At 40.3% G+C, this 69370-nt stretch overlaps 6 protein-coding genes across 11 annotated transcripts; 4 read left to right on the top strand and 2 right to left on the bottom strand.

Annotated features, from left to right (window-relative positions):
- Positions 1–10659: 10659 nt before the first annotated feature.
- Positions 10660–14084, bottom strand: LOC113006817 (uncharacterized). Of its 2 annotated transcripts, none has more exons than XM_080289691.1 (6): positions 13895–14084; positions 12523–13174; positions 12351–12411; positions 12177–12257; positions 10867–12093; positions 10660–10764 (listed from the first exon to the last, which is right to left on the bottom strand). In XM_080289691.1, exons 1-2 carry the CDS (start codon positions 13968–13970, stop codon positions 12567–12569), a joined length of 684 nt encoding a protein of 227 aa, XP_080145817.1. In that variant the 5' UTR covers positions 13971–14084; the 3' UTR covers positions 10660–10764; positions 10867–12093; positions 12177–12257; positions 12351–12411; positions 12523–12566. The 2 variants fall into 2 exon arrangements, with proteins under 2 accessions (XP_080145817.1, XP_080145818.1); XM_080289692.1 differs by lacking the exon at positions 10660–10764 and having other exon boundaries at positions 11048–11075; positions 11188–12093.
- Positions 14085–29289: 15205 nt separating this feature from the next.
- On the bottom strand, positions 29290–32724 carry LOC113037331 (uncharacterized). 2 transcript variants are annotated; one of them, XM_026194301.2, is made up of 8 exons: positions 32523–32724; positions 31153–31804; positions 30981–31041; positions 30807–30887; positions 29818–30723; positions 29666–29705; positions 29497–29557; positions 29290–29394 (listed from the first exon to the last, which is right to left on the bottom strand). In XM_026194301.2, exons 1-2 carry the CDS (start codon positions 32596–32598, stop codon positions 31197–31199), a joined length of 684 nt encoding a protein of 227 aa, XP_026050086.2. In that variant the 5' UTR covers positions 32599–32724; the 3' UTR covers positions 29290–29394; positions 29497–29557; positions 29666–29705; positions 29818–30723; positions 30807–30887; positions 30981–31041; positions 31153–31196. The 2 variants fall into 2 exon arrangements, with proteins under 2 accessions (XP_026050086.2, XP_080145815.1); XM_080289689.1 differs by having other exon boundaries at positions 29497–29553.
- A 2604-nt stretch (positions 32725–35328) lies between these two features.
- Positions 35329–42393, top strand: lsg1 (large 60S subunit nuclear export GTPase 1). Of its 2 annotated transcripts, XM_080289458.1 has the most exons (15): positions 35329–35452; positions 35696–35814; positions 36325–36451; positions 36982–37102; positions 37199–37285; positions 37442–37528; positions 37633–37693; positions 37874–38050; positions 38223–38585; positions 38862–38963; positions 39201–39348; positions 39443–39562; positions 39840–39919; positions 40283–40456; positions 41803–42393. In XM_080289458.1, exons 2-15 carry the CDS (start codon positions 35716–35718, stop codon positions 41980–41982), a joined length of 1926 nt encoding a protein of 641 aa, XP_080145584.1. In that variant the 5' UTR covers positions 35329–35452; positions 35696–35715; the 3' UTR covers positions 41983–42393. The 2 variants fall into 2 exon arrangements, with proteins under 2 accessions (XP_080145584.1, XP_080145583.1); XM_080289457.1 differs by lacking the exon at positions 35329–35452 and having other exon boundaries at positions 35582–35814.
- A 1528-nt stretch (positions 42394–43921) lies between these two features.
- LOC145420310 (transmembrane protein 44-like) lies at positions 43922–45315 on the top strand. Its single transcript, XM_080289396.1, has 5 exons — positions 43922–44269; positions 44349–44475; positions 44562–44652; positions 44908–45089; positions 45217–45315. The coding sequence occupies exons 1-5, from the start codon at positions 44085–44087 to the stop codon at positions 45313–45315; spliced, it is 684 nt and encodes a 227-aa protein (XP_080145522.1). The 5' UTR covers positions 43922–44084.
- A 1930-nt stretch (positions 45316–47245) lies between these two features.
- On the top strand, positions 47246–54309 carry LOC113037329 (large subunit GTPase 1 homolog). Of its 2 annotated transcripts, XM_080289460.1 has the most exons (15): positions 47246–47369; positions 47613–47731; positions 48241–48367; positions 48898–49018; positions 49115–49201; positions 49358–49444; positions 49549–49609; positions 49790–49966; positions 50139–50501; positions 50778–50879; positions 51117–51264; positions 51359–51478; positions 51756–51835; positions 52199–52372; positions 53719–54309. In XM_080289460.1, exons 2-15 carry the CDS (start codon positions 47633–47635, stop codon positions 53896–53898), a joined length of 1926 nt encoding a protein of 641 aa, XP_080145586.1. In that variant the 5' UTR covers positions 47246–47369; positions 47613–47632; the 3' UTR covers positions 53899–54309. The 2 variants fall into 2 exon arrangements, with proteins under 2 accessions (XP_080145586.1, XP_080145585.1); XM_080289459.1 differs by lacking the exon at positions 47246–47369 and having other exon boundaries at positions 47499–47731.
- Positions 54310–55852: 1543 nt separating this feature from the next.
- Positions 55853–63019, top strand: LOC113006500 (transmembrane protein 44). 2 transcript variants are annotated; one of them, XM_026142509.2, is made up of 10 exons: positions 55853–56185; positions 56265–56391; positions 56478–56568; positions 56824–57005; positions 57133–57219; positions 57299–57469; positions 58177–58338; positions 58641–58709; positions 58839–58964; positions 62763–63019. In XM_026142509.2, exons 1-10 carry the CDS (start codon positions 56001–56003, stop codon positions 62955–62957), a joined length of 1395 nt encoding a protein of 464 aa, XP_025998294.1. In that variant the 5' UTR covers positions 55853–56000; the 3' UTR covers positions 62958–63019. The 2 variants fall into 2 exon arrangements, with proteins under 2 accessions (XP_025998294.1, XP_025998293.1); XM_026142508.2 differs by having other exon boundaries at positions 58836–58964.
- The last annotated feature ends 6351 nt before the right edge of the window (positions 63020–69370 follow it).

Genomic DNA, 69370 nt, shown 5'->3' with positions numbered 1-69370 from the left:
TAGGGAGAACAAAGTCAGTAATAAACTTGTGGAAATCCTTCCAGAATTTACACGTAAATTTACATGACCAAAACAGATGAGAAACTGTTTCAGGTTGCTCTTGACAGAAGGTACAATTTACATTTATTTCAGCCATAAATTTGGACAAATATTGTTTGGTAGGGTAAAACTTATGAATCGACTTAAAGGAAATCTCTTTAATTTTGTTTGTTAAGAAAAACCTTTGTGGTCAAGTCCAAACTTTTTTCCATTCAATATCTGTTACAAAATTGGCCCAATAAAATATGGCTGATGGAACAGAGACCATTGCATCCTGAAAGAGAGATCTTATTTTGGTATTTATAGACTTATGAGAGGAAAAGCAAACATTGCCAAGAGAAGAATGTAACACATCCGGGGGAGTGACCTGTAGTGGAGCACTGTGGGAGCATCTGTGTAACATGGACAGACCAGATGGGATGGCATCGAACACTATTGAGAATTCTTTAGGCGTTATCGGTACATCTCCTGAGGAACTCAGAGTAATTATATAAGAGTCCATCTTCTCTATATAACTGACTAACCAAGATTATTCCATTATTAAACCAGTTATTTAAAAAAAAAGAGTTTTATTTTTATAAATAATATTGCAGTTATTCCAAATAAAACAGTTTTGTGGAGAGAAATTGTGTTTGTAAATCAGCGCCCATGCCAAAAGAATTTGTTGATGAAAGTGAGAAAGTTTCAGTGGTATTTTTGGAATACTGTAATTGCAGAGCAGTAGGAAGTTAAGGCCGCCTAAATTAGAGAACACATGATGTGAGATAAAGTTCCAGATAGAAGTGGGATTTCTTAAATACTTTTTAATCCAGTTTATTTTAAAGGTGTTGTTAAGAGCACCGAAATCAATAAAATTTATACCTCCTTTATCATATGAATTTAAAGCTACTGATTTACGCAAGTAGTGAGTTTTATTTTTCCATAAAAAATTGTATAATAATTTGTTAATTGACTTACAGGTTGTATTATCAACATGTAGTGACTGGGCAGCATAGGTTAGACGGGAGATACCTTCAGCCTTCGATAGCAGAACTCTACCCTTCAATGACAGGTCTCGCTGTAGCCAATGATTAAAGATTTTTTGGGATTTATCTATAATAGGAATGAAGTTTGTGGAGCATCTGGATTGCTCATTTTTTATTATTTGAATTCCAAGGTATCTTACAGAGTTTCTTACAGGTATTCCATGAATTGAAGTTGCTAAACAACTTTTAACTGGTAAAAGTTCACATTTATGCAGGTTGAGTGAAAGTCCGGAGGCTTTAGAGAATGGCTGTATATTGTTAATGGCCACTGAAACTTGCGAGGCGTCTCTGAGGAAGAGAGCTGTATCGTCTGCCAGCTGACTTATGAGTATTTCTCTGTTAGCAATGACCAGGCCTTTTAAAGAACTGAGTTTAATGTGTGAATTGAGGAGTTGCACAGAAAGAAGGAATAAATATACGGATAGGGGGCAACCCTGCCTCACTCCACGCTTTAGAGAGAATCTTGGGGAAATACCAGTGGCAAGCTTTATGGAGCTGTTACTATTGGAATACAGTGTCCGAACGGCATTACAGAAGGACTGACCAAACCCAAATTTATTTAAAGCAGTAAAAATAAACTCATGCTCTAAGGAGTCGAACGCCTTGTAGAAATCTAAAAAAGGAATAAGACTATCATCCTGTACAAGTTCTGGGTAATCTATTATGTCTAAAATTAATCTTATGTTGTTTGAGATATGACGATTCTGCATGAAACCAGACTGACTCTCATCAATAACTTGATCTAATACAGGTTTCATTCTATTAGCCAGAATTTGTGCCAATATCTTATAATCATTATTCAGTAATGAGATTGGTCGCCAATTGTCTAAGAGCAAAGGATCCTTTCCTGGTTTTGGAATGAGGGTGATCAAACCTTGACCAACGATGACCAACAGCCTTCGGTGGAGGCACAGTCATCAGCCATGGTTGGAGATATTTCAATGGAGATGGAGCGACGTTCGCTTTGCTATGCCCGGAATCTTGACAGATACAAGGAACATGGCATGCCATGGTTGGTCGATGTACTGAAAAGGCTTCCAAAACAGATCGATCCTGAAACTCAGAAGAAAATTCTCGTTCTGGTGAGTTCAGTTGGCCTCCTGATGAACCGGGATTTCGTATCTTTTGAGAAAATCAAGGATCTGCTACTCGAGCTAAAGGTCAGTCAAGCGGACCTTCAGAAATGTAAGATTCTGTCTACATCTCCATGTCAGCGTACGTTTGGATTCACCCTGTACAAACTGTACTACGACATCCCATATCGTATGGTGATCCAGCCAGTGCATCCAAAGAAGAAGCCTCCAACACTGCAACTGGAGCTTGATCACGTGGAACTTCCCGTCCTGCTGGAGGATGAAGAGCCTCAGGTTGTGAGCACAAGCGCAGTGTTCATCCCTGCCAATGTCAGCAGGCGTTGGTCAGACATAGAGATAGGCTTTGTGAACACGGACCCTTCAGTCAGGGTAAAGAATGCATATGCACAGTATGTGCGGGATTGCAAGGCTGCAGGCTTGTCTGCCCGGTCTTACCAGGCATTTGTCAAGAAAAGACTGCACTCGGTGTCAAAGTTGGACAAATAAAGAATTGGTGTTACAGAATTCACCAATCCAGTGCTTTTTCAAGTTATGATGTGATGAAAAACTTATTGTCTTTTTTTTTTAACTAAGTTTTGATTTTTTTCCCATGTTACACAAGTGTGATGCCATGTTACGGTTGTAAACATGTTTCCAAAATTGTTAATTTTACCTTGTTTGCTTTGAAAACTTAATTCTTGTAATCAAACAATAAATGTTCGCTTTGTAAATATATCTGATAATTCTGTTTTTGACATCATGTTCTGTTAAAAAATCATTGTTGAGATGAAAATAATATATGTTATTTTTGTAAACATTTGTGAGAGAAAACGAAAAAAAAAAAAGTTACATTTTCCAAAATCCTACCCACCCCCCCAAAAAAGACAAACAAAAAAAAAAAAAACATACCCTCACATGGACTCTGCCTTGACGTGGCGTGAGGGCTTATGTGTCCCTGGGGAACACAACCAAAGAGTCCGGAAGGGCTAGGGAAAACAAGGGGTTAGGGTAAATCAAATTTGGGAGCACGGACCCCGAAGGTCAGGGTTAGGGGTTAGGTTAGGGTTATGGGGAAAAAGCCAGGAGAGGATGGGACAAAAGTGGAATAACTGAAAAAGTAAGAGGTGTAGAGGGACAGCAGAACCAGGCCTTTGGAGCACTGCATCATCTCCTGGTCCACACATGCCTTCAGGATGCACTGTACAAGGGGAGAGCAACGAGTCGTCTGTTGCCACAAACAGTCCAATCGCCTTCTGCGTCTGTCATTGTCTTTCGTTTGTTTTTTAAATACACAGCAAGTGTCTCTCTCTCTCTGTCTGTCACAAACACAGACACACACACAGACAGACAGACACTGTGAGGTCTGCAGTGCAAAATTTGAATTTTAGTGCTTGGTGATTTCTCTCTCTCTCTCTGTCTGTCTCTCTGTCACACACACACACACACACACACACACACACACACACACACACACACACACACACACACACACACACACACTTAACTTATTTCTGCACAAACTCGCCTCACCTGGGAGACATGAAAAATATTATCCATCTTCACCTTAATAGGCAGAACCAGCTGAATGGTAACAGGATTTAACTTTGCTTCCGCTGGGAAAGGACCAATAAATCGAGAATATAAACCCTTCATGCTCCTTTCAAGCTCCCCTACCCTGATACTATGTACATTTAAGATAAAGCTTTTTTTGTTTTCAGTATATGTAAAAGTATGGCTTTGTTATTCTATGTAATAATTTCTGAAAAACCTTTAGGTATTTATTTTATAAAGTCCATTTTTTATAATTTCAAGTAACATACTAACAGCTTCACTGTTCACCTTTCGCTCTTATAATCTAGCCAACCTTTATGTACTTGAGTAAGAAAACGGTATCTCACTGTACGGTAACTGATCAGCCAGTATGGTTTTAGGAAATTTTGAATTAGGCAGAATGACATTTTCATTATTGTTTTTATTTTTTATTTATTTATTTATGTATTCATCTTTGCTTTACCACCCTTCTGAAATCTCAGCTGAAAACCATATTCTCCATGGTAATCTGTTGTTACTGGGACAGTGGAGGCTTGGGATGTAATGCCATCTTTGTACAAACTGTCATTTGGTATCTCTCCCTTAATTGCTGGTCATTGATGAGCAACACATCGATGCAGCTATCTGTCCTCCATATGTACAATTATAGAAACATACAGACACACAGACACCTTTTAAGCCCTTGTCCTCTGATCAGGTGTCCATGTAGCATTTACCTGGACCACTGTCACCAAACCATCTGTTTCATAATACATATAATGTTTAATCTGCACTGGTCACTCCACGTTATTGTCATTGATATTTATATTTAAAAGTGCAATACTGTAATTTTCTGCTGCTCATTCCTGTGCAATATCCCATCTGCCCTCCCGTCATATTTCTTTTCAAGATTTTCTTATTTAATCACTAGTGTACATATATTTATATTTATAGATAAATATATATTTAGTCATCTTTTCTCTTTTACCATGTCTCTCTAATATTTTGCTCCTTACTATTTTTATTTTTTCTTATTATTTTATTTTCTTATATTTTCTCCTACTGTATCATGCTGCTGAGTGACTGCTGCTCGTCAAACACATTTCATTGCAATGTTGACCCTGTGCTAACTTGCATATGACAAATAAAACTGAAAACTGAAAACATGTAAGCTAATGGTCCCAACGTGCTTAAAATACATTTTTTAATTATCTGTGTAATTTCTGTTCATATTTAAATTAAGAGGGGGTGGCAGTAAAAACTCTGTAACAGAAATGTCATCAAGTACACTTTCAAACGATTGCGCTGTACGGACTCGCGTACTTGACTACTGAGAAATGACTTTCACGTCAGACTTAGCGGCTCTTATTTATCCAAAGTGCGACACCTGAGCGCAGACCCGGGCTGTTAAACAAATATGAGCAAATGCAGATGTCAGACAGACTGTCTAAAGAATTTTAAAAAGTCAGACAACCTTCAGGGCAATAACTAGAAGAATAAAGTTTGCAATAAAAGTTTGAACAATATTTTGCTATGTGCTATTTGCTATGCTCATCTAACCTGTGCTGCAGGTCAACCAGTTCTATCTTATCAGATTCACTGAGGGTGTCTATTGGTTTGGAAGTAAGGCATATGATCTTTTGTATCACTTGCGTCTCATCAGATCTTCTTTTTTTTGCTAAATCACTGCTATATTTTCTAAAGAATTTTCCAATTTCATATTTCAAAAGTTCCCAGTTACTACAAAATGTATTATTTGTGAGAGCTTTACTCCAATAAAGTTTAATGAATCTCTGAACTTCACAAATCACTTCTTTATGCTCAAGAATGGTACTATTTAACTTCCAGTAAGAGGTTTTAGTGATTAGGGAGGATGACAACGGGATCGATAAGCTAACCATTTTGTGGTCTGAGAGTGGTGTAGGATAAATATCCGTTTTAACTTTTTCTAAATCTTTTGAGATAAGCCAAAAATCGATACGTGAGTGTCTGGTTTGAGTCTTATTACACCATGTATAAGCTATCTGAGACGAATGAGAATCCCTCCAAGAATCGACTAAGTTGAATCTTTGTGCAAACAGTCTTATGAATGAGTTAGAGTCTAAACTTCTAGAAGGCCATCTGTCCAAATAGCTGTTAAACACTGTATTAAAGTCTCCACCAAAAATAATAAAAGAATTGGGATATTTCGATAACCAGCGCAGTAGGCGCTCCTCCAACCTATCAAAATATAGTTTATTCTCCCTCTGACAGTTAAAACCATACACATTGACTAAAATATAGATAGAGTGTGCAGCCTCAACTATTAGAAAAATGTAATGACCATCTTTATCTATGTCAGAATTCAAGATTTTACCATTAAATCTTCCTTTAAGTATGCAGACACCAGCAGCATGCTCTGTACCATGGGACATCCACAGATCATCTCCCCATTGCGATCTCCAAAATGTTTTTTCTTGTTCTGTTGAGTGAGACTCTTGTATAAAACAGAAATCTGAATTGAACTGCTTGCAAAACAAAAAAATAGCCTTACGTTTAACATTGTTTCTTAAACCTCTTGCATTTAAAGAAATAACAGACAGAGACATAATGATAGTAACAAAAATTAAAAGTGACAAATAAGAAAAAGCTTAAACCAAGTAAATGAAGAACAGTTGAACCTGGTCACTTAAGAGAGTCCTATATAAGATGAGAACTGCAACCCCTGAGTAAGGAAATTGTGAACTTGAATAATAATAGGAATACAATAGCCTAAAACAATAAAACCAATGTGGTAAAAATAAATAAATAAATAAATAAAATAAATAAACGCTTCACATATGAGCATTGAAAGGGAGCTTAATAGAAATTTTCTTGCTCCATTTAAATAACTAATTATTCAAAAAAAGAATAAAAATAAAAAAAAAATAAAAAGAAGCTTATCCAGCTTGCTCATAACATTTTCAGTAAAAAATATTGCAGCCAAACTGAAGACCAATAAACTTATAACAAATAAACTGCATCAGTTTAACTCTGATCGTTTTATGAGTCCAACAACAAAAACAAACAAACAAAAAAAGAACGGCAGTGAAACCAAGTTAATCTTAAGATACTTCAGTTTTCACCTCAAAATACCTTGGATCAAATTATAGGGCTGGAAAAATCTCTTTTCCCTCCACGAACGCACGACCTCCTACGAAGAACGCCAGCTTGTTTTCTTTGCGCGCAGCTTCCACAGACGGCCAGAGTCTGTTTCTTCGGGCGCGGTCGTTAGGGGACAGATCCTCAGCCAGCTTTAGGTTGTTACCTTTCAGGTAGGTGGACTTCTTAGCAGCGCGCCAGACAGCATCGCGGTAGATCCTGGATGTAAACTGAATGATGATTCCCCTGGGTTGGTTGTTGTTGGACCTCTTGGGACCGATGCGGTGGACGGTGTCAACGACGTCGGGGAATTTATCTTGCATCTCCGGTATGACTGATCTACAGACTTTGATTACCTCCTGCCGCACGTCCTGCTTGTCCCTCTCGGTCAGACCGTAGAGCTTCAGATTCCAACGCCGTGAATAGCTCTCCAGGTGAGAGATGCGCTTTTCCTGTGCTTCAGCGATTGCTTTATATTTTTCGAGCTGTGCCTCAACACTGACAACTCTGCTCTTCATATCATTTAACTCAGCACAGACAGCATCAAATGACTCCTTAACAGCTGTGATATGTTCAGTGTTCTCTTGGACAGCTTTTTCATCTCGGAGATGGCTATGGAGTTGTCACTCACCATTTTTTCAAGTGTCTGAACTCGAGTTAATCAACATGGTAAGTGATGAGAGCTGGGAGAGAACCGTAGATGTCTCCGTATCCGCAACAAAGAGGGGGAAACTCTTCTTCCATCCGTGAATACTGAAGCGGTTCGGAAACTGCCTCCAAATAGTCGTGCATGGAGTCGATGAGAGTATTTTTAGTGTCGGCGGGCATCTCAGTAGCGAGAGAAGACTGAGCAGCTTGGCTAACATTAGCAAGCTTGCTAACGGAGCCACTGTTAGCATGCAACTTCTTAGATTCGGTCTTTCTCTTCTCGGGTTTGCTCATTTTGGTTCACAAATAGATACCAAAATGAGACGTAAAAGATGACTATTGCGTAGGCGTAAATAAAGTCTCTGTTCACTGTGTGTAATATATATTTTAAAAAAGGCCAGGTTCGCAGAGCTCAGCGATACGTGACTGCTCAGAGCGCCATCTTGGGCTCCCCCCCCCCCTCGAAGAGTCACGATTGCGTTGACTATCAAAAGTCGACGCGTTGTTTGAAGCTTTGTAAGATCCCAAAAGACGCAGGAATAAGTAGTAGGATTTAAGAGTGTAATAACGGACTGAAACAGAAGATGGCAGCACTGCATGTACAAGGATGCCAGCTGCCGTTAAACCCCGAAGAAGAAGAAGTAGCTGTGTCCCAGAATTCATAGCGCAGCCCAGCTCAGTTTCCAACAATGGCGGCAGCTAGTTAGTTTTAATATTACTCTTATTATTCTTTATAGGTCACAAAATAAACGTTTCACATATTTTCAGGCGAGACTGTAACTGTGTAAACCTCAAATATCTGCTCAGTTTATCAAGACACCACATATTTTCAAAAGCGCTCCGACGTTTTCGGAGACGTCTGTTACCCACTAGCTCGATAGCGAGCCGGGGGCTAGGCTCACTAGAGCTGTGAGAACACCGGACTCCTGGCAAATCGTTTTCAAACCCACCGCAGTCTTTCGCTACTCAGGTTAAACATATATAGGTCACTTAGATAACTTAAAAATGTTATCGTTTGGCTTTTTTTTAGTATTTTATTTGTTCCTGAGTAAATCGGTTTGGCTGAGATTAAAGTTATAGTTTCTGTAAGCAAAGCAAAACTGTTTATGTGAAAAACTGTAAAATATAATTTCCGTGTTCTGTAAAATATAATTTCAGTGTTCTTTTTACATTTCATAAGAGTAAAATCCTTGTAGGAGTAAATGTATCCAAGCTTCTGACAGATGTCACAGATGTTTAACTTATTGTTGTTTACTTGTAGTGTACAATAAATAATCAAAAACACAGGATTATTCTGCAATGCTTCATTACTCATTAATCTTACAAATGTTGAAAGGTAAAAGTGTTCAATAAAATCCTAAATATTGCAAAATGCTGTAAGAACTCTTCTTTCGCTGCTTTAGGTCACATCCCATTATATTGACTACTGTACACACACTACTTAATATTTAAGATACAAAAAATACTGGTTTCTGTGCATGCATCTGCAGTGAAGGTGTGTGTTGTTTTGCCATGCAGCTTTTACTTGCTTAGGCGCAGTCAAGCACTCTTCTTCATTTTGCCTACCATGAAGTCAAGCCAAAAAAACAAGAAAAGAAAAACGATTTTTCTGGTATCTGAAGTATAACAGTTCCCTGAACTACCTCTGATAGTGTCCTCATCATCATAACATTCCCTTTATTTATGATTAGTTATCTTCATCTTCAGAGGTGTGGGTGACAGTTTTAGTGTTTGCTTTAAATAACAAAAAACAACAAAAACTCAAAACAAAAACTTGAAATATATATATATTCTATATACATATATAGAGATGCTCACTCCTGATTGGACACTGAGCTGCACCACCTTCTCCTTCACTCCTCCACCTTGCTGTCCTCTGTGTTCTCTCTCCTCCATCTCCAGGGAACAAATCAGAGTCTGAGCACCAAACCTGTGGACTGTTAATCTGCAGATAAGAAGGAAAACACACAGAATTCTCATGTTTGCCATTTTTCATACCGTATTACTATAGTATATTAGTTTACCAGTCCAACAGATTTATTTTCCCAAATGGATCATTACAGCTTTTGCCACACTGGTCCACTTGATTGTCAAAGTGTATTAGCTCTTTATTATTTCTTTCTTTTCTTTACCTTGAAATTATTACAATCAGAACGGACAGGACTGGGGATGGGAAAGAGAAAGATGAAGAAAAGAGAAGTTGGGAAGATGCTCAACAGAAGGAGATGGAAAGCAAAAAGATAGGAGAAGAGAGACACAGAGAGAGAAGACACTAAAAATCTGTTTGATCACCTGCTGGAAAAATAAAAACAAGCAAAAAGAGAAAAACACAGTAGCGAAACCACAGCAAAAACCAACATAAGCACAAGTTATAGTAAATAATAAATATCTCCACATCCCGGAAGGGCCTGATCGAGCCACAGGGGCCATAAACTGACAGTTTATTTATAACTAGAAATAATAAAGCAGTTGACGTGTTTCAGGCTGTGACTTTTAGTATCTGTTGGTACTTCATCACTTTGAATAAGTGTAAGTCAACACCAGGCCGCACTTTCAGTCTTTCCATTAAACAAATGACCAACAATCCATTGTTTTCACCATTAAACAATAAAATATGCTTCTTGACTCCTTGATGCAGGTGCCCACCTACGACCTGGTTTATTAATACTAAGCTAAAGAGGAAAGCAACTCACTGTAGTTCTCACAGCTCAGGACAAGCAGACACCTGATGTTGAGTGACTGAATGGAACTAAAACAAGAATTCATAATTATGTTTGTCTGCCATGAACACGTGATGATAAAACTCTGCATATGCAGTCAGGAGACTGATGACCTGTGAAATGAGCTGTTAGAAATGTGCAGATATGTGTAAACATTGATCAGCATTTAACATCCAGGATGGAGCAAAACTTCTGACCTGCATGTATGAGAACCTTTAATCACATCATCTTTGTAGTGAAATAGCTGATGACTCATTAAACGTTTCCATGTAATTTATCCACAGTGAAAAATATTCACTTTGCTGGATCTGAAAATCACGTGTTCATTTCATTAGACACTAGCAATACCATTAAACTGGACCTTATCATTATCATATAGCACTAAATGTGAGACTGTGTCATATAACAATCTATATATGTAATATGTGTTTGCCTGAATCTTCCAGCACAAACAGAAAGACGAGCTGTTGTCTGAGTATCAACGCAAGTACACACCAGAAATCGTTCAGTAAAGACAAATTTAATAAATGAAAGCTGGTGAGAGGGCCTTTGATGTTTCTCTTTGGATCATCCTGTTGTTTGTCTCCCAGTGTCGTTACTGCTCCTCTCCTTTCAAAGACAAACACCAAATAACACCAAATGAGAGTGAATCACTTCAGAAACACTCCTGGTTATTGTGAGCAAACGTCATAACATGATGAATGTATTTACCATTTTACTGAGGGAAAATCTTCTGTGTGGAGTTTCTTCTCATCTTGGCTCTTTTTCCTGACATTTAGAAACAAGAGGCAGAAAAGAAAGAATAAAAGTTAAAACCTCAACAAGTTTTTTAATGTTTGGGATGTTTTAGAAACAACCTTAAACACTATTTACTACTTACCACTTTGTTCAATCTTGCTGACGTTCACTCTCCTCATCTTCTCTCTAAAGGACAAATGACAGAAAAGAGGGAATCATTTTAGTAACTTTATCAACCAGGTGAGCAGAATTTTAGATATTTATCAATATTCTGATTAAAAGCAGAGTGAATACTTATCTTTTTACGAGAAAGGGTTCAATCCGTCCTGTCTTAGGTCTTAATGTCACCTTGGCTCCTCTGTTTTCTCTGAAAAACAAAAGACAAATGGGAAGAAAAAAATTAGTAAATGATTTCAGCAACTAGAGGAAGTGTTCACTGAGGAGGAGCTGTCATAATAATATAAAATCAATATATACTTATCTTTTTTTTAATGACAGTTTACAGAGCACGCTGGGTTCGCTCCTCCCTCCGCTCCTCTCTGAAAGTTAACTGGATAAAGGATAATAACAATTAATAACATCATCAAAACAGACAAACCTGAAAGAATTGCTGATCAGAGCTGTGACAGAGTCACAGATTAGTTGGATGTATACTTATCTTTCACAATGAGAGCGTTTGCATAGACGTCTCTTCAGGTCTTTTTATTGTTTTCTTTCTGGAGAGGAAAGTGATGAGACTGATGAGGAAATACCAAATACAAAGACTGACAAAGGGAACTGAAAAAGTCTAACCAAAACCTATACTGGGGGAAAACTGTAGGAAACAGAACTACTGAGGCAAGGAAACACGAGGGGACGGAGACTAACACTCTGACAAGGGACAAAGGGAGACTGACACTATATTTACACACAGGAGGCTGATTATGGGAACTAAGGACACATAGAAACACAGCTGAACCGAATAAGAAATGAACAACAAGTCGAAACAAACTCTAATGACAGTTCAACCAGTTTCTAAACACAACAAATAACTTTCAGGATGTTTCAACAATGTGTAAAATGAGTTCTTATCTTTTTTTGTGAGAGGGCCTTCAATGTTTCTCTTTGGATCATCCTTCCATCCATTTCTTCTGCTTAACCATTGGAGCCATCCCAGCTGTTATGGGGCCAGAGGCGGGGGTATAACCTGGACAGGTCAGTCTAACACAGAGAAACAGACAACCATTCACACTCACATTCAACCTAACTGCATCTCTCTGGACTGTGGGATGAAGCTGGAGTACCTGGAGGGAACCACAAAGGCGCCAGGACTGTCTTGCTCTCAGATGACGCCCGTTCACGCTGCTCTGAAGACCCTCAGTTGTCTTTGGATCAAATAACACCAAATGAGAGTGAATCACTTCAGAAACACTCCTGGTTATTGTGAGCAAACGTCATAACAAGATGAAAATATTCACCATTTTACTGAGGGAAAATCTTCTGTGTGGTGTTTCTTCGCAGCGTGACTCTTTTGCCTGACTTTTAGAAACAAGAGGCAGAAAAGAAAGAATAAAAGTTAAAACCTCGACGATTTTCAAATATTTTAGGACATTCTTTTAGAAACAACCTTAAGCACTATTTACTACTTACCACTTTGTTCAGGCTTGCTGACGTTCGACATGCTTCACTGTATATTATAATCTCAAGCGCTTCCTTGCTTGAGTCGGGCTCCGGATGCTGCTCTCTTCCTCCGCCTTCCTCTTAGCACGCTTTGCCGACATATTTAGAAAACGGCAGAGCACCGAAGTGAGAACTCTGCCGTCCGCGCTGTAGTCTGTTACTCTCCAGCGGTTCTTCATCTCAGTGTCCTCTGTTTGGTAAACAGTGGAGATGACTCTGGTGACGGGGAGGCCGTCGACAGTCAGGGTGCGGACACAGTTCCTCCGATCTGCCTTCAGCACAGCAAGATCTGCTTTCTCTGGAAGAACTGGAGTCAGGAAGCGTGGATGAGAGCTGGAGCCCGCAGGCGGCAGCATCATGCCAGCTGGTGAGTCCGTAGGAGGAGAAGGAGTGGTGTTCTCTCTCTGGCTCTGCCTCACATTGACAAATGGTGTCGTCACCAGGTCCCGGTGGAACCATCCTTTAAAAGGTATGCGAGGAAAGTCCTTGGACCCAGTCACCAGGTTATGGTAAAGAGTGAGGACCAGGTGAGTCATGGAGTTCAGATGGCTCCTGCTCAGTTCACGGTTCCTCAAGTTAGTGACGACCATCTGAGGTGCAGTGACTGGACTCACCAGATCAGCTACGAGAAAGCAAAGCGTGCGTCTACGTTAATCATGTGATCACACAAATTAAAGCCTGAATTTAAATTGTCCAGACATGGCTTTACATCATCATAAGCTCTTCCACACACAAACAGTAAGAAGCTCCCAGCAGAACTCATTGTTTATGAAAGCCTTCACATTTTTCACCTGGTAAAAGTTTCCATGTGTGTAAGGCTGCGTGGATTTTCACTGAGGTTTTAATACGCATTCACATTAAGGAGTAATATCTTCATATTAGTTGAGCATCGATATTTTGAGGATAAAGCAGCTACATTTAGGTGAGCAACCTCCCACCTCCTTATTGCAGGCACACACTGTTTCAATCTCAAACTCATCCTGCGACTCTGTGAACTTTTAAAACTCCAGCTTCTCCAGCTTTACACATTCACAATCTATGAAACGTTCACGTATAACTCAGCGCCAGCAGCCCAAACATGTCAACTCAAACCCTCTACATGCAAAAACGGCCGCGCGCTGACGTCAGCGTCCTCCAACGCCTTAAGTCGTTAGCAATTAAAAAAAAACATGGCGCCATCTTTATAGCGTACTGGCACATGTTAAAATTGATGTTACTCAAGTATGAAACATCTCATCCTAAATGTTAACACTCATGAAGTCCTACTTCCAAACAATAAAAGACAAAAATCTAAGTTGTATTTGTTTGCTAGCACTCTGACATATTAGCCTGCTGTACTCACCATAGCGTTGATCTAACACCTCCTCAATGAAAAGGGAGAGCAGGTGCATCTCGCGACTCAAGTCTGAAGAAGTCATTTTGCAAATCCTTCTTGAAGATTTTCAAACGTTAGCTGTAGTTTGAAAAATCCGAGTTTTCACAGCACTAGTGGGAAAAAGCTCCTGTTTGCGCTCAAACGTGAAACCCGAATTCCACTTTTGCCTCCTGCTTTTATACCTGCACTCAAACACGTCATCATCACCATGACACCCAGGGTCACCGAAAATCAATTTTATTTATTTAAAATAAAGTTCGTCTAATTATCATAGATTTTAAAAAATATATATATTTCTCATTTTATTTTACTGCTTTATTCATCCTTTTTAAAAAATATATTGCCAAACTTTGTCGTTTTAATTCTTTAAAAAATCATTAATTCACCAGTTTACAAAAATGAAGATCGATATCTGAAATTTAAATTAATAAATAAATAATTACAATTGATAATGGGTTTTTAGCATTAAAGAATGGTTTTTCAGTGCGCTTTAAATGTTATCAGAGCCGATGTTGTGCCAAAAAGTGATCGCAGTCCAAAAAGTGATTTACGGTATTGAAACGTTTGTTTGTGTCATGACATTTGTAAACAGTTGATGTTTAAGGTGCAGTTCATGTGGAAGCCAGAGGAGGGTGGTGTTGTGCGCATAATACAAAGTGATGGCGAAACCTAAAAGACGGTGTCATGTCTGCTCCCTGAAGCAATCTCATAACAGTTTCAATCTATTTCAAGCCAGTTAGCACATTTCTGTTATGAAGTGCAATCATTTTTTGGCAGTAAACTTAAATCCTTTTATTATGAATATCACATTCTCAGATTTTCAAGAGAGACCAGACCAATAGGACAGCAGAAATCACAAAAATAAATAAATAAATAACAGTTTTATAAAGATTAAAACAGTTAAAAAATGACTGGAATGATTATGATGTATAACACAGAATATGTACAATAACAGAGTTATAAACACACCTAGAACACACGTGATACTTTTATTTCATCTATAACCTCTGTGCAAATTTTGTTGACTGCAAAGTGTTTATGAATATGTTTTTAAAAGCTGGTTATCTGACTGTCAGTTAATAGCAATTAAAAAGAAAGCTGATTTTTATTTAAAAAACCCTGAAAACATCACACCTCTGAAGTAACACATTGTGATTCATGTACAAACAACACACAATTATTGTAGATTCTTCAAAGCCTCCTTATATTCAACACTTGGGTAGGTGGTGTTATACATGCCCTCACAGCACATCAGTCCTCCTGTTTTCACCTTGTCACCTTCATTAAGCTGCTCTCTTTCTACAGAAGGCCCACCGCATGCATGGGGGGGAGGGGGGGGGGGGGATACCGTGGGCCAGGGCTGTGGCATCTAATGTCTGGTTGTCAGTGTCCTTTGGAAAAGCAAGTGATTGTCCTCAAATCAGATGTCCCAGCAGATTGATCTAGTTTGCCATGCCGGCAAAAGACCAATACACCAAGACAAACAGCCATTTATGCTTTTTACACAGACAGCCCATTTAACCAGGGAACTTGACACAATGTATTTTTTTTTCTATTTAACTAGAAGAATTGTTGTACCACACATTAAAGTTTCAAATCAGTGAAAAAGCAATCGTGCCAAAGAAATGTCATGTGTTTGTTTAAGATGACTGCAATTATGGTATTAACAGAAAACACACATCTCTGTCTCTTTTCTTTTCTGTTTAGTGTTTCACTTACCTTCTAAACTCAACAAGTACTTGCACAATCCTGAGGTTTTTAGAAAAGAACATCTCAGATTAAATAAGGAGGGGATACAGACGTTAAAACTAACCTTTATTACTATGATACAAAACAATATTAATGAAGTTGTTAAAAGTGGTACTTCTTACACACACACACACACACACACACACACACACACACACACACACACACACACACACACACTCGGCTCATTACAAGTGTTTAAAAGTTTGAGTTGTCTGAAAAACTAAAGAAAGAAAAAGACAAAAATGTTACAATACAAAAGTTGGAACTTTATTAACACACAGAAATACAAACTGATGGGTTGATAAATATCAAGAAGACAGTGCATTTCACATAAAGACTGTGCATCATTTTAAGATGAAAAAATGCAATATGGGGTCAGCCAGAGGATTAATAATCAAAACTAAGGGATTCTGATATTAATACTGCACCGCCTCCAATCTCACTATAAGTTACATCTGTTGAACTGACTTCTTGCTAGCATTTCCAAGGAAGTCAAGATGAAAAAAATAAAACCTAAAAACAGAGGGTCCAATACATTTAACAGGAATTTGTCAAAAAGAACAACAAAAGTACTGACTGTTAATTTTTTATTTTTGACCCTGTAACTCAGTTATTAGTTTGAAAATAAACGTTTGTATGTCTTCAAAAAATACTGTAAAGCTGTTGACTCTTAGGGAGTCAGGAGCTACATGACAGATGTTATTTTGAATGACTTGGATATTTGCTGTTTACCAACCGTAAGTCTGCACAACAGAAATATTGTTCTGAAACACATTAAAATACACAAGTGAAAGATGATATCTGTAATTAGAGCTGCCACGATTAGTCGAAGACTCACGATTTTTTTTTAAACTTTATTTATCACATTTTAAACATACAGTCAAGTAAAACAGGGATCACATAAAAGATGACATTGTGGTAGTACAATGAGGAACAGAAAGAGTGACAAGGACAGTGAGACAAAAGTGAGTACAAAAAATAAAATAAATTAAGGGGAACATAAATAAACAAAAGTTTGCAAGAGCCAAAATCAAGTTAGCAGTTTCAATCGGATATAGATGTTAACAGTCTTGAGAGCCTTAGTGTTTTTTGATGAGGAGATTGTCCTTATATATTGTGCAAGTTCCATTTTTAATCCAAGAAGTTCAGGCTTTCTGCCGAGGACTTTGCTTTTGTGTATATGAAATTTTGCCAAAAATAAAACCAAATTTATAAAGAAGAAAGCATCATTGTCCTTGTCTTTAAAATTATAATAGCCAAAGATAACATCCTTATAGTATAGTTGAAGATTAGGGAGAACAGAGTCAGTAATAAACTTGTGGAAATCCTTCCAGAATTTACACGTAAATTTACATGACCAAAACAGATGAGAAACTGTTTCAGGTTGCTCTTGACAGAAGGTACAATTTACATTTATTTCAGCCATAAATTTGGACAAATATTGTTTGGTAGGGTAAAACTTATGAATCGACTTAAAGGAAATCTCTTTAATTTTGTTTGTTAAGAAAAACCTTTGTGGTCAAGTCCAAACTTTTTTCCATTCAATATCTGTTACAAAATTGGCCCAATAAAATATGGCTGATGGAACAGAGACCATTGCATCCTGAAAGAGAGATCTTATTTTGGTATTTATAGACTTATGAGAGGAAGAGCAAACATTGCCAAGAGAAGAATGTAACACATCCGGGGGAGTGACCTGTAGTGGAGCACTGTGGGAGCATCTGTGTAACATGGACAGACCAGATGGGATGGCATCGAACACTATTGAGAATTCTTTAGGCGTTATCGGTACATCTCCTGAGGAACTCAGAGTAATTATATAAGAGTCCATCTTCTCTATATAACTGACTAACCAAGATTATTCCATTATTAAACCAGTTATTTAAAAAAAAGAGTTTTATTTTTATAAATAATATTGCAGTTATTCCAAATAAAACAGTTTTGTGGAGAGAAATTGTGTTTGTAAATCAGCGCCCATGCCAAAAGAATTTGTTGATGAAAGTGAGAAAGTTTCAGTGGTATTTTTGGAATACTGTAATTGCAGAGCAGTAGGAAGTTAAGGCCGCCTAAATGAGAGAACACATGATGTGAGATAAAGTTCCAGATAGAAGTGGGATTTCTTAAATACTTTTTAATCCAGTTTATTTTAAAGGTGTTGTTAAGAGCACCGAAATCAATAAAATTTATACCTCCTTTATCATATGAATTTAAAGCTACTGATTTACGCAAGTAGTGAGTTTTATTTTTCCATAAAAAATTGTATAATAATTTGTTAATTGACTTACAGGTTGTATTATCAACATGTAGTGACTGGGCAGCATAGGTTAGACGGGAGATACCTTCAGCCTTCAATAGCAGAACTCTACCCTTCAATGACAGGTCTCGCTGTAGCCAATGATTAAAGATTTTTTGGGATTTATCTATAATAGGAATGAAGTTTGTGGAGCATCTGGATTGCTCATTTTTTATTATTTGAATTCCAAGGTATCTTACAGAGTTTCTTACAGGTATTCCATGAATTGAAGTTGCTAAACAACTTTTAACTGGTAAAAGTTCACATTTATGCAGGTTGAGTTAAAGTCCGGAGGCTTTAGAGAATGGCTGTATATTGTTAATGGCCACTGAAACTTGCGAGGCGTCTCTGAGGAAGAGAGCTGTATCGTCTGCCAGCTGACTTATGAGTATTTCTCTGTTAGCAATGACCAGGCCTTTTAAAGAACTGAGTTTAATGTGTGAATTAAGGAGTTGCACAGAAAGAAGGAATAAATATACGGATAGGGGGCAACCCTGCCTCACTCCACGCTTTAGAGAGAATCTTGGGGAAATACCAGTGGCAAGCTTTATGGAGCTGTTACTATTGGAATACAGTGTCCGAACGGCATTACAGAAGGACTGACCAAACCCAAATTTATTTAAAGCAGTAAAAATAAACTCATGCTCTAAGGAGTCGAACGCCTTGTAGAAATCTAAAAAAAGAATAAGACTATCATCCTGTACAAGTTCTGGGTAATCTATTATGTCTAAAATTAATCTTATGTTGTTTGAGATATGACGATTCTGCATGAAACCAGACGGACTCTCATCAATAACTTTATCTAATACAGGTTTCATTCTATTAGCCAGAATTTGTGCCAATATCTTATAATCATTATTCAGTAAAGAGATTGGTCGCCAATTGTCTAAGAGCAAAGGATCCTTTCCTGGTTTTGGAATGAGGGTGATCAAACCTTGACATAAAGTGGGAGGGAGTGCACCTCTATCCATACTTTCCTTAAAAACTTCTAAAAGAAACGGGGCTAAACTGTCAGCGAACTGTCAGTTCCAGGTGATTTGTTAATCTTTAGATGTTTTATAGCATCTGCAACCTCAAAGAAATTGATCTGTCGCAAAGCTGACTATCCTCCTCATTCAGCTGAGTCATTTTGTCTAAAGAATTTTTAAAAAGTCAGACAAGCTTCAGGGCAATAACTAGAAGAATAAAGTTTGCAATAAAAGTTTGAACAATATTTTGCTATGTGCTATTTGCTATGCTCATCTAACCTGTGCTGCAGGTCAACCAGTTCTATCTTATCAGATTCACTGAGGGTGTCTATTGGTTTGGAAGTAAGGCATGTGATCTTTTGTATCACTTGCGTCTCATCAGATCTTCTTTTTTTTGCTAAATCACTGCTATATTTTCTAAAGAATTTTCCAATTTCATATTTCAAAAGTTCCCAGTTACTACAAAATGTATTATTTGTGAGAGCTTTACTCCAATAAAGTTTAATGAATCTCTGAACTTCACAAATCACTTCTTTATGCTCAAGAATTGTCACGGCTGCCGGCGTGAGCCGTGTGGTGTAGGAGGAAAAGGACCCAAAATGCAGGCAGTTGACTGGTGATGAGAATGAAGTTTTATTTACAGAAGTGGAGCGACTGAACAGGTAGTGAGACAAGACGAATGACTGAAAAAACCTAGACTGGGAAAACTAAATAACAAACCTAAGCATGAAACGGGGAGCGGAGAATGCAGAGAGACGTAGTTACACCGAGAAACACAGACGATCCGACGATGAACAGAAGCCAACACACACTATAAATACACACTAGGTAATGAGGAGATGACATGCAGGGGTGGACACAGCTGACACTAATGGACATGATGAGAGGCAGACCTACAAAGTAAAACCGGAAACACCCAGACTGTTTTGCAACAAAAACACAGGGACCTGAACGGAGCACAGAGGGGAGACACAGGTAGGGATAATAAACACGACAACCAACCCAAAGAATTAATACAGAATCAGAATAAACACCAAACACAAGATGAACCCAAAAAGAAACACAAAACGCTGGGTCAACGACCCAGGATCATGACAGTACCCCCCCCCCCTCAAGGGCGGGCCCCAGACCGCCCAACAGAAGCACAAAAAGCGGCCAAAAACAGAAAACAACCCAACCAGGGCGGGCGGCGGGGGACCAGGAAGGAGGGACAGAGCCCAGAAAGACCCAGGAGGTCAAGTTCAGGGGGCCGACCCGGAGGCCGACAGCGCAGGAGGCCAAAACAGTTCGGTTCTGGGGGCCGACCGTGTGGACGGCAACTGCGGCGACGGGCAAACAGTTCCGGGGGCCGGCCACGCGGAAGGCAGTGGCGGCGACAGAGCAGATCCGGGGGCCGGCCACGCGGAAGGCAGTGGCGGCGTTCAGGAGGGTGCTCAGGTCCACGGTGGCGGACATGCCCAACAAGCGGCCTGACAGATGACCGCCGATGTGGAGGCGGTAGTAGGGGACCTGAAGGCTGCGTGGCCCCTGCAGCCCCAGGCGAAGCGGAGGCTGGACCAGACGAGGCGGAAGCGGAGGCTGGACCAGACGAAGCTGATGAGGATGACGAGGACGCTGAGGCTGGACCAGACGAAGCTGATGAGGATGACGAGGACGCTGAGGCTGGACTAGGCGAGGCTGATGAGGATGAGGAGGCTGGACCAGGCGAGGCTGATGAGGATGAGGAGGCTGGACCAGGCGAGGCTGATGAGGGTGCTGGAGCCGGACCAGGCGAGGATGAAGACACGGAGGCTGGAGCCGGACCAGGCGAGGATGAAGACACGGAGGCTGGAGCCGGACCAGGCGAGGATGAAGACACGGAGGCTGGAGCCGGACCAGACGAGGATGAAGCAGTGGCTGGACCAGACGAGGACGAAGCAGTGGCTGGACCAGACGAGGACGAAGCAGTGGCTGGACCAGACGAGGACGAAGCAGTGGCTGGACCAGACGAGGATGAAGCAGTGGCTGGACCAGGCGAAGCGGATGAAGCCAAAGCAGACGCTGGACCAGGCGAGGAGGATGAAGCCAAAGCAGATGCTGGACCAGGCGGAGCTGATGACACTGATGAGGAGGCCGGACCAGGCGGAGCTGATGAAGCTGAAGCTGGACCAGGCGACGGCGAAGCTGATGAAGCTGAAGCTGGACCAGGCGACGGTGTGGGTGAAGACAGGGAGGCTGCAGCTGGCGAGGATGATGAGGCTGCAGCAGGCGACGGCGTGGAAGAAGCTGCTGCTGCCCGCGGCGTGGATGAAGCTGCAGCTGGCGAGGATGATGAGGCTGCAGCTGGCGGCTGGACGGGCTCCTCGGGCCCTCCAGCTGACGAGGCAGGACGCTGGACGGGCCCCTCGGGCCCCCCAGCTGACGAGTCTTGGGGCTGGACGGGCTCCTCGGGCCCCCCAGCTGACGAGGCAGGACGCTGGACGGGCTCCTCCGGCCCCCCAGAAAAAACAGTCTCAGAACCAGTGGACACTGGAGCCCCTGGCACACACAGAACAGAACCAGCAGGTGCGGAGACCTCTAGCAGAGATTGAACAGAACCAGCAGGCACACGGGCCTCTGGCAGGGACGCAACAGAACCAGCAGGCACACGGGCCTCTGGCAGGGACGCAACAGAACCAGTAGGCACACGGGCCTCTGGCAAACATAAAGCAGACTGCAGCTGCACTGAGCAGTGACTCAGCTCAGGCAGCGACAGTCCAGTGCAGTCCTCAGCTGGCTTCTTAACCTCCAGGGGTCCAGAGTCAGCTGGGGGCCGAAACCCAGCCTCTGGGGAGGCCCTGGAGTGTGTCTCAGTCTCAGAACTGGCCAGCTCTTGAGGAATGTTTCCATTGTTATTGGGTTTGTCTCTCTGCTTAGAGTAAGAAGTTGTTGAACTGTCCGTTATGGGTTGGCTTGCATGTACAGGAGGAGTAGGTGAAGGTGATGGCTGAACAGGTGGTGGAGCTAATAGCTGACCTGCAACCTGAGCTGGTAACTGAGCTAAGGGCAAGTGAGCAGCTGATGCTGGAGACTGAGCTAACGGCTGTGCTAACAGCTAGAAAGGCGACTGCTCCTGAACGACCTGCCCTGGCTCCTTAACCTCCAGGGGTCCAGAATCAGCTGAGGAAGGTGGCTCAGCTTCTGGGGAGGCCCCGGAGGGGGTCGCAGTCCCTTGAAAAACAGGGCTAGCTTCTCCAATCCTGGAGTCAGTATTAACCGTACCCTTTAAAGCATCCTTGGATTCAGAGGGTGCATGAAGAGAGCCCCTTAAATCCCTGGGACTGGAAAAAATGGTCTCCGAAACCACAGTCTTTAATTTTGCCGCTTCAGCATTAACTGAGACAGTGATATCTGATCCTGAGCCCATAGAAACTTTGGATTCAGTCTCTGGGGTAACACTTTGCAGTTCGGAGAAAGCAGAAAGACAGTCTTTACCACTCACCACAGCTGGCTGTGTCATAATCTCAGAGTCCAGCTGAGGAGAGGAGCGCTGGCGGCGCATACGCCGTTTCTTGCGGGAGGAGGCGGCGGAGAAGACGACAGAGGAGGCTAGTGGTGATGGGGAAAAGGAAGCTGGCTCCTCATCGTCTGACCACATAGCCGCGAGGAAAGAGGCAGGTGTGTAGTGATCAGAGCGGGACGCGGAGGCTGAAGAATTCCTTGGCACCGGCACGGAAACAGCTCTCCGCGGTAAAGTCTGCTGCTGCGTTGCAGAGATCTCCATCGGCTGCGACTGCAGCGAGGCCTTCCGGGAATCGACGCGCTCTGACCGCTCCCGAGCCCGCCACGCCTCCTGGCCTCGGCTTAATTCTCCCATGAAATCTCCATAGCAGGAAAGCTCACGAAGGAAAGGATTTCCTTCGACGATCGCCTTAATAGCGTTTAGTCCAACAGAAATTGTCCGTGGGTCTGTGGCGCGGGTTATTCGGCTCATCAGACACTGTACGCGGAGAATATCTTCCTCACGGGCGGAGCCTGCGGGGTCCATAGTATGGTCGGATCGTGCTGTCACGGCTGCCGGCGTGAGCCGTGTGGTGTAGGAGGAAAAGGACCCAAAATGCAGGCAGTTGACTGGTGATGAGAATGACGTTTTATTTACAGAAGTGAGAACAGGTAGTGAGACAAGACGAATGACTGAAAAAACCTAGACTGGGAAAACTAAATAACAAACCTAAGCATGAAACGGGGAGCGGAGAATGCAGAGAGACGTAGTTACACCGAGAAACACAGACAATCCGACGATGAACAGAAGCCAACACACACTATAAATACACACTAGGTAATGAGGAGATGACATGCAGGGGTGGACACAGCTGACACTAATGGACATGATGAGAGGCAGACCTACAAAGTAAAACCGGAAACACCCAGACTGTTTTGCAACAAAAACACAGGGACCTGAACGGAGCACAGAGGGGAGACACAGGTAGGGATAATAAACACGACAACCAACCCAAAGAATTAATACAGAATCAGAATAAACACCAAACACAAGATGAACCCAAAAAGAAACACAAAACGCTGGGTCAACGACCCAGGATCATGACAAGAATGGTACTATTTAACTTCCAGTAAGAGGTTTTAGTGATTAGGGAGGATGACAACGGGATCGATAAGCTAACCATTTTGTGGTCTGAGAGTGGTGCAGGATAAATATCCGTTTTAACTTTTTCTAAATCTTTTGAGATAAGCCAAAAATCGATACGTGAGTGTCTGGTTTGAGTCTTATTACACCATGTATAAGCTATCTGAGACGAATGAGAATCCCTCCAAGAATCGACTAAGTTGAATCTTTGTGCAAACAGTCTTATGAATGAGTTAGTCTGAACTTCTAGAAGGCCATCTGTCCAAATAGCTGTTAAACACTGTATTAAAGTCTCCACCAAAAATAATAAAAGAATTGGGATATTTAGATAACCAGCGCAGTAGGCGCTCCTCCAACCTATCAAAATATAGTTTATTCTCCCTCTGACAGTTAAAACCATACACACTGACTAAAATATAGATAGAGTGTGCAGCCTCAACTATTAGAAAAATGTAATGACCATCTTTATCTATGTCAGAATTCAAGATTTGACCATTAAATCTTCCTTTAAGTATGCAGACACCAGCAGCATGCTCTGTACCATGGGACATCCACAGATCATCTCCCCATTGCGATCTCCAAAATGTTTTTTCTTGTTCTGTTGAGTGAGACTCTTGTATAAAACAGAAATCTGAATTGAACTGCTTGCAAAACAAAAAAATAGCCTTACGTTTAACATTGTTTCTTAAACCTCTTGCATTTAAAGAAATAACAGACAGAGAAATAATGATAGTAACAAAAATTAAAAGTGACAAATAAGAAAAAGCTTAAACCAAGTAAATGAAGAACAGTTGAACCTGGTCACTTAAGAGAGTCCTATATAAGATGAGAACTGCAACCCCTGAGTTATGGAACGCCAGGACTGCCATAATGAATTAATTAAATACACCATTAAATAATTAATTAAATGTGGCAATAATTAATTAAAATTGGAATTAATTAATTAAATAAATAGTTATGACACATGTAATTAATTAATTATTGACACATTTAATTAATTATTTATGTATTTCACATTTTAATTAATTATTGACACATTTAATTAATTATTGACACATTTAATTAATTATTTATGTATTTCACATTTTAATTAATTATTGCCACATTTAATTAATTAATTATTGCCACATTTAATAAATTATTTAATGGTGTATTTAATTAATTCATTATGGCAGTCCTGGCGTTCCATACTGAGTAAGGAAATTGTGAACTTGAATAATAATAGGAATACAATAGCCTAAAACAATAAAACCAATGTGGTAAAAATAAATAAATAAAATAAATAAACGCTTCACATATGAGCATTGAAAGGGAGCTTAATAGAAATTTTCTTGCTCCATTTAAATAACTAATTATTCAAAAAAGAATAAAAGTAAAAAATAAAAAGAAGCTTATCCAGCTTGCTCATAACATTTTCAGTAAAAAATATTGCAGCCAAACTGAAGACCAATAAACTTATAACAAATAAACTGCATCAGTTTAACTCTGATCGTTTTATGAGTCCAACAACAAAAACAAACAAACAAAAAAAGAACGGCAGTGAAACCAAGTTAATCTTAAGATACTTCAGTTTTCACCTCAAAATGCCTTGGATCAAATTATAGGGCTGGAAAAATCTCTTTTCCCTCCACGAACGCACGACCTCCTACGAAGAACGCCAGCTTGTTTTCGTTGCGCGCAGCTTCCACAGACGGCCAGAGTCTGTTTCTTCGGGCGCGGTCGTTAGGGGACAGATCCTCAGCCAGCTTTAGGTTGTTACCTTTCAGGTAGGTGGACTTCTTAGCAGCGCGCCAGACAGCATCGCGGTAGATCCTGGATGTAAACTGAATGATGATTCCCCTGGGTTGGTTGTTGTTGGACCTCTTGGGACCGATGCGGTGGACGGTGTCAACGACGTCGGGGAATTTATCTTGCATCTCCGGTATGACTGATCTACAGACTTTGATTACCTCCTGCCGCACGTCCTGCTTGTCCCTCTCGGTCAGACCGTAGAGCTTCAGATTCCAACGCCGTGAATAGCTCTCCAGGTGAGAGATGCGCTTTTCCTGTGCTTCAGCGATTGCTTTATATTTTTCGAGCTGTGCCTCAACACTGACAACTCTGCTCTTCATATCATTTAACTCAGCACAGACAGCATCAAATGACTCCTTAACAGCTGTGATATGTTCAGTGTTCTCTTGGACAGCTTTTTTCATCTCGGAGATGGCTATGGAGTTGTCACTCACCATTTTTTCAAGTGTCTGACCTCGAGTTAATCAACATGGTAAGTGATGAGAGCTGGGAGAGAAGCGTAGATGTCTCCGTATCCGCAACTTTTCTTAGCTTACCCGCGGGAGAGGCACGTGGAGTGATAGGGAGAGGGGGAAACTCTTCTTCCATCCGTGAATACTGAAGCGGTTCGGAAACTGCCTCCAAATAGTCGTGCATGGAGTCGATGAGAGTATTTTTAGTGTCGGCGGGCATCTCAGTAGCGAGAGAAGACTGAGCAGCTTGGCTAACATTAGCAAGCTTGCTAACGGAGCCGCTGTTAGCATGCAACTTCTTAGATTCGGTCTTTCTCTTCTCGGGTTTGCTCATTTTGGTTCACAAATAGATACCAAAATGAGAAGTAAAAGATGACTATTGCGTAGGCGTAAATAAAGTCTCTGTTCACTGTGTGTAATATATATTTTAAAAAAGGCCAGGTTCGCAGAACTCGGCGATATGTGACTGCTCAGGGCGCCATCTTGGGCTTCCCCCCCCCTCGAAGAGTCACGATTACGTTGACTATCAAAAGTCGACGCGTTGTTTGAAGCTTTGTAAGATCCCAAAAGACGCAGGAATAAGTAGTAGGATTTAAGAGTGTAATAACGGACTGAAACAGAAGATGGCAGCACTGCATGTACAAGGATGCCAGCTGCCGTTAAACCCCGAAGAAGAAGAAGTAGCTGTGTCCCAGAATTCATAGCGCAGCCCAGCTCAGTTTCCAACAATGGCGGCAGCTAGTTAGTTTTAATATTACTCTTATTATTCTTTATGGGTCACAAAATAAACGTTTCACATATTTTCAGGCGAGACTGTAGCTGTGTAAACCTCAAATATCTGCTCAGTTTATCAAGACACCACATATTTTCAAAAGCGCTCCGACGTTTTCGGAGACGTCTGTTACCCACTAGCTCGATAGCGAGCCGGGGGCAAGGCTCACTAGAGCCGTGAGAACACCGGACTCCCGGCAAATCGTTTTCAAACCCACCGCAGTCTTTCGCTACTCAGGTTAAACATATATAGGTCACTTAGATAACTTAAAAATGTTATCGTTTGGCTTTTTTTTAGTATTTTATTTGTTCCTGAGTAAATCGGTTTGGCTGAGATTAAAGTTATAGTTTCTGTAAGCAAAGCAAAACTGTTTATGTGAAAAACTGTAAAATATAATTTCCGTGTTCTGTAAAATATAATTTCAGTGTTCTTTTTACATTTCATAAGAGTAAAATCCTTGTAGGAGTAAATGTATCCAAGCTTCTGACAGATGTCACAGATGTTTAACTTATTGTTGTTTACTTGTAGTGTACAATAAATAATCAAAAACACAGGATTATTGTGCAATGCTTCATTACTCATTAATCTTACAAATGTTGAAAGGTAAAAGTGTTCAATAAAATCCTAAATATTGCAAAATGCTGTAAGAACTCTTCTTTTGCTGCTTTAGGTCACATCCCATTATATTGACTACTGTACACACACTAGTTAATATTTAAGATACAAAAAATACTGGTTTCTGTGCATGCATCTGCAGTGAAGGTGTGTGTTGTTTTGCCATGCAGCTTTTACTTGCTTAGGCGCAGTCAAGCACTCTTCTTCATTTTGCCTACCATGAAGTCAAGCCAAAAAAACAAGAAAAGAAAAACGATTTTTCTGGTATCTGAACTATAACAGTTCCCTGAACTACCTCTGATAGTGTCCTCATCATCATAACATTCCCTTTATTTATGATTAGTTATCTTCATCTTCAGAGGTGTGGGTGAGTTTTAGTGTTTGCTTTAAATAACAAAAAACAACAAAAACTCAAAACAAAAACTTGAAATATATATATATTCTATATACATATATAGAGATGCTCACTCCTGATTGGACACTGAGCTGCACCACCTTCTCCTTCACTCCTCCACCTTGCTGTCCTCTGTGCTCTCTCTCCTCCATCTCCAGGGAACAAATCAGAGTCTGAGCACCAAACCTGTGGACTGTTAATCTGCAGATAAGAAGGAAAACACGCAGAATTCTCATGTTTGCCATTTTTCATACCGTATTACTATAGTATATTAGTTTACCAGTCCAACAGATTTATTTTCCCAAATGGATCATTACAGCTTTTGCCACACTGGTCCACTTGATTGTCAAAGTGTATTAGCTCTTTATTATTTCTTTCTTTTCTTTACCTTGAAATTATTACAATCAGAACGGACAGGACTGGGGATGGGAAAGAGAAAGATGAAGAAAAGAGAAGTTGGGAAGATGCTCAACAGAAGGAGATGGAAAGCAAAAAGATAGGAGAAGAGAGACACAGAGAGAGAAGACACTAAAAATCTGTTTGATCACCTGCTGGAAAAATAAAAACAAGCAAAAAGAGAAAAACACAGTAGCGAAACCACAGCAAAAACCAACATAAGCACAAGTTATAGTAAATGATAAATATCTCCATCTCCCGGAAGGGGCCTGATCGAGCCACAGGGGCCATAAACTGACAGTTTATTTATAACTAGAAATAATAAAGCAGTTGACGTGTTTCAGGCTGTGACTTTTAGTATCTGTTGGTACTTCATCACTTTGAATAAGTGTAAGTCAACACCAGGCCGCACTTTCAGTCTTTCCATTAAACAAATGACCAACAATCCATTGTTTTCACCATTAAACAATAAAATATGCTTCTTGACTCCTTGATGCAGGTGCCCACCTACGACCTGGTTTATTAATACTAAGCTAAAGAGGAAAGCAACTCACTGTAGTTCTCACAGCTCAGGACAAGCAGACACCTGATGTTGAGTGACTGAATGGAACTAAAACAAGAATTCATAATTATGTTTGTCTGCCATGAACACGTGATGATAAAACTCTGCATATGCAGTCAGGAGACTGATGACCTGTGAAATGAGCTGTTAGAAATGTGCAGATATGTGTAAACATTGATCAGCATTTAACATCCAGGATGGAGCAAAACTTCTGACCTGCATGTATGAGAACCTTTAATCACATCATCTTTGTAGTGAAATAGCTGATGACTTTGGGCAGGGATAGCTCAGTAGGTAAAGTGGTCGCCCCATGATCGCAAGGTCGGCGGTTCGAATCCACTTAACGGCTACCCTGAGGTACCCCTGAGCAAGGTACCGTCCCTACACACTGCTCCCTGGGCGCCTGCTTAGTGGGCTGCCCACTGCTTCACTGAGTGAATGGGTCAAATGCAGAGAAAAAACAAGTAATTTCCCCATGGGGATCAATAAAGTATCCATTATTATTATTATTATTATTAAACGTTTCCATGTAATTTATCCACAGTGAAAAATCTTCACTTTGCTGGATCTGAAAATCACGTGTTCATTTCATTAGACACTAGCAATACCATTAAACTGGACCTTATCATTATCATATAGCACTAAATGTGAGACTGTGTCATATAACAATCTATATATGTAATATGTGTTTGCCTGAATCTTCCAGCACAAACAGAAAGACGAGCTGTTGTCTGAGTATCAACACAAGTACACACCAGAAATCGTTCAGTAAAGACAAATTTAATAAATGAAAGCTGGTGAGAGGGCCTTTGATGTTTCTCTTTGGATCATCCTGTTGTTTGTCTCCCAGTGTCGTTACTGCTCCTCTCCTTTCAAAGACAAACACCAAATAACACCAAATGAGAGTGAATCCCTTCAGAAACACTCCTGGTTATTGTGAGCAAACGTCATAACATGATGAATGTATTTACCATTTTACTGAGGGAAAATCTTCTGTGTGGAGTTTCTTCTCATCTTGGCTCTTTTTCCTGACTTTTAGAAACAAGAGGCAGAAAAGAAAGAATAAAAGTTAAAACCTCAACAATTTTTTTAATGTTTGGGATATTTTAGAAACAACCTTAAACACTATTTACTACTTACCACTTTGTTCATTCTTGCTGACGTTCACTCTCCTCATCTTCTCTCTAAAGGACAAATGACAGAAAAGAGGGAATCAATTTAGTAACTTTATCAACCAGGTGAGCAGAATTTTAGATATTTATCAATATTCTGATTAAAAGCAGAGTGAATACTTATCTTTTTACGAGAAAGGGTTCAATCCGTCCTGTCTTAGGTCTTAATGTCACCTTGGCTCCTCTGTTTTCTCTGAAAAACAAAAGACAAATGGGAAGAAAAAAATTAGTAAATGATTTCAGCAACTAGAGGAAGTGTTCACTGAGGAGGAGCTGTCATAATAATATAAAATCAATATATACTTATCTTTTTTTTAATGACAGTTTACAGAGCACGCTGGGTTCGCTCCTCCCTCCGCTCCTCTCTGAAAGTTAACTGGATAAAGGATAATAACAATTAATAACATCATCAAAACAGACAAACCTGAAAGAATTGCTGATCAGAGCTGTGACAGAGTCACAGATTAGTTGGATGTATACTTATCTTTCACAATGAGAGCGTTTGCATAGACGTCTCTTCAGGTCTTTTTATTGTTTTCTTTCTGGAGAGGAAAGTGATGAGACTGATGAGGAAATACCAAATACAAAGACTGACAAAGGGAACTGAAAAAGTCTAACCAAAACCTATACTGGGGGAAAACTGTAGGAAACAGAACTACTGAGGCAAGGAAACACGAGGGGACGGAGACTAACACTCTGACAAGGGACAAAGGGAGACTGACACTATATTTACACACAGGAGGCTGATTATGGGAACTAAGGACACATAGAAACACAGCTGAACCGAATAAGAAATGAACAACAAGTCGAAACAAACTCTAATGACAGTTCAACCAGTTTCTAAACACAACAAATAACTTTCAGGATGTTTCAACAATGTGTAAAATGAGTTCTTATCTTTTTTTGTGAGAGGGCCTTCAATGTTTCTCTTTGGATCATCCTTCCATCCATTTCTTCTGCTTAACCATTGGAGCCATCCCAGCTGTTATGGGGCCAGAGGCGGGGGTATAACCTGGACAGGTCAGTCTAACACAGAGAAACAGACAACCATTCACACTCACATTCAACCTAACTGCATCTCTCTGGACTGTGGGATGAAGCTGGAGTACCTGGAGGGAACCACAAAGGCGCCAGGACTGTCTTGCTCTCAGATGACGCCCGTTCACGCTGCTCTGAAGACCCTCAGTTGTCTTTGGATCAAATAACACCAAATGAGAGTGAATCACTTCAGAAACACTCCTGGTTATTGTGAGCAAACGTCATAACAAGATGAAAATATTCACCATTTTACTGAGGGAAAATCTTCTGTGTGGTGTTTCTTCGCAGCGTGACTCTTTTGCCTGACTTTTAGAAACAAGAGGCAGAAAAGAAAGAATAAAAGTTAAAACCTCGACGATTTTCAAATATTTTAGGACATTCTTTTAGAAACAACCTTAAGCACTGTTTACTACTTACCACTTTGTTCAGGCTTGCTGACGTTCGACATGCTTCACTGTATATTATAATCTCAAGCGCTTCCTTGCTTGAGTCGGGCTCCGGATGCTGCTCTCTTCCTCCGCCTTCCTCTTAGCACGCTTTGCCGACATATTTAGAAAACGGCAGAGCACCGAAGTGAGAACTCTGCCGTCCGCGCTGTAGTCTGTTACTCTCCAGCGGTTCTTCATCTCAGTGTCCTCTGTTTGGTAAACAGTGGAGATGACTCTGGTGACGGGGAGGCCGTCGACAGTCAGGGTGCGGACACAGTTCCTCCGATCTGCCTTCAGCACAGCAAGATCTGCTTTCTCTGGAAGAACTGGAGTCAGGAAGCGTGGATGAGAGCTGGAGCCCGCAGGCGGCAGCATCATGCCAGCTGGTGAGTCCGTAGGAGGAGAAGGAGTGGTGTTCTCTCTCTGGCTCTGCCTCACATGGACAAATGGTGTCGTCACCAGGTCCCGGTGGAACCATCCTTTAAAAGGTATGCAAGGAAAGTCCTTGGACCCAGTCACCAGGCTATGGTAAAGAGTGAGGACCAGGTGAGTCATGGAGTTCAGATGGCTCCTGCTCAGTTCACGGTTCCTCAAGTTAGTGACGACCATCTGAGGTGCAGTGACTGGACTCACCAGATCAGCTACGAGAAAGCAAAGCGTGCGTCTACGTTAATCATGTGATCACACAAATTAAAGCCTGAATTTAAATTGTCCAGACATGGCTTTACATCATCATAAGCTCTTCCACACAAACAGTAAGAAGCTCCCAGCAGAACTCATTGTTTATGAAAGCCTTCACATTTTTCACCTGGTAAAAGTTTTCATGTGTGTAAGGCTGCGTGGATTTTCACTGAGGTTTTAATACGCATTCACATTAAGGAGTAATATCTTCATATTAGTTGAGCATCGATATTTTGAGGATAAAGCAGCTACATTTAGGTGAGCAACCTCCCACCTCCTTATTGCAGGCACACACTGTTTCAATCTCAAACTCATCCTGCGACTCTGTGAACTTTTAAAACTCCAGCTTCTCCAGCTTTACACATTCACAATCTATGAAACGTTCACGTATAACTCAGCGCCAGCAGCCCAAACATGTCAACTCAAACCCTCTACATGCAAAAACGGCCGCGCGCTGACGTCAGCGTCCTCCAACGCCTTAAGTCGTTAGCAATTAAAAAAAAACATGGCGCCATCTTTATAGCGTACTGGCACATGTTAAAATTGATGTTACTCAAGTATGAAACATCTCATCCTAAATGTTAACACTCATGAAGTCCTACTTCCAAACAATAAAAGACAAAAATCTAAGTTGTATTTGTTTGCTAGCACTCTGACATATTAGCCTGCTGTACTCACCATAGCGTTGATCTAACACCTCCTCAATGAAAAGGGAGAGCAGGTGCATCTCGCGACTCAAGTTTGAAGAAGTCATTTTGCAAATCCTTCTTGAAGATTTTCAAACGTTAGCTATAGCTTGAAAAATCCGAGTTTTCACAGCACTAGTGGGAAAAAGCTCCTGTTTGCGCTCAAACGTGAAACCCGAATTCCACTTTTTCCTCCTGCTTTTATACCTGCACTCAAACACGTCATCATCACCATGACACCCAGGGTCACCGAAAATCAATTTTATTTATTTAAAATAAAGTTCGTCTAATTATCATAGATTTTAAAAAATATATATATTTCTCATTTTATTTTACTGCTTTATTCATCCTTTTTAAAAAATATATTGCCAAACTTTGTCGTTTTAATTCTTTAAAAAAATCATTAATTCACCAGTTTACAAAAATGAAGATCGATATCTGAAATTTAAATTAATAAATAAATAATTACAATTGATAATGGGTTTTTAGCATTAAAGAATGGTTTTTCAGTGCGCTTTAAATGTTATCAGAGCCGATGTTGTGCCAAAAAGTGATCGCAGTCCAAAAAGTGATTTACGGTATTGAAACGTTTGTTTGTGTCATGACATTTGTAAACAGTTGATGTTTAAGGTGCAGTTCATGTGGAAGCCAGAGGAGGGTGGTGTTGTGCGCATAATACAAAGTGATGGCGAAACCTAAAAGACGGTGTCATGTCTGCTCCCTGAAGCAATCTCATAACAGTTTCAATCTATTTCAAGCCAGTTAGCACATTTCTGTTATGAAGTGCAATCATTTTTTGGCAGTAAACTTAAATCCTTTTATTATGAATATCACATTCTCAGATTTTCAAGAGAGACCAGACCAATAGGGCAGCAGAAATCACAAAAATAAATAAATAAATAACAGTTTTATAAAGATTAAAACAGTAAAAAAAATGACTGGAATGATTATGATGTATAACACAGAATATGTACAATAACAGAGTTATAAACACACCTTGAACACACGTGATACTTTTATTTCATCTATAACCTCTGTGCAAATTTTGTTGACTGCAAAGTGTTTATGAATATGTTTTTAAAAGCTGGTTATCTGACTGTCAGTTAATAGCAATTAAAAAGAAAGCTGATTTTTATCATTTCTAAATGGAAAAAGTCCATTATGAATTTTTGTTATGAATTTCATTCATCAATCCACCTCCTCACTGCTCTTTCCCGGTGCAGCAGCCAGAGCTGGATCAAGCAGCCAGATGGCTTCTGGAGAAAGACTAACTGCAACAAAGGGTCTCTTGGAGGCTGCTCAGGCACAGCAGCTGAAAAATCAAAGATGAAATAAAAACTGGACCTGATCATGGTGCTGGATGAGACAAAAAGTCTAGATGATAAACCAGTGTATGAATTAGTAACACTGATTATGAGGATCATGTTTAGGTGGAAACTAGCGAGCTAACTTCCCGCTAACCTCTAACTCAGCTAAATAGAATAAACTCTGTTTTCATGGATGCCTGGATGTTAAACTTAATTGTTAAACCTGGTAAAGCAGCAATGCTGATCATTTTATTAAAGATGAAAGAAGTTGGACCGTTTTTAGCTCTCAGTGATCCCTCAGTGTTCGTTTGACTTTGGGACCTGAAATGTGGCAGCTTTTCACTTACACATTTTTGAACCACTCATTCATAGAAGTAGTTTCCAGTCAAAGATCTGGACAGATCCACCAAGTTCACAGTAGTTTTACAATTTTCTGCAGCGCAGAAAAAAAAACCCCTGAAAACATCGTCGTTTCCTATGCTCATCTCTCCCAAGTCATTAATAATTTGAGTCAACTCTTGTTTGCCATTGGCACCACAATCATTGTCCGTGTCCAGAATGTCCTCACACTCAAAGTGCATTGCTTTCTCCTCCTCTTCCTCCCCCACCAAGTCCTCCGTGATAGAGCCCAATTTTGGTGCACTCCGGCTGCGCTCCACCAGGGGTTTGTAGTAGCACTGTCTGTTCAGCAGCTTCCTGAGAGGCACCAAGGGGATGGTTTGTTCCCCTATGAGCTGCTGCTGCTGCTGGTGCCTGGCATCCTCCCTCCGTTTTAGGAGGTGTCCAAAACATCTCACTCTTGCCCTTCTAACTATACCCCGATCTGAGGGACAGCTCAGATTGAGAGGGCCATATACCCCAGGGGTGGGAGGATCAGTCCAGATATTGATACTGTCAATACCAACACTGATATTGGTATCTAATCAATACTAGGGAGATATGATTGTTACTTTGTTTCTCTCCTCTAAGTTCAGTATGTAGCCCACTGAACTGTGTTAACTGTGTTGTGTTGGTGGTTTTGTTAATGAAAAAATATATCTCAAACATGCACTATGAAAAATGACTGAACCTTTTTGTATTGACTGTCATTTTATTTATAGCCCATAACACATCTAAACAACAGATGCTGACGCAAAGTCCTTTAGAGACATGCACATTTACATTCCATGTCTCCAAAACACCCAATTTCAAAATACAGGATAGTCTGAAAGTTATGTTTTTTTTCTTGCATTAACTAATTATTGTTGACATTAAAAGGTGGTCATTAAAATGTGTTCAGAATGATGAATTATCTCATAAATCACACTGCTTTCTCCCATTTAAGCTGTCTTTATAGGGTAAAACTATGTGTAGTACTGCATTTACGTTGTATTGGAACGATACCAAAGTATGGAAAGCAATTTGCCTTTAGAAGTATCGCACAGTACAGATATACTCTTTTCTGATCTAATTCTAACATCCCGATTACGGTACTCCCAAGTGTGACACACGAGGAACTCATGTTGTTTCTGTCGGTGTTTCTTCAGGGCACATTTAACCGCTGAGCGTGTAACCGGAATGTACCACAGCTACTCTCCCGCCTGCATTTATCAGATAAGATAAATTATAAGATAATGTATGTTACTGTTTTAGAGTTTATTTTATTAACAGTATAAAGAATATAAAGGGTAGCTTTTTATAAAATAACATGACTTCTAAAGTCCAACACCAATTTAATTGTCCGGATATGTTAATCGTTTGGTTTGTTCCATCTCCGGTTTTTACGACAACAAGGCTGTAGGTAGTGCACATGGGTCTCTGAAGCGAGTGGCTGTCCGCAGTATTCTTCAGTTTTGTATTCCTCCTGTATTTTGTGAAGTGACAGCATCGGAGGATATTATGGGCAAGAAGAAGGCGGGCGGAGGAGCCGTGCTGGGCAGAGCTCTGATCAAGGAGAGGCTCCAGGCAGGCCGGGGAAACAAAAGGGGCGACTCTTGGGTATGACACAGGTTTTTTTTTTTTTTAGTTTGTGTTAAACGTATTCAGATAATCACAGATATAGATATGAGACCTTTCGTGATATAGTATCATCCCCTAAGCAGTTGTGACCCCGTTTTTAAATGCCACTCAACTCTTTTAATTCCACTTAGCTGTTAGTATTAGTGTTACGATCACCCCACACGGGCTTACCAGGATGTAAATTTACTGATGCTGTTGTTTTAGAGCAAACGAACTAATGCGCAAGGACTATTACGTAAATAAATGAATGACTGGGGTACGTTTGTAATGGGGATAAACTTTTCTGGGAAATTGTTTTAACAAAATCTCAACTATTTTTAGAACAAGTCAAAGGGTGGTTTGGATGCAAGGATGTGAAAATGATCCGCTATTTGGCGATGATGTTCCAGTCACAGCTGCTTTGTTTAATCTCGACGCTTTTTCACATGCACTTACTGCTGGTCAAGCTAATTAAAGTTTGTTGTCATTGTTTTTTCTTTATATTTTCAGCTCCACACCAGTGAACTGAATGATGGCTACGACTGGGGGCGGCTGAACCTGCAGTCAGTGACAGAACAAAGTTCCATGGATGACTTTCTGGCCACAGCTGAACTGGCAGGAACAGAGTTTGTTGCAGGTAAATAACAATTTGATTCACTCATGTTTAGTTTTCAGGTGAATTGTAGGTATGTTTCTTTTTTTTACTTATTAAACATGGGAAACTACAGTGCTCTGAAAAAGTATTTGTCCCATTTCTGAATTCTTATTTTTTTGAATAATTGTCACACTTGCACATTTCAGGACATCAACAAATTAAATGATAAATTAGACAAAGATAATTGTTCAATGATGACATCATTTACTAAGGGAAAAAGACAAATCAAAGCTGCCTGGTTCTATGTGGAAAAGTAATTGTCCCCATAAACCTAGCAACTGGTTGTCCTTGGGTAGCAACAACTGCAATCGAGTGTTTGCGATAACTGGGAATGAGCCTTCCACATCGAATTTTAGTCCACAATATTTACGTGTATAAACCTAACAGAAGTAATTCTTCCTGTGTTTTTAAGTATTTTTTGTCTTAAATATTATGTGATCTCCACTGTAGATCTGCCTTTTTGATTCTGTTTGTTAATCTAATCACTTTCATTCATTTCTGTGTTTTCTTAGAGAAGCTCAATATCAAGTTTGTGCCGGCAGAAGCTCGAGCGGGCTTATTAACAGCTGAGGAGAAAAGCGAACTGAAGAAGCTGCACGAAGACAACAAACATTTCCTCAGAATTCCGAGACGGTGATTTGAGTCGACATGTTTTTACAGGTTAATTTGTCTAACGTATAAATAATATGTTGCATTGATAAGATCTGTTGTGTATTTCCTTGTTATAAGACCCCACTGGGATGAAAGCACCAGTCCAGACGAGCTTCAACAGACAGAGAAAGACAGCTTCTTGGAGTGGAGACGAGCACTTGCACAGTATGCAGCTTTTCTGTACTCTGAGTCACTTTTGGTGTTAAGAATCAGTAGTGAAATGCAGGGATAACCATTCAAAATTTTCTAATTAATGACTTATGATACATTTGTGCTGGATTATTGTTGCCTATAATCTAATTACAAGTGTTCTCTTCAAAGGCTGGAAGAGGAGCAGAAGTTAATTCTCACCCCGTTTGAGAGAAACCTTGAATTTTGGAGACAGCTGTGGAGAGTGATTGAGAGGAGGTAGAACCCAAATCAACAGCATATCACATTTCCTGAGGAATCTGTTCTCATTATGTGATGCTGAGGGAAAAAACCCCCCAAACATTTCTTTTTACTTATTTTAGTGACGTCGTTGTTCAAATTGTTGATGCCAGAAATCCTTTGCTGTTCAGATGTCTGGACCTTGTAAGTGCTTTGTTTCAATAGTGGACAGATGATAGAAATCTGGTTTCATATATGAAAATAATTGCACTTTGTTTAATCATTTTGCATATTTCATCTGTCAACATTTGCTTGTATCCATCATTACGTACGTTTAAACTGTACTGCAGTGATTGTAATAATTCTCTGGTTGTGTGGCACCAGGAGTCCTATGTTAAAGAAGTTTCAGAGCATAAGGTGAACATGCTTCTGGTGAACAAAGCTGATCTACTGACCAGGGAGCAGAGGCGAGTCTGGGCCAAATACTTTGAGAAAGAGGGGCTGAGGGCAGTTTTCTGGTCTGCTCTGGCTGAAGGCAACAGGCTGGATGCAGAGGAAAAGGTGAGAGCGCGGAGGCTTGATGAACTTTTCTCTCTTCTCTGAACTGTGATGCATTTGCATTTTTTTTTAGGGAACAGATAATTTATTGTACTGAAGAAAAAGTCACCTTTTGGCATCATCCTGCCGTCTTTAATCCCAGTGAAAAATAGTGCAGAAACTTGTCCCCTCACAGGGCATGGAGGTGGCCGATCCAGAGTGTGAAGAGAGTGATCCAGAAGAAGGAGGATGGAAAATTAAAGAAGATGTGAGTCAGAAAGGTGCAGATGGAGAGGAAGAGGTAAAGAATAAGGAGGATGAGGACAACGGGGGAGAACAGAGTGACATAGAGGAAGAGCAGGAAGAGGTAAGCGTAGATGAGGAGGACTGGAAGACCTGTTCAGAAGGCGAGGAAGAAGCAGAGGGAGAGACTGCTGGTTCATCTGATGCATCTTTCCACAACTCCAGCCGTCTGCTGCGCAAGGATGAGCTGCTGGAAATGTTCAAGGCTGTTCACAACAGCTCCAGGGTTAAAGAAGGGCAGCTGACAGTGGGACTGGTGAGTAAAAGGACCATCTATCTGTCAGTCTAGCGTAAATTGCATGCTGTAGCCACACCGCCTTTGAATTTTGGGATCGAGTTGTATATTTATATTTAGTAAGAGCATTTGAACCACTTTGCAGAATTCACCAGGAGTGCTTTTTAATGCTTCACTAGAATCGTAGGAACAGGAAACATTTTAATTGGATTCATAGTCGGGGAAGAAGCTCCACACTTTCCTCAGTATGAGTTATTTTAAAGCAATTAAATGTTCATTATGTGGTGGAACCAACAGGTCGGGTATCCTAATGTGGGAAAGAGTTCAACCATCAACACTATTCTGAGGAACAAGAAGGTTTCTGTCTCAGCCACTCCTGGACACACTAAACACTTTCAGGTAGGTACTTACTGCTCAAATGCAGGTTAGGGATTCCACCAGCAAGAAGCTTAATAATAATAATGATAATTATTATAATAATGATGTTAGACCTGCGACAGACTGGCGACCTGTCCAGGGTGTACCCTGCCTCTCGCCCTAACACAGCTGGGATAGGCTCCAGCGCCCCTGAAAAAGGATGGATGGATGATTATGATGGTGTTTTTTGTGTGTTTTTGTTTTTGACATTTATGACAGACGTTATATGTGGAGCCAGGCCTGTGTCTCTGTGACTGCCCAGGACTGGTCATGCCCTCCTTCGTTTCTACCAAAGCTGAGATGATCTGCTCTGGGATTCTGCCCATAGACCAGATGAGAGACCACGTACCTGCGATCTCACTCATATCCTTTACGTGACAGAAAGCTAGACTCTGCCTGTTCTGCTCTATAATTGATTCTGATGCTTACGACACGTAGTTCTTAACAGATTGGTCACATATGTCAGACGATCCCTCGGCATGTGTTAGAAGGCACCTATGGCATCAATATTATCAGACCGCGGGAAGATGAAGACCCTGACAGACCGCCCACTGCGGAAGAGCTGCTGATGGCGTATGGATGTGAGGCTAATAGACATTTATCATGAGTCTGGATAGAATAGATTAACAATAGGTGAAATATGTACAACTCGAGAGAGTAAACCATCTTAGATTCTTTAAAAAAAACTATTTTATAGATTTAATTTTATGTATTGTGTTCCTCCTTGATCAGAGGTCCCTAGCTCAAATTGTGATACTGTCACCTCACTGTGGCACCCTTAGATGCTGCTAGCTGTCTTTCCCCTTGATGTAATTTCTTTGTTTTATAACATAGCCTTTTCTTTTTTGTCTGTTTCAGATATGAGAGGTTTCATGACGTCGCACGGCCAGCCCGATCAGTCCAGATCGGCCCGTTACGTCCTGAAGGATTATGTGAGCGTAAGTTCACAACTGCAAACTGTTGTGGGTTGGAAAAAACACACAGTTATGTTGCTTGTGTTTACGTTTTAATTTTGGACTGTGGTTGAGTGAGTGTGGGTCATTAATGAAATGTTTAGCCTAACAAAGTGGGAGGAAAAAACAGATGAAAATTCTAGGAGAGATAAATAAGTTATTTTCATCTTGGCTCAGCTCTGTCACCTGCAGCGTTAAACAGTGTAGCTGTAGCACATCTGTGGTTCGGCTATGTGTTTAAGCAGACTGTGGAGGTCTTCAGTCTTTTGTAAGGTGTAGCTGTTCTCTTGTAACGTTATGCATCATGTTTACAACGTCCTTTGCCTAAGATAGCTCTTTTCCTTACAGGGCAAGCTTCTGCACTGCCATCCCCCTCCACATATAAAAGCTGAAGACTTCCAGCCGCAGCACAAAAAGTTTGAGAAGAGAGACTCAGACAGCAGTGACCTCTCCACAGTAATGAACAGACAACACAAAATTAAGAGAATCGAAAACGTGGTTGACAAGAACTTTTTCCATCAGGTAAATTATTCCTGCTGATCTCTTATTTTTGGTCAGTAGATGTTGTAATATAAGCTATATTACCAGAAGTGTTCTGTCACCCATCCCAATCGTTGAATTCAGGTGTTTCAATCACTTCCAGGCCCACAGGTGTGTAAAATCAAGCGCCTAGTCACGCGGACTGCATCAACAAACATTTGTGGAAGAATGGGATGCTCTCAGGAGCTCAGTGAATTCCAGGGATCGAATGCTAGTTGTGAAATTTCCTCACTAATAAATATTCCACACTTAACTCTTAGGCTACGTTCACACTGCAGGTCTTATTGCTCAATTCCGATTTTTTTGATCAAAGCCGATTTTTTTGTCTGCTTGTTCACACTACAAATAAAATGCGACAGCAAACGCGCTCTAGTGTGAACCAAAGCGGCCGCATGTGCAAAAGAAGACGTCACACACAAGGCGCTCTGTTTAGACCCAGAGCAAACAATATTGTTTGACTGATGGCCCTTAATATAAAGACTTCAGACTTCACGTTTCCCAATTTTTGCTTTAAGTTATTTTGTTATTTACATAATAATGTAAATAACCGAATAATTATGCTTATTGCTGTTTTAGAGGAGCGGTGCTTCAAAGGATAGCTGCAGATTTCTGTCAGAATCTGCAGATTATACAGTACAAATAAAATGTTCACGTTTCTCCAACGTTGTCTTCCCAGCAGTTTCACTGACATCTACGCTGGATGGCCAGGAAGCGTTCGCGATGTCTTCTCCGGCGCTGATATTTGGCGTCTGTCTTGTGTCAGTGACGTAAAAGACGGATTTAATGCGACATGACCGTTCAAACAGCAGTCGCTTTCTAAAACATCGGATATGTATCGGATTCAGTACCACATATGAAAATGACCCAGATCGGATTTGAAAATATCGGATTTGAGCCTTTCACACTGTCACACCATGATCAGATATGGGTTGCATAGGGTCAAAAAAATCGGATTTGATGCGCTTTCGCCTGTAGTGTGAACGTAGCCTTAGTGGTATTATAACAATGTGGAAGCCACTGGGAATGACAGCAGCTCAGTGGTAATCTCACAAATCCACTTCTGGAAGAATGGTCAAAAATTCCCATAAACACACCTAAACCTTTTGGAAAATCTTCCCACAAGAGTTGAAGCCGTTATAGCTGCAAGGGTTGGATGGACATCATATCAAACTCTATGGATTAAAAATGGGATGTCAGTCAAGTTCACATGAGTGTGAAGGCAGACGAGTGAACACTTTTGGTAATATAAAGTGTGTCTGCAGCAGAGGAGCAGTTTATTATGAAGTTAAATGATTTTTTCTTTTTGTTGATGATGAACCTCTGTTTAGGAGAACGTGCGGGCACTCTCCAAAGGAATTCAGTCTGTGATGGGCTACAAACCAGGCAGTGGACCTGTGGGTCCAGGCAAAGCTGAATCAGAGATGGCAGTGGGCAAACCCTGGAAAAAACACGGCAACAGGAACAAGAAGGAGAAAGTACGGCGGATTACTAAGCATCTGGATGCCTGATTATGATCAGAAAATCTAAGTTAATTTGAGCAACTTAGATCTGTGAACTGTACTTTAGGAAAAACCCTGAAGCACGGTTCATGTGTGATTCCAAGGGAATCAATTCTGAGTGCTTTGTAAAGATGAAGGCCCCCTTTAATCCTGTGAGTGTGGAAAAGTCAGGCCGTCATGACATTAACTAATGAGGTGCATAATCTGTCGGCTCTGGTTTTAACAAAATGGTGCAGTGCACTCCGTCAGGCTGATCACCAGTTAAAGAGCAACCAATCGATTCAACATCCAAAATTGTATTGAAGGAGGACACATAAAGTCTCTATGAATCAGTTAAAATACTGTATGTTGACTTTTATACATTTAAAGCAATGCTCTTTGTAACTTAACCGGGTTACGTAGAATAAACACGTGCTTTCATGTTGGTGTGACACTTTTTTGTCATATTTCCATAACAATATATTACTTAATGCTTCAGTGTAAATACAATATTTTGTATTTGTAATAGAAGACTATGAAATAGCAAGTTTTGTAATCTGAATAAGTTAAACTACCCGAACTCCTTCATGGGATGCATTTTTAATTTCTCCTTGCACTTTGGGCTGATTGGGACCTGATGAATGTAAAAACAAAGAATGATGTGATTTTTATTTTTTTGTGTCAGATTTTTGTTTCTGAGAAAAATGAGATCCACTCATGAGGACATTGGCTTTAAATTTCAATGAAACAGAGGCAGTATAACATCCTCGTAAGTGGATATCAGGCCCTTGTAGAGCAAAATTTGGTATTTTGGTCTAGACAACCCAAAATGTAAAATGGACTGGTTCTTATATAGCGCTTTTCTCCTGGAGTACTCAAAGCACTCTATACAACACGCCACATTAACCCCATACACACCCATTCACACGAGCACTATTATCTATACAGGGAGTGCTTTGTAACTATCATTCATACACATTCATACTCCGATGGATGCATCGTAGAGCAAGTAGGGGTTAGTATCTTGCCCAAGGATATTTGGCATACAAACTGGGGGAGCCAGCTGCCTGAGCTATAGCCACCCCTATAATATATATAATGTGATGTCCACATATGTGGACGCCAGGTCCTAGGAGGTTAAAGAAGTACATGAGGGTTGTAGGTGTCTAAGAATCTGAGAGCATTTCTAATTCTTACTGAGTATTTATCAACCAGATAATAAATTTGGAGTTGATTTTCTTACCATCACAGAATAGCTACAAGCTACAAAATGTTGTAAACCTGGGAACAAGTGGGAACTCCCATGAGTGTCAAATTAATAATATACAATAAATAATCGCAAACACCCCTGACCTGTGGCAGTGATTTCTGATGTTTCTGTTTTTTTATGTCTAATGTCTTTGCTTATATTGGTAGATAGACTGAAACCAGCCTGATTTATGAAGGGTTTATGTCTAAAGCAAAGACATTAGCTGTTTTTCGAGTATTTTTATGACTCTGTTATTGTAGCTAATCTGTGTTCTAAATTATAATCGATCCAATCCTTTTTGACCACTTTAAATGTATTGAAAGAACAGCTGTATGTGATATTTGGTGAGATTTCTGCTGAGACTTGGATAAATAAAGGATATATATAAAAGTCAATTTGCCAAAAACTGACTGCAGCTTCTACATTTGTGACAGGAACGTGCTTTGTGGCTCAAAATCACTTGTTATCATTCATGAGAGATATGCTTGACAGATCATAGCCCAACAACTCATTGACAACAATTTGTAGTCGTTTTTTGGCAAGCGGTCACTGTGATCAAGCGTAAGATTCCTGAAACGGACTAAGGTACACGCAATGCTCCTGATCGTAGCTACAAATGAACGCGCCTCTTTAAATAAATGGATGATGATTTATTTTTTGGCATCTCTAAACACAGAAAGAGCGTAAAATCCACATTTTCACTTGTGCCTTTGAACGTATTTCCATAATGACAGGTAGCACAGGTAAGCCCCTCCCTGCCGCGTGCGGGCCGTTTGGAGAGCTGCCGCTGTGCTTTTGATGAGCAAGAAGTCAAATGTGCACTAGGAGCATGGCTCAGTTTCTGATCGGTTCTGCGGATTGTCGCTGAGCATTTGCGCTTAAAATGAAGAAAAGTGCGCACATCGCGGATGGTCAAGTCGGGGAACGATCAGACTATTTCCTGACTAGTTTGGTTGATTTTTGCGTGGATTCAGTTAACACCTGTTTGTCCCGTGACGCAGACACACTTTGCGTCCCTGTTGGTCTCACCTTTCTTTCTGCGCTGCTTTTGCTGCTATCATGTCTCCTGTAAGTAGATTATCATTAATCACCCACCGGCCCCATTCATTTAATACATATCTAACATTGACCTGTGGTAACTGTGAAGGTTCGTGTATCAGAGGTGCAAAATTCGGGGAGAAAATCCGGGAGAAACCGCGGTTTTCTTCTACTGCTTCATCGGTAACCTGTGCAGTACAACTGGAGCCATCCTGTCCAGGCAGCTGCATATACAGGTAACACAGTTCTACGTGTAACCAAGTATTTTCACTCTATTTATGCATTAAAATACCGTAACTCCTTATCGCTGCCCTCTCTGCAGATTTTAATGGGTGCTTTTGCTGCCGCTGTGGATTTTGTGAACTGTATTTTGTGGTGCTTTCCAGTGTTCCTGTGTTGGAATTCGAAAGCAGGTATGATTAAGAAAATTCCTTATCTTAATAATGCAAACCTTATCATTCCCAAACAATTTAGCAATTGTGCATTATTCAAAGTGCAGCAGCAAGGTAGCACAGGTGTTTAAATATTGTCATCCAGCCAACCAAACCCTTTTGGCAAAACAGTAGGTACAATTATCAGAGAGGCGCTACAGATAACCATACAAATGAACAGGGGACCTATTGAAATGCTTTCTAACTGTAACCGTCCTCTCTGGTGTTCTCTCTCAGAAAAAAGGCTGAGGATGATGAAGAGGAGGAGGAGACAGCATCTCCTAGCAGTGTGTGTCTTGATGGTAGTTGCAGGAGGTTTTCTGAAGTCCAGGGTCTCCCATACTTCAGCACTGCAGCCCGTCAAAGGGAGGACGCTGCTGCATGTTGTCCTTCAAGTCTCCAGCTGGAGTTCTTCAATGGTGTGGTTACACAAACAGACACATGTGTATGAGTGCTGTCACCTGGGTTGTTTTGTTGTTTTTGAATTGCCATTTTGCAGCTACTCTAAATGTCCTTCTGCTGCATCGTAAAACCGTCTGTCTGTAGGACAACACTGAAATCGTGGGTTACCTACTGGGGCTGCTGTCTTTTTTTGATATTATGAATATCACATTCTCAGATTTTCAAGAGAGACCAGACCAATAGGGCAGCAGAAATCACAAAAATAAATAAATAAATAACAGTTTTATAAAGATTAAAACAGTAAAAAAAATGACTGGAATGATTATGATGTATAACACAGAATATGTACAATAACAGAGTTATAAACACACCTTGAACACACGTGATACTTTTATTTCATCTATAACCTCTGTGCAAATTTTGTTGACTGCAAAGTGTTTATGAATATGTTTTTAAAAGCTGGTTATCTGACTGTCAGTTAATAGCAATTAAAAAGAAAGCTGATTTTTATCATTTCTAAATGGAAAAAGTCCATTATGAATTTTTGTTATGAATTTCATTCATCAATCCACCTCCTCACTGCTCTTTCCCGGTGCAGCAGCCAGAGCTGGATCAAGCAGCCAGATGGCTTCTGGAGAAAGACTAACTGCAACAAAGGGTCTCTTGGAGGCTGCTCAGGCACAGCAGCTGAAAAATCAAAGATGAAATAAAAACTGGACCTGATCATGGTGCTGGATGAGACAAAAAGTCTAGATGATAAACCAGTGTATGAATTAGTAACACTGATTATGAGGATCATGTTTAGGTGGAAACTAGCGAGCTAACTTCCCGCTAACCTCTAACTCAGCTAAATAGAATAAACTCTGTTTTCATGGATGCCTGGATGTTAAACTTAATTGTTAAACCTGGTAAAGCAGCAATGCTGATCATTTTATTAAAGATGAAAGAAGTTGGACCGTTTTTAGCTCTCAGTGATCCCTCAGTGTTCGTTTGACTTTGGGACCTGAAATGTGGCAGCTTTTCACTTACACATTTTTGAACCACTCATTCATAGAAGTAGTTTCCAGTCAAAGATCTGGACAGATCCACCAAGTTCACAGTAGTTTTACAATTTTCTGCAGCGCAGAAAAAAAAACCCCTGAAAACATCGTCGTTTCCTATGCTCATCTCTCCCAAGTCATTAATAATTTGAGTCAACTCTTGTTTGCCATTGGCACCACAATCATTGTCCGTGTCCAGAATGTCCTCACACTCAAAGTGCATTGCTTTCTCCTCCTCTTCCTCCCCCACCAAGTCCTCCGTGATAGAGCCCAATTTTGGTGCACTCCGGCTGCGCTCCACCAGGGGTTTGTAGTAGCACTGTCTGTTCAGCAGCTTCCTGAGAGGCACCAAGGGGATGGTTTGTTCCCCTATGAGCTGCTGCTGCTGCTGGTGCCTGGCATCCTCCCTCCGTTTTAGGAGGTGTCCAAAACATCTCACTCTTGCCCTTCTAACTATACCCCGATCTGAGGGACAGCTCAGATTGAGAGGGCCATATACCCCAGGGGTGGGAGGATCAGTCCAGATATTGATACTGTCAATACCAACACTGATATTGGTATCTAATCAATACTAGGGAGATATGATTGTTACTTTGTTTCTCTCCTCTAAGTTCAGTATGTAGCCCACTGAACTGTGTTAACTGTGTTGTGTTGGTGGTTTTGTTAATGAAAAAATATATCTCAAACATGCACTATGAAAAATGACTGAACCTTTTTGTATTGACTGTCATTTTATTTATAGCCCATAACACATCTAAACAACAGATGCTGACGCAAAGTCCTTTAGAGACATGCACATTTACATTCCATGTCTCCAAAACACCCAATTTCAAAATACAGGATAGTCTGAAAGTTATGTTTTTTTTCTTGCATTAACTAATTATTGTTGACATTAAAAGGTGGTCATTAAAATGTGTTCAGAATGATGAATTATCTCATAAATCACACTGCTTTCTCCCATTTAAGCTGTCTTTATAGGGTAAAACTATGTGTAGTACTGCATTTACGTTGTATTGGAACGATACCAAAGTATGGAAAGCAATTTGCCTTTAGAAGTATCGCACAGTACAGATATACTCTTTTCTGATCTAATTCTAACATCCCGATTACGGTACTCCCAAGTGTGACACACGAGGAACTCATGTTGTTTCTGTCGGTGTTTCTTCAGGGCACATTTAACCGCTGAGCGTGTAACCGGAATGTACCACAGCTACTCTCCCGCCTGCATTTATCAGATAAGATAAATTATAAGATAATGTATGTTACTGTTTTAGAGTTTATTTTATTAACAGTATAAAGAATATAAAGGGTAGCTTTTTATAAAATAACATGACTTCTAAAGTCCAACACCAATTTAATTGTCCGGATATGTTAATCGTTTGGTTTGTTCCATCTCCGGTTTTTACGACAACAAGGCTGTAGGTAGTGCACATGGGTCTCTGAAGCGAGTGGCTGTCCGCAGTATTCTTCAGTTTTGTATTCCTCCTGTATTTTGTGAAGTGACAGCATCGGAGGATATTATGGGCAAGAAGAAGGCGGGCGGAGGAGCCGTGCTGGGCAGAGCTCTGATCAAGGAGAGGCTCCAGGCAGGCCGGGGAAACAAAAGGGGCGACTCTTGGGTATGACACAGGTTTTTTTTTTTTTAGTTTGTGTTAAACGTATTCAGATAATCACAGATATAGATATGAGACCTTTCGTGATATAGTATCATCCCCTAAGCAGTTGTGACCCCGTTTTTAAATGCCACTCAACTCTTTTAATTCCACTTAGCTGTTAGTATTAGTGTTACGATCACCCCACACGGGCTTACCAGGATGTAAATTTACTGATGCTGTTGTTTTAGAGCAAACGAACTAATGCGCAAGGACTATTACGTAAATAAATGAATGACTGGGGTACGTTTGTAATGGGGATAAACTTTTCTGGGAAATTGTTTTAACAAAATCTCAACTATTTTTAGAACAAGTCAAAGGGTGGTTTGGATGCAAGGATGTGAAAATGATCCGCTATTTGGCGATGATGTTCCAGTCACAGCTGCTTTGTTTAATCTCGACGCTTTTTCACATGCACTTACTGCTGGTCAAGCTAATTAAAGTTTGTTGTCATTGTTTTTTCTTTATATTTTCAGCTCCACACCAGTGAACTGAATGATGGCTACGACTGGGGGCGGCTGAACCTGCAGTCAGTGACAGAACAAAGTTCCATGGATGACTTTCTGGCCACAGCTGAACTGGCAGGAACAGAGTTTGTTGCAGGTAAATAACAATTTGATTCACTCATGTTTAGTTTTCAGGTGAATTGTAGGTATGTTTCTTTTTTTTACTTATTAAACATGGGAAACTACAGTGCTCTGAAAAAGTATTTGTCCCATTTCTGAATTCTTATTTTTTTGAATAATTGTCACACTTGCACATTTCAGGACATCAACAAATTAAATGATAAATTAGACAAAGATAATTGTTCAATGATGACATCATTTACTAAGGGAAAAAGACAAATCAAAGCTGCCTGGTTCTATGTGGAAAAGTAATTGTCCCCATAAACCTAGCAACTGGTTGTCCTTGGGTAGCAACAACTGCAATCGAGTGTTTGCGATAACTGGGAATGAGCCTTCCACATCGAATTTTAGTCCACAATATTTACGTGTATAAACCTAACAGAAGTAATTCTTCCTGTGTTTTTAAGTATTTTTTGTCTTAAATATTATGTGATCTCCACTGTAGATCTGCCTTTTTGATTCTGTTTGTTAATCTAATCACTTTCATTCATTTCTGTGTTTTCTTAGAGAAGCTCAATATCAAGTTTGTGCCGGCAGAAGCTCGAGCGGGCTTATTAACAGCTGAGGAGAAAAGCGAACTGAAGAAGCTGCACGAAGACAACAAACATTTCCTCAGAATTCCGAGACGGTGATTTGAGTCGACATGTTTTTACAGGTTAATTTGTCTAACGTATAAATAATATGTTGCATTGATAAGATCTGTTGTGTATTTCCTTGTTATAAGACCCCACTGGGATGAAAGCACCAGTCCAGACGAGCTTCAACAGACAGAGAAAGACAGCTTCTTGGAGTGGAGACGAGCACTTGCACAGTATGCAGCTTTTCTGTACTCTGAGTCACTTTTGGTGTTAAGAATCAGTAGTGAAATGCAGGGATAACCATTCAAAATTTTCTAATTAATGACTTATGATACATTTGTGCTGGATTATTGTTGCCTATAATCTAATTACAAGTGTTCTCTTCAAAGGCTGGAAGAGGAGCAGAAGTTAATTCTCACCCCGTTTGAGAGAAACCTTGAATTTTGGAGACAGCTGTGGAGAGTGATTGAGAGGAGGTAGAACCCAAATCAACAGCATATCACATTTCCTGAGGAATCTGTTCTCATTATGTGATGCTGAGGGAAAAAACCCCCCAAACATTTCTTTTTACTTATTTTAGTGACGTCGTTGTTCAAATTGTTGATGCCAGAAATCCTTTGCTGTTCAGATGTCTGGACCTTGTAAGTGCTTTGTTTCAATAGTGGACAGATGATAGAAATCTGGTTTCATATATGAAAATAATTGCACTTTGTTTAATCATTTTGCATATTTCATCTGTCAACATTTGCTTGTATCCATCATTACGTACGTTTAAACTGTACTGCAGTGATTGTAATAATTCTCTGGTTGTGTGGCACCAGGAGTCCTATGTTAAAGAAGTTTCAGAGCATAAGGTGAACATGCTTCTGGTGAACAAAGCTGATCTACTGACCAGGGAGCAGAGGCGAGTCTGGGCCAAATACTTTGAGAAAGAGGGGCTGAGGGCAGTTTTCTGGTCTGCTCTGGCTGAAGGCAACAGGCTGGATGCAGAGGAAAAGGTGAGAGCGCGGAGGCTTGATGAACTTTTCTCTCTTCTCTGAACTGTGATGCATTTGCATTTTTTTTTAGGGAACAGATAATTTATTGTACTGAAGAAAAAGTCACCTTTTGGCATCATCCTGCCGTCTTTAATCCCAGTGAAAAATAGTGCAGAAACTTGTCCCCTCACAGGGCATGGAGGTGGCCGATCCAGAGTGTGAAGAGAGTGATCCAGAAGAAGGAGGATGGAAAATTAAAGAAGATGTGAGTCAGAAAGGTGCAGATGGAGAGGAAGAGGTAAAGAATAAGGAGGATGAGGACAACGGGGGAGAACAGAGTGACATAGAGGAAGAGCAGGAAGAGGTAAGCGTAGATGAGGAGGACTGGAAGACCTGTTCAGAAGGCGAGGAAGAAGCAGAGGGAGAGACTGCTGGTTCATCTGATGCATCTTTCCACAACTCCAGCCGTCTGCTGCGCAAGGATGAGCTGCTGGAAATGTTCAAGGCTGTTCACAACAGCTCCAGGGTTAAAGAAGGGCAGCTGACAGTGGGACTGGTGAGTAAAAGGACCATCTATCTGTCAGTCTAGCGTAAATTGCATGCTGTAGCCACACCGCCTTTGAATTTTGGGATCGAGTTGTATATTTATATTTAGTAAGAGCATTTGAACCACTTTGCAGAATTCACCAGGAGTGCTTTTTAATGCTTCACTAGAATCGTAGGAACAGGAAACATTTTAATTGGATTCATAGTCGGGGAAGAAGCTCCACACTTTCCTCAGTATGAGTTATTTTAAAGCAATTAAATGTTCATTATGTGGTGGAACCAACAGGTCGGGTATCCTAATGTGGGAAAGAGTTCAACCATCAACACTATTCTGAGGAACAAGAAGGTTTCTGTCTCAGCCACTCCTGGACACACTAAACACTTTCAGGTAGGTACTTACTGCTCAAATGCAGGTTAGGGATTCCACCAGCAAGAAGCTTAATAATAATAATGATAATTATTATAATAATGATGTTAGACCTGCGACAGACTGGCGACCTGTCCAGGGTGTACCCTGCCTCTCGCCCTAACACAGCTGGGATAGGCTCCAGCGCCCCTGAAAAAGGATGGATGGATGATTATGATGGTGTTTTTTGTGTGTTTTTGTTTTTGACATTTATGACAGACGTTATATGTGGAGCCAGGCCTGTGTCTCTGTGACTGCCCAGGACTGGTCATGCCCTCCTTCGTTTCTACCAAAGCTGAGATGATCTGCTCTGGGATTCTGCCCATAGACCAGATGAGAGACCACGTACCTGCGATCTCACTCATATCCTTTACGTGACAGAAAGCTAGACTCTGCCTGTTCTGCTCTATAATTGATTCTGATGCTTACGACACGTAGTTCTTAACAGATTGGTCACATATGTCAGACGATCCCTCGGCATGTGTTAGAAGGCACCTATGGCATCAATATTATCAGACCGCGGGAAGATGAAGACCCTGACAGACCGCCCACTGCGGAAGAGCTGCTGATGGCGTATGGATGTGAGGCTAATAGACATTTATCATGAGTCTGGATAGAATAGATTAACAATAGGTGAAATATGTACAACTCGAGAGAGTAAACCATCTTAGATTCTTTAAAAAAAACTATTTTATAGATTTAATTTTATGTATTGTGTTCCTCCTTGATCAGAGGTCCCTAGCTCAAATTGTGATACTGTCACCTCACTGTGGCACCCTTAGATGCTGCTAGCTGTCTTTCCCCTTGATGTAATTTCTTTGTTTTATAACATAGCCTTTTCTTTTTTGTCTGTTTCAGATATGAGAGGTTTCATGACGTCGCACGGCCAGCCCGATCAGTCCAGATCGGCCCGTTACGTCCTGAAGGATTATGTGAGCGTAAGTTCACAACTGCAAACTGTTGTGGGTTGGAAAAAACACACAGTTATGTTGCTTGTGTTTACGTTTTAATTTTGGACTGTGGTTGAGTGAGTGTGGGTCATTAATGAAATGTTTAGCCTAACAAAGTGGGAGGAAAAAACAGATGAAAATTCTAGGAGAGATAAATAAGTTATTTTCATCTTGGCTCAGCTCTGTCACCTGCAGCGTTAAACAGTGTAGCTGTAGCACATCTGTGGTTCGGCTATGTGTTTAAGCAGACTGTGGAGGTCTTCAGTCTTTTGTAAGGTGTAGCTGTTCTCTTGTAACGTTATGCATCATGTTTACAACGTCCTTTGCCTAAGATAGCTCTTTTCCTTACAGGGCAAGCTTCTGCACTGCCATCCCCCTCCACATATAAAAGCTGAAGACTTCCAGCCGCAGCACAAAAAGTTTGAGAAGAGAGACTCAGACAGCAGTGACCTCTCCACAGTAATGAACAGACAACACAAAATTAAGAGAATCGAAAACGTGGTTGACAAGAACTTTTTCCATCAGGTAAATTATTCCTGCTGATCTCTTATTTTTGGTCAGTAGATGTTGTAATATAAGCTATATTACCAGAAGTGTTCTGTCACCCATCCCAATCGTTGAATTCAGGTGTTTCAATCACTTCCAGGCCCACAGGTGTGTAAAATCAAGCGCCTAGTCACGCGGACTGCATCAACAAACATTTGTGGAAGAATGGGATGCTCTCAGGAGCTCAGTGAATTCCAGGGATCGAATGCTAGTTGTGAAATTTCCTCACTAATAAATATTCCACACTTAACTCTTAGGCTACGTTCACACTGCAGGTCTTATTGCTCAATTCCGATTTTTTTGATCAAAGCCGATTTTTTTGTCTGCTTGTTCACACTACAAATAAAATGCGACAGCAAACGCGCTCTAGTGTGAACCAAAGCGGCCGCATGTGCAAAAGAAGACGTCACACACAAGGCGCTCTGTTTAGACCCAGAGCAAACAATATTGTTTGACTGATGGCCCTTAATATAAAGACTTCAGACTTCACGTTTCCCAATTTTTGCTTTAAGTTATTTTGTTATTTACATAATAATGTAAATAACCGAATAATTATGCTTATTGCTGTTTTAGAGGAGCGGTGCTTCAAAGGATAGCTGCAGATTTCTGTCAGAATCTGCAGATTATACAGTACAAATAAAATGTTCACGTTTCTCCAACGTTGTCTTCCCAGCAGTTTCACTGACATCTACGCTGGATGGCCAGGAAGCGTTCGCGATGTCTTCTCCGGCGCTGATATTTGGCGTCTGTCTTGTGTCAGTGACGTAAAAGACGGATTTAATGCGACATGACCGTTCAAACAGCAGTCGCTTTCTAAAACATCGGATATGTATCGGATTCAGTACCACATATGAAAATGACCCAGATCGGATTTGAAAATATCGGATTTGAGCCTTTCACACTGTCACACCATGATCAGATATGGGTTGCATAGGGTCAAAAAAATCGGATTTGATGCGCTTTCGCCTGTAGTGTGAACGTAGCCTTAGTGGTATTATAACAATGTGGAAGCCACTGGGAATGACAGCAGCTCAGTGGTAATCTCACAAATCCACTTCTGGAAGAATGGTCAAAAATTCCCATAAACACACCTAAACCTTTTGGAAAATCTTCCCACAAGAGTTGAAGCCGTTATAGCTGCAAGGGTTGGATGGACATCATATCAAACTCTATGGATTAAAAATGGGATGTCAGTCAAGTTCACATGAGTGTGAAGGCAGACGAGTGAACACTTTTGGTAATATAAAGTGTGTCTGCAGCAGAGGAGCAGTTTATTATGAAGTTAAATGATTTTTTCTTTTTGTTGATGATGAACCTCTGTTTAGGAGAACGTGCGGGCACTCTCCAAAGGAATTCAGTCTGTGATGGGCTACAAACCAGGCAGTGGACCTGTGGGTCCAGGCAAAGCTGAATCAGAGATGGCAGTGGGCAAACCCTGGAAAAAACACGGCAACAGGAACAAGAAGGAGAAAGTACGGCGGATTACTAAGCATCTGGATGCCTGATTATGATCAGAAAATCTAAGTTAATTTGAGCAACTTAGATCTGTGAACTGTACTTTAGGAAAAACCCTGAAGCACGGTTCATGTGTGATTCCAAGGGAATCAATTCTGAGTGCTTTGTAAAGATGAAGGCCCCCTTTAATCCTGTGAGTGTGGAAAAGTCAGGCCGTCATGACATTAACTAATGAGGTGCATAATCTGTCGGCTCTGGTTTTAACAAAATGGTGCAGTGCACTCCGTCAGGCTGATCACCAGTTAAAGAGCAACCAATCGATTCAACATCCAAAATTGTATTGAAGGAGGACACATAAAGTCTCTATGAATCAGTTAAAATACTGTATGTTGACTTTTATACATTTAAAGCAATGCTCTTTGTAACTTAACCGGGTTACGTAGAATAAACACGTGCTTTCATGTTGGTGTGACACTTTTTTGTCATATTTCCATAACAATATATTACTTAATGCTTCAGTGTAAATACAATATTTTGTATTTGTAATAGAAGACTATGAAATAGCAAGTTTTGTAATCTGAATAAGTTAAACTACCCGAACTCCTTCATGGGATGCATTTTTAATTTCTCCTTGCACTTTGGGCTGATTGGGACCTGATGAATGTAAAAACAAAGAATGATGTGATTTTTATTTTTTTGTGTCAGATTTTTGTTTCTGAGAAAAATGAGATCCACTCATGAGGACATTGGCTTTAAATTTCAATGAAACAGAGGCAGTATAACATCCTCGTAAGTGGATATCAGGCCCTTGTAGAGCAAAATTTGGTATTTTGGTCTAGACAACCCAAAATGTAAAATGGACTGGTTCTTATATAGCGCTTTTCTCCTGGAGTACTCAAAGCACTCTATACAACACGCCACATTAACCCCATACACACCCATTCACACGAGCACTATTATCTATACAGGGAGTGCTTTGTAACTATCATTCATACACATTCATACTCCGATGGATGCATCGTAGAGCAAGTAGGGGTTAGTATCTTGCCCAAGGATATTTGGCATACAAACTGGGGGAGCCAGCTGCCTGAGCTATAGCCACCCCTATAATATATATAATGTGATGTCCACATATGTGGACGCCAGGTCCTAGGAGGTTAAAGAAGTACATGAGGGTTGTAGGTGTCTAAGAATCTGAGAGCATTTCTAATTCTTACTGAGTATTTATCAACCAGATAATAAATTTGGAGTTGATTTTCTTACCATCACAGAATAGCTACAAGCTACAAAATGTTGTAAACCTGGGAACAAGTGGGAACTCCCATGAGTGTCAAATTAATAATATACAATAAATAATCGCAAACACCCCTGACCTGTGGCAGTGATTTCTGATGTTTCTGTTTTTTTATGTCTAATGTCTTTGCTTATATTGGTAGATAGACTGAAACCAGCCTGATTTATGAAGGGTTTATGTCTAAAGCAAAGACATTAGCTGTTTTTCGAGTATTTTTATGACTCTGTTATTGTAGCTAATCTGTGTTCTAAATTATAATCGATCCAATCCTTTTTGACCACTTTAAATGTATTGAAAGAACAGCTGTATGTGATATTTGGTGAGATTTCTGCTGAGACTTGGATAAATAAAGGATATATATAAAAGTCAATTTGCCAAAAACTGACTGCAGCTTCTACATTTGTGACAGGAACGTGCTTTGTGGCTCAAAATCACTTGTTATCATTCATGAGAGATATGCTTGACAGATCATAGCCCAACAACTCATTGACAACAATTTGTAGTCGTTTTTTGGCAAGCGGTCACTGTGATCAAGCGTAAGATTCCTGAAACGGACTAAGGTACACGCAATGCTCCTGATCGTAGCTACAAATGAACGCGCCTCTTTAAATAAATGGATGATGATTTATTTTTTGGCATCTCTAAACACAGAAAGAGCGTAAAATCCACATTTTCACTTGTGCCTTTGAACGTATTTCCATAATGACAGGTAGCACAGGTAAGCCCCTCCCTGCCGCGTGCGGGCCGTTTGGAGAGCTGCCGCTGTGCTTTTGATGAGCAAGAAGTCAAATGTGCACTAGGAGCATGGCTCAGTTTCTGATCGGTTCTGCGGATTGTCGCTGAGCATTTGCGCTTAAAATGAAGAAAAGTGCGCACATCGCGGATGGTCAAGTCGGGGAACGATCAGACTATTTCCTGACTAGTTTGGTTGATTTTTGCGTGGATTCAGTTAACACCTGTTTGTCCCGTGACGCAGACACACTTTGCGTCCCTGTTGGTCTCACCTTTCTTTCTGCGCTGCTTTTGCTGCTATCATGTCTCCTGTAAGTAGATTATCATTAATCACCCACCGGCCCCATTCATTTAATACATATCTAACATTGACCTGTGGTAACTGTGAAGGTTCGTGTATCAGAGGTGCAAAATTCGGGGAGAAAATCCGGGAGAAACCGCGGTTTTCTTCTACTGCTTCATCGGTAACCTGTGCAGTACAACTGGAGCCATCCTGTCCAGGCAGCTGCATATACAGGTAACACAGTTCTACGTGTAACCAAGTATTTTCACTCTATTTATGCATTAAAATACCGTAACTCCTTATCGCTGCCCTCTCTGCAGATTTTAATGGGTGCTTTTGCTGCCGCTGTGGATTTTGTGAACTGTATTTTGTGGTGCTTTCCAGTGTTCCTGTGTTGGAATTCGAAAGCAGGTATGATTAAGAAAATTCCTTATCTTAATAATGCAAACCTTATCATTCCCAAACAATTTAGCAATTGTGCATTATTCAAAGTGCAGCAGCAAGGTAGCACAGGTGTTTAAATATTGTCATCCAGCCAACCAAACCCTTTTGGCAAAACAGTAGGTACAATTATCAGAGAGGCGCTACAGATAACCATACAAATGAACAGGGGACCTATTGAAATGCTTTCTAACTGTAACCGTCCTCTCTGGTGTTCTCTCTCAGAAAAAAGGCTGAGGATGATGAAGAGGAGGAGGAGACAGCATCTCCTAGCAGTGTGTGTCTTGATGGTAGTTGCAGGAGGTTTTCTGAAGTCCAGGGTCTCCCATACTTCAGCACTGCAGCCCGTCAAAGGGAGGACGCTGCTGCATGTTGTCCTTCAAGTCTCCAGCTGGAGTTCTTCAATGGTGTGGTTACACAAACAGACACATGTGTATGAGTGCTGTCACCTGGGTTGTTTTGTTGTTTTTGAATTGCCATTTTGCAGCTACTCTAAATGTCCTTCTGCTGCATCGTAAAACCGTCTGTCTGTAGGACAACACTGAAATCGTGGGTTACCTACTGGGGCTGCTGTCTTTTGTCATAGCCTGTACCTCCAGGATCCCCAAACTCTGCAGAGTAGTAAGTGACAAACCATTCACTTAAAATCATGTTACTGTTCTAATAAAGTTCCTAGTGTTATTTGTATTCTTCCTTTTAGTGCAATGGACATAAAGTGACCCACACTGCCATTTTCTCTGGACTGTTGTGCTCACTGGCTGGTGCCCTCTACACTGCAGCCATACTCCTCTGTGACACTCAGTTTAGATTTCTTATGAGAGCGATGCCATGGCTTCTGTCATCAGCAGGCTGTGTGACTCTAGACCTTCTTGTATCCTTACACAGTAAGTGTGACCACGCATCACTCAAACTGTGTAGAGATTCACAACTCACTTTGCTAGTATGGGGTCGGGCCTCATTTTGCCTTCAGAGCTTTGTGTCATAGATTCGACAAGGTGCTGGAAACATTCCTCAGACGTTTGAGTCCATATTGATGTGATTGCATCACACAGTTACTGCAGAGTTGTCAGCCCTACATCCATGATGTGAAGCTTTTGTTCCACCACATTCCAAAGCTACTGTGCATTCAGAGATCCTCTTCTGCTTGCCTAGACTGTGACAACTGACTGTTATTTGAGTCACTGTTTATTTCTCTGACCATTCTCTGTAAACCAGAATGTTTGGGAAACTCCTGGTAGATCAGCAGTTTCTGAAATACTCAGACCACCCCATCTGGCACCAACCATGCCACATTCAAAGTGACTTAAATCGCCTTCCTTTCCCATCCTGATGCTCAGTCTGAACTTCAGCAGGTCATTTTGACCATGTGTAAATGCATGAAGTTGCTGCTGTGATTGGTTGATTAGATACTTCCAATAACAAGTGGCTGAACATGTGTACCTAACAAAATTGATGGTGAGTGTGGATTCTCACTAAAACCGGGGCTACTGTCCATTACATCTAGATCTAGGTGATTTGCTTGAGTCTATGCCAGTCATGCTGTGGTGTGGTTTGTTGACCTTTAACCTGTCATGTCAGATTGTAATTACTCATTGGTGCAAGAGAGGCTCCAGCAAGAAGGCTATGAGACTTTTTGCAGATACAGAGCGCCTTTTAGGTGGTTCACGGCGCCCTGCAAAGAATAACACTGCCATGAAGAGACAGACAAAAGAGCAAATTCCTTCATCAGCACAAACAAAAGTAAGCTTGTTTTGTTTAATCATACCACTTTTTTGTTATTGTGTGTGCAAGGCTGCTTCTCGGATTTCTCAGAGTGAATTTAATAGCTTGTTTTCAATCAGACTTCCATAATAAACATGCTTTTTACTGTAATACTGATAATATTGGATTTTTACTTACTGCTTTCTTGTGTGGATTAAGTTATTTGGAAGTAGCACTATGCAGGCATCGTTCTGCAACAAACACTATTAGCATTGTTCTTCTAATAGTGTTTGTTTACTAAAGCCTTGGTGTGACTATAATAGTATTCTTTTTCTTCAAAGATAAAAAATCTCCAGAAGATGAGAGAGGTGGGCCAATACATGGATGTCAACAGTCAACCTGCGAGAAAAGTAAGCAAAGAATCTGTTGTGACACTACATTTTTACAACAGCAGTTTGTTTGATAGGAACTCTTCACTGCACACCGTTATTCTTCAAATACTAGATGTGCTTTCATTTTTGAAAATGCCCCTCGAGAAGGTGACGTCACCCAGGGGAGACGTGGGAAGCGAGCCTCCCAGCAGGAGGGTTGGGGCGATCAGAGCCGACGGCTTCTGCTCCACAGACACATCCTGTGACTCCTCGCCGGTCAGCTCGGATCTGGAGGTGACTTGGACTACTTGGATACAATCACTTAAATTAAGAAATGAATCAAATTTATCACTAAATAAACATTTCTCCCCCTCTCTCTAAAGCTATGATATATTTTCAAAAAGCTGGTAATCTTAATACATCAAATGTCAGTTCTCACCGTGTAAAGCAGGGGTGGGCAACTCCGGGCCTTGAGGGCTGGTGTCCCTGCAGGTTTTAGATGTGTCCTTGAACCAACACTGCTGATTTAAATGGCTAAATTAGCTCCTGCAGTTCTTCAGAGGCCTGGTAATGAACTAATCATGTGATTCAGGTGTGTTGACCCAAGGTGAGATCTAAAACCTGCAGGACACCAGCCCTCGGGGCCTGGAATTGCCCACCCCTGGTGTAAAGGATAGCTATAATATGTAGTTATTCCAAAGTGCCACTAGGTGGTGACAGCATGTTTGTATGCTGGATAGTGTGCATGGCTGTTATAAAAATATGAATGAACATAACCCTTTGTGTAACGCCACCTTACATGAAATGCTGTGATGACCTGATTCTGTTAGTATGAGTCTTTTTATGAGTTTAAGCTATTGAGTCATTTGCACAACAGCAGTGGTGAAGTTCCTAAAGAGGTAATGACTTCATGACTCATTATCATAAGACAGGGGGTCTGGAGTCAGCTTGTGGAAATGGTGAATAAGAATGGCACTGACAAAACTGCCTATGTTTTAGTGCCACTTTAGGATTGAGATCCTTTATTATAAAGGAATGGTATTGACTGTCTGCGTATGAAAATATGAAAATGCAGTAAGAAGAATTCATAAGTAGACGTAATAGTGCAACTATGCTTAGTGCTTTGCACATGTGACTTTGGGGGAAGTAAGTCAGAAGACAGCCCTCAGACGTTCTTATAAGGAGACAATAGTCAGCATGTTCTTATTGGACAGACAAGTTGAAGTCTATGGAGAGATGTGCATGTGGTTTTCTGAGTGCAAGCTCAGTGTTTTGTATTTTAGTTTTCTGCAGTGTATAGCTGAGCCAGTATCAAATCTTCACTAGTCTTATTTTAGAGAACAGTTCATATTTATATAGTTTTCTCTTTTTTGAAAAACACAGTCTGAGTTTGCAAGAGGATTCAAATTCCAAGTGTTTTTTTTTTCTTTGTCAGGCCTTTATGCTCATAAAAACTCCCTTACTAGAAAGCCAGGCTATGGAGGATGTCATTTAATCAGAAACAAAGGCAAATGGTGCAAGCACAAACAATCGCAGGTTGATACTGTTCACCAAACAGGAAAAAACAAAAGACATGAATGCCCTTTTAGCACAGTTGGTTTGTTCGAGAAGTAAAGGCGAGTTGGAAAAGTGTAAGTTTATGCTGAATGTGACAAAGTATAACTTTGTTTGGCTGTGAACACTCAGCTTAATCTTCACAAAGACAACAGGAGGCAATTTAAAGTTTAGCCGGGCCGTTTCTGTCTGATGCACTTGGAATTTACTGATGCTCTTTACTCGATCTTACAAAGAATGATTCTTTCCAAGATGACTTTGTGTCTAATGTTTAATCCTGATTACAAAGAGCTCCAGAGGAGTTCAGGTCTATCAGTGAATCTTTTACTTTTTATTTGGTTACCTAACTTCCTAACAGCCTTAAAGCAAACTGGGAACTAAAACAAAGATTACAGAGCATTTTTTGAAGTATTTAAATGAGTGGCTTTTCCTACTTTACATGTGATCCTGATAATTGGACAGTCGCCTCAGCCGGCAGCTTGAAACCTCCATTGTGCTGTGTTTCACGCACATTACTGCTGAGTTCTGGTTCTTGGCTGAGCTGAGGCTTAGGGCTACAGTGATGGGTGGAATTGTTTGAGATTTGCCAATTGTTCTGCTGTAAAGGATCTTTGATTAAAGACCAACAGTGGGCTGGGTCTGTCTGCCTAGGAAGTGGTGCAAAATGGTTGCCTTGTCTATAGGGGGCCAGTACCCTCTGCTATTTTGGGAGATGTTTATAGTCTGTTGTTTGACTCTCGCTGGCCAGGAATGTCACTGTGTGAACAATACAAGACCTGTGTTGTAGGTGTCGAGTTGACGCTCTCATGGGGCATGATCCAACACGACCACCATTGATGAGCCCCCCTAGAAAACTAAGGAACACTTAGTGTAGAGCAGGGCGATATGGCCAAAAATATTTATCACGATATATATTTGAAAATTTGCGATAACGATATAACCGGCGATATAATTGATGCGAGACAAAATACAACTCCACAACATTACTAGTGCAAAAAGACAACCTTCCATTTATTTTCACTTAAACAAGAAGCTGGTTTTTATGTACATTAAAGCTTTATAAAAATGTAACAGTGCAAATGCAAATTCCTTGCTGAAAGTTTAACCAAAAGGCATTTCCAGTAGAAATGGGCTGACATATCCTGAGCATAACCATGTATAATATCCACTGAAGTTAAAAAGAGGTGCTTTGCAACATTAAACTGCAGTGTGCAGTACACATTTTTCGGACCATAAGGTGCACAGGATTATAAGGCACATTAAGCGAAACAAAGCAGTCAGATAAATCAAACTTTATTAAACTCATTCTTCTTGCTTCCTCCACTTCTGTACCATTGATTCATTAATGTTGAATTCTCTGCAGCTGCTCTATTCCCATGTTGCTGCAGTATATTAATAACTAACCTCGTATTGTGGATGGATTATCTCAGTTGTTCTCCTGACTGAAGTTTGGTCCGTTTACAGCATCCTGCCATGCGATTGCATTTGTCTCTAACCATGAAGAACCTTCACATTAACTTTTATAAGTGGAAAAGTGTTAGTGTTCGTCCTCCAGCTTCACTGCTTATGTTATGCTAACATAGCTGTGTCGCTAGCGATCACGTAGCACATAATTATATACCAGCTAGCCCAACTTCAGTAACCCTACAAACGTCACTGCTGTTTAGTTTCCTGTCTTCATTTATGTTGGAAGTGATAGCAGAGCTGTACGTTTGAATTTTTTCAGAAATCTCTCAGTCAGAACATGCTATATCATGCTTAGGTAACTAGCGAAACTAGCGAGCTAACTTCCGCTAGCTTCTTGCTAACTTCTAACTCCGTTAAATGTAATAACTTTTGTTTTCATGGATGCCTGGAAGTTAAACTTTATAGTTACACCTGGTAAAGCAGCAATGCTGATCGTTTTATTAAAGATGAAAGAATTTAGACAGTTTTTAACTCTAAGTGATGCTGCAGTGTTGTTTGACCTGAAATATACGGAGTTTAGGACCCAGATTACTCCCAGATTTAAGAGCATCTTAGTCCGACAAATACGACAATAACGATGGCCGCTTGCATGTTCTGCAAAAAAAATGTGCTTTGTTGTGTATCTGACGGACAAACACCAAACCAGTTCCACATCACTGAAGTTGCACCATTTTTACAAACCAATTCTGGTTCATCTGTTTCACTCAACGACCGGCCATGTGCGTATGAAAACAAAGGCACTGCGCATGCGCGTTTTACTCCCATTCTATCGCGATATTTCATTTTCCTATCGTTGCCTAACATTATACCGGTATTATCGTGAACGGTATAATATGGCCCAGCCCTAACTTAGTGTATGGTACACTTCTGAGCTGCCTCCCAATTCATCAATACATACTTTGTTTGTATTTTAAATCAACATTAGGGTGCATTAATATATCATATGTGCCATGTGATTATCGCCAAATGCTTTTATAGCATAGCAGACACATTAGTCTCAGAATATTAGCTGTTTATATGACTTTGCTATAATTCTTTGTACGATTACTTTGACATGTTCTTATTTTCTAGTGGGATTTTGAAGCAGCAAATACACACTGGAGCAAAGCAACAGCAAAACAACAGGAGGGTGACGAGTTTCCCCTGCAAGAGTGGCCAACAAACCCCGAACCGTTTAACATCTGCGCCCGTTCCCCGTCTGGACTCGCACAGAAAGCTCTATCTGGTACGGAAGAGTGTGGCTCTGTTGTAAGCTTAGCTAAGTGAAGTTCACACATGCTGAGTGCAGTAATTTGTGAATAAAAAATAAATAAAAGTGCAAAAATAAATCTGTCATCTGTCTTGTTTTACAACAAAAATTACTGATTGTTTTTGGTTTAGTTATTTCGAGTACCTTTTTTTGTTTCTAATACTGTAGGGAAGCACAAACGTCAAGCTCCTGAAGACGTTCGGCCTTTTAGAAAGGTTTACAGAAAAGACCTTCCCTAATAAAACACTATTACTCCCCTGCTGCCATTCAAGGTTACTGGGTCATATCCTGTATTTTGCTTGTCGACCTGGGTTATCGGGGCTGGACTGGGAAAAGAGCCGGCAGAGCAGATAAGAACCAGACTAGACGCCCAGAGCTTGTCTGTCCTCTCCATCATTCAGCAGACCTCCGTCCATCTGCCTGCTGTGAAGCTTTATGAAATAAAAGTTACTAGAGGCATTTTTAACTAAAGGGACTTCCTAAGGCCTGATTATGGAACAATTACATTTTTACTCCTCCCTGTTACATTTCCTCAAGTGACAGGTCTCAGACTAATGACTGGGAAACAACTAATGAGATGTAACAAAGCAATTGCTGATATCAGCAGTGGATATTAATGTCCTCAACAACTGGCTCTGTCTGTGGAAATGGCTGGGAAATGTTTATTGAATTTTATTTGATCTGACAGTGTTGATGTTCAGGCCATGTGATTTATCTACTTTGTTGTTTGTTTTTTAATAATAATGAAGGTAATAATATTGTAATAATAATAATATTGTAAACGACCCTATTGCTCAGCTATACTGATGCTAGTATTCATGATTACACAAGTGCTAAATATGCTAATGCTAAATATACACTCACTGGCTGACTTATTAGGTACACTTTGCTTGTGCTTTTGCTTTAATTCTTTGTGGCATAGATTCAACAAGGTGCTGAAAACATTGATCAGACATTTTGATCCATGTGATGACATCATACAGTTGCTGCACATTTGTCAGCTGTACATCAATGATGAGTCTCCCACTCCACCACATCCCAAAAGTGGATTAACTGTGGAGGCCACTTGAGGACAGCATATTTTATGTCACGTTTTAAGAAACCAGCTTGGCAGGATCTGAGCTTTTTGGCATGGTGCCTTATCCAGCTGGAAGCATCCACTAGAAGATTGGTACAGTTGATCACAAAGGGATGAGTATGGTAAGCAACAGTATTCAGGTAGGCTGTGATGTTTAAACAATGCTCAGTTGGTATTAATTGTCCCAAAATGTGCCACACCATTACTCCCAGCCCACCAGCCTGAACCACTGATGTAAGGTACATTTTTCCACTCTTCTATTGCCCATGACAATTCTAGACTCAGTTTCCTCATGCTAGCTGACAGGAGGAGAACCTGGTGTGGTCCTCTGCTGCTGTAGCTCATCTACTTAAAGGTTCAGCGATACCTTGGTTTTAACAAGTGTTTACTTGAGGTAAAGTTGCCTTACTTTCAGCTTGAAACACCCTGGCCACTCTCCTCTTGCTTCTGGCATAAACAAGTCATTTTCATCTGCAGAGCTGGCTATTTTCTCTTTTTCAGACTATTCTCTGTGAACCATAGAGATTGTTGTGGGGGAAAGTGCCCCCACAATCATTCCAGAATTTCTACAAATGCTCAGACCAGTTCATCTTGCAGCAACAACTGTGCCACGTTCGAAGTCACTTAAATTATTTTATCTCCATTCTGTTGCTCAGTTTGAACTCGAGCAGGTTGTCTTGACTGTGTCTACATGCCTACATGCATTGATTTGCTGCCATGTGATTGGCTGATTAACGAAGATTTAAGCAGGTGTGCTTAAGAAGATGGTTTATGCATTTATATTAGAGATGGCACGATACCACTTTTTTATCAGCAATTTCCTAATGTTGTAAACCTGCTCAACATTTGGCAATAAACCCCTTTCTGATTCTGATTCTGATTATGTCCGATACCGATATCATAAATTTGGATATCTGCCGATACCGATATGAATCCGATATAGTGGTTTTTAATCAATAAAACTGTTTTTTTAATATCTTGCTGCTTTTTGTACAAGTTCATACTCAAGTTAAAAAAAACAAAAACACTAAAGCTATTCTGTTATACCTGTATGTAAAAAAAAAAAAAAAAAAAAAAAAAATACACTGCACCCAAAATATTTCATAGTTCAGCAATACTGATCAATCTAATAAACTTAAACCTACTCCATCCTCCCTATTCTGGTATTTTAAAGAGTACTTAGCAGAAATATTAAGCAACCTAACTAATAGGGCTCTAAAACTCCCAGCAAAAAAAAAAAAAAAAAAAAAAAATAGGGAACCACCCCGCACCCTCCACCTCGTGATGCTTAATCGACGTAATCAACTTTAATTTGATGCAGTGTGAAAAAAATGCACAAAAATAAATTATTTTTCAAGAATAATTAAATAGATTCAACAGAATTGCAGACTGCACAGATGGTATCTTCCCAAAGGAAAAAGTACTATAGCTTACTAGGGTATATTAGACCTAATAGTTACTATATACAGTAATGGACTTCTATACATTTTACATCAGATTAAAACTTTGGGTGTAAGATTCGGATAATTTTTTATTAAAAGCTAGACATTTAAAATGAGAATAAGAAAGAAAAGTATGTCTTTGTGCCCCCTTTTCCCTGTTAATGCCCTATCGGCCCCCCTGACTAAACTTTGCTAGATCCGCCCCTGCATAGCCATCAGCTGCGTAGAAAAAGATCCTGGTGTAGAAAGTAATATTAAATAAGTTCTAACAACAGCTGATCAAGGTTAAAAGTGCTGCTGTTGTTCAGCCGCTGGTTTCCTCTTTCTGGCGCAAAGTGGGCCAAAAACAAAGAAGAGAGACGGACTAGCGACAGAAAAGCCGATCAGCTGATCATTGATCAGTTTCATGATTGAAGTAGCAGCAGGAGAGGGAGGAAGAGAGAGAGAAGAGGCCATCGCTCCATAAATCGGCTGTTAAGCTTAACGCGGGAATGCTTTACAAACATTCAGAGATGAACTTACACACTTGCTTTACTTCTCTCTGGAATCACTTCCTCGGAGATGAAATGCTGGTTTGGTAGCGAGGCTACAAATCAGAGGCGGAGCCAGACATTTGAAACACCCGGGGCTTAGCCCTAAAGGGTAGTATGCATGTGGGATTTTTTTTTTTTTTTTTTTGGGGGGGGGGGGGGGTGTTTAGAAATGACTGAAAGATTAATAGGCTCTGTTTTGAGTTTTGTTCAATAATGAATGACTTCATATAGGGAAAAATATATATCACATGTGCAGGACACCTTAAACTAGTTTTTTAATTAAGCAGCAAGGCAGAACAAAGTCGGGGGTGTATCAAGACACGAAGACTAAACCCCAATTCAACCAGACCCAGAACTGATCCGGAATTAAAACAGGACTACAACAGTTCAAAATCAGGACTACTTAGGACTTAACAAAGACAGAATCAGAACTAGATGATAGTAGCACTAAAAATCATCATAGACCTGCACTACACTTATTTTTTTAATTCTACCAAAGTCCACTATTTAGATTGAGAAAAGTTTATATAATTATTTAGCCTTGTTGTGCAAAAAAGCCTGCATAACTTAATAAATATAGAATTTGAAAAATAACAAACCTAAAAAGAAACACTAGGTACGAGATACACGAGTACCTATGATACGGTGATACTTTTGGTAAACAACCATTTGACTAACATGTGTGTCTCACCTGCTCTTCTTCATCTCTGTTCTGTCCTCATTCTCCATCTCCCTCTCTGTTCCTCTCTCTCCCTCTTTGTGCTGACAATCATCAAATATACAGTTGAAACCACATATTTATGTACTCTTCAGATCAAAACACAAACACTTTTTTAATTGTAAGATCAAATCAAACTAAATGTTTATTTTTTTAGATTGATAAATATAAAAAACATATTTGTTAACTTTAAGGGTAAAGAGAGAAACTATCTGTATTTCTTAATTGCAAATGGCACCAAATTGTATTCAAACTTGAGCCACATTTATGGAGCTCCACAATTCTTTTCCTGGTGTTTTGGTTGACATCTCTTGATTTTCCCATTTCAAAGAAACAGGCTCTGTGTTTTGCCTTATATGCATCCACAGGTGTGTCACCAGTTTACTCACATGGACTCTACTAACCTATCAGAAGCTTCTTCAGCTCAGAATGGAATCGTCTGGAGTTTCTTATTAATTAACAAACTTAGTGTACATGTGCTCCTAAATTGGATCAAAGTGATAAAAAAACAGAAAGCTCTGTCTCTCTTTATTCTGACATTAAACTAATTCAAAAGATATTTCAATATTTATCTAACAAAAGTTTACTCTAAATTGATGTTGTACAGTAAAAAAATTTTCTCCCTAAAGTGTAAATATCTGGTTACAAATGTGAATATCCTGCTGTGTACTGAAATCCCTCTTGTTTTGCATAGAAATATACTGAACAACATACAAAGCATAATATATAAAATAACATTTACCAGAGTTTTTTCTTTGAAAGAACCCTCTAATGTCCATTCTTATATTTCAGTACATAACTGAAACCGATTTAGTCGGGGAGGGTAAGAACTGAAAATATGAAATAAACACATGTAAGCTAAGACTCTTAAAAAAATTGCATTTGTTCGCTTTTCATTTCGCCATTTGTTGATTCACTTGAAGAGCAAGTAACGTAATATGGGTCAAGTGATCAGTTTGATATCAATCTTTCGTGATTCACCGTCATATTTACATTATTTATACGGTACGAATGATTTGCTTTGGTACCTGGTCAAACTTAAGCTCTCCTTAGTATGGCTGGCTCAGTTTCTCCAACAGCGCACTCACAGGCAGCAGCTGCCCCGCCCCCTCGCTCAGTCGCTTAGTGCCTGAGCTCGGATCATACCAATATCAGGGGGGATTCACGCACAGTCGTAAATTCCCACAGTGTGCACTATGTGCTTCGAATATTGTGTGTACTTTTTGTTTTATACAGTTGTCAGCCAGACATCTAACTATGAAAAATTACACTCCAAAAGACCCCGGGCTTCTGACAAAACAACCCGGGCTTAAGCCCAGTAAGCCACCCCCAGGCTCCGCCCCTGCTACAAATACACACAGCCGCTCTATCATGTGACCACACTGCTGCAACGTGCTACGGTTATGAGCCGAGTTACGCCATGTCACAAGTTTTGTGAGGTGCTTTTTTGATATTTAATGGATCGATTACATTTTTTATTTGTCTCCGATATCCGATCCAGTAATTTACGTCAGTATCGGACCGATACCGATACGTAATATCAGATCGGTCCATCTCTAATTTATATATCTGCAATAGATTTGTCTTAACTACCTTTGAAAAGTGAATGCACAAAAGCTTATCGAATATTGATGAATATGGAGATATCCCATGTATGTAGCTGTATAAGTCTTCAGATCAGTCATTGCAACCATAGTAACAGATTGACTTTAATTCTATATTGAAAAAAATCTGTCCTGAACCTTTCTGTTGGAGACTTGGCAATTAAAACTTTTTACCATCTTAAAAATAGACCCAAAGACAAATTGTCATTTAGGGGTCTGATGCCATTACAAACGCTGAGCTAGCATGGCTTGATCTGGGCCTCATGTCAGTCCCTTCTGAGGCCAAAAGAAAACAACCCGTGTGTCCCATATAAAAAGGTGGAATTTTGTTTGCAAAAGTGATGAAGAGCCTGGATTAGCACATCTGAAGCTGCAGTGGGGAGAGGATCTTTCTGTTTTTCTTGGCCCTTTGTCAGCGACCACTCCACTGCAGAGCATGCAAGGCACTGAGTGATTCGATCCTGCAGAACATTTTGTTCTTTGAGAGGTAAAATAATTTCTTTCTCATCACATAAAAAGAAAAAAGAAAACAAAAATATTCAGGAATTAGAAAAAAACATCAAATCACTAGAAGAAGCCTACGCGTCCCACCAAGATCAGGAAACATTGAACAAAATACGCAAAACTAAACTAGAATTAAATGAGATAATTGATAAAAAAACAAAATTATTAGTACAAAGACTACGCCTACAAAATTATGAACATGGTAATAAATCCGGTCAATTTCTAGCAAACCAGCTAAAAATAAATAAAGAAAAAACAACTATATGTGCTGTTCAAGATTCATCTGGGAACACAATATATGAACCGATACAAATAAACAACATTTTCAGGGATTTCTATAAAACGTTGTATTCACCACAAATAAACCCATCTAAAAAAGAAATTGATCCGTTTTTGGACAACATAACTCTTCCAAAATTATTGGACACTCAAGCAATGGCACTGGATTCACCACTGACACCAGGTGAACTCCAGGAAGCCCTGATAAGTATGCCCAATAATAAGGCTCCAGGTCCAGACGGCTTTCCTGCAGAATTCTACAAAGAATTCTG

Source organism: Astatotilapia calliptera, chromosome 15 (genome assembly GCF_964374335.1).
Source record: "Astatotilapia calliptera chromosome 15, fAstCal68.1, whole genome shotgun sequence".
NCBI classification, from domain to species: Eukaryota; Metazoa; Chordata; class Actinopteri; order Cichliformes; family Cichlidae; genus Astatotilapia; species Astatotilapia calliptera.
The sequence above is the reverse complement of the archived record's forward strand: the minus strand, read 5'-3'. Positions and strand labels throughout refer to the sequence as shown.

Excerpts from the sequence above, each read along its gene's own strand:
- LOC113037331 (XM_026194301.2), bottom strand. The coding sequence starts at position 32,598 with ATGACTTCTTCAAACTTGAGTCGCGAGATGCACCTGCTCTCCCTTTTC. Across the intron at positions 31,805-32,522 it reads GGTGTTAGATCAACGCTATG|CTGATCTGGTGAGTCCAGTC; the intron begins GTGAGTACAGCA and ends GCTTTCTCGTAG.
- lsg1 (XM_080289458.1), top strand. The coding sequence starts at position 35,716 with ATGGGCAAGAAGAAGGCGGGCGGAGGAGCCGTGCTGGGCAGAGCTCTG. Across the intron at positions 38,586-38,861 it reads GGCAGCTGACAGTGGGACTG|GTCGGGTATCCTAATGTGGG; the intron begins GTGAGTAAAAGG and ends TGGAACCAACAG. Across the intron at positions 39,563-39,839 it reads GCTGCTGATGGCGTATGGAT|ATATGAGAGGTTTCATGACG; the intron begins GTGAGGCTAATA and ends TGTCTGTTTCAG.
- LOC113006500 (XM_026142508.2), top strand. The coding sequence starts at position 56,001 with ATGAAGAAAAGTGCGCACATCGCGGATGGTCAAGTCGGGGAACGATCA. Across the intron at positions 56,392-56,477 it reads CCAGGCAGCTGCATATACAG|ATTTTAATGGGTGCTTTTGC; the intron begins GTAACACAGTTC and ends CCCTCTCTGCAG. Across the intron at positions 57,470-58,176 it reads GTGTGACTCTAGACCTTCTT|ATTGTAATTACTCATTGGTG; the intron begins GTATCCTTACAC and ends CTGTCATGTCAG.
- LOC145420310 (XM_080289396.1), top strand. The coding sequence starts at position 44,085 with ATGAAGAAAAGTGCGCACATCGCGGATGGTCAAGTCGGGGAACGATCA. Across the intron at positions 44,270-44,348 it reads TTGCTGCTATCATGTCTCCT|GTTCGTGTATCAGAGGTGCA; the intron begins GTAAGTAGATTA and ends GTAACTGTGAAG. Across the intron at positions 44,476-44,561 it reads CCAGGCAGCTGCATATACAG|ATTTTAATGGGTGCTTTTGC; the intron begins GTAACACAGTTC and ends CCCTCTCTGCAG.
- LOC113037329 (XM_080289460.1), top strand. The coding sequence starts at position 47,633 with ATGGGCAAGAAGAAGGCGGGCGGAGGAGCCGTGCTGGGCAGAGCTCTG. Across the intron at positions 49,019-49,114 it reads TTCCTCAGAATTCCGAGACG|ACCCCACTGGGATGAAAGCA; the intron begins GTGATTTGAGTC and ends CCTTGTTATAAG. Across the intron at positions 50,502-50,777 it reads GGCAGCTGACAGTGGGACTG|GTCGGGTATCCTAATGTGGG; the intron begins GTGAGTAAAAGG and ends TGGAACCAACAG.
- LOC113006817 (XM_080289691.1), bottom strand. The coding sequence starts at position 13,970 with ATGACTTCTTCAGACTTGAGTCGCGAGATGCACCTGCTCTCCCTTTTC. Across the intron at positions 13,175-13,894 it reads GGTGTTAGATCAACGCTATG|CTGATCTGGTGAGTCCAGTC; the intron begins GTGAGTACAGCA and ends GCTTTCTCGTAG.